Genomic DNA, 50,918 nt, shown 5'->3' with positions numbered 1-50,918 from the left:
TTTTTGTATGGTGGGTATTTGAGACCACCTTCTGGTATAGTCTTTGTACAATAATATCATAATTCAGATTAAATGCATATTCTTGGATATAAACAACAAATTTACATTCAAAAAATTTATTAGACATACATCACATCCTTATTTTGAATGTTATTGTGCAACTATGATAAATACCAGAAGGTGGTCCTAAATACCAAAAGGTGGTACCAAATACCCACCATAGAAATTTTTTTTCAAACAGCCTGTTCTCCTGGAAATAAAGTCGAAAAAAATATTAAAAACCATATTTGCAGATATGTTTTGATGTTCTTTCATCTGATTTTGAGACATTTTTATGTTTTCTACTCCTTTAAAGTGATATACCCTTATTCTTCTCAAATTGGGACAGATATTAGTAGTGTTGAAAGTAGAATATTAATATATTATTGCCAGCAAAAGTAAAGATATGTTGTTCATTAGATGGTCTAACCATGTGAGAAAGAATAAACTCAATACTACTGCCAGAACTGCACATATATTGGCCAAAATGAGCAGACCAGGTGTCCCAAAAATTAGGGAAGCAATATTCTGAGACTCTGCTGCAGAATGCGTAAATCTGGTTTTGTGACTTTCAATATGACATGTAACTGATTAAGAAATCCAGTTCACAAAGCACTCTCAGTGACTCAGTGATGGGATACGCAAATATATGGTGTCAATAATCCTCATATTGGGCAAGGTGTCGATCTGAGGATTAATGACACCATATATGATTCCCATTTCCAGTAAGTAATATTATTTTTCACCTAAGATTTGCTTCACCACAAAATCACTGAAAGTCTTTCTTGGTTCAGTATGACGTTAACCTTCAGGCATTCATTCATTCTGGAAGTCCTTAGAGCTGATGAGTGACTGACTAGTGGTACACAGGGTAATCAGAATTTCAGTGTCTACAGCATTAAACCGTTCTCCTAAACCCCTTCCCACAATCCCACCCCCTCTTCAACAGAATAACCACTATGCAAGTCCACTGGCATGACAACATTATGTTACAAAACAAGACATTAAGGTAAAAGGACACTAAAATATGAAACAAAGTTCATCATACACGCAACTGAAAACTATGTGTAAAAATACTTTCATTTATTTTTCCAGATTTTTTTTAAGAGTGTAGAAAGGCATTCAACCATTTGAATACTATGGTGGGCTTTATAAGCCATACTGACAGTATCTAGGAACTCTGACGTCACACAACCTTTTTCTCCTGATGTTCACAAGAAGGAAGGAATTTTTGGGAAGATTATTTCAGTAATTGTTTACTCATTGGTGAAAACAATTATTCCACAATCAGTTCCATGAGTTGGAAAAACTTCCTGTGACATCAGAATTCCTAAACTCTCACAGTATGATCTGTAGAGCCCACCTTAGAATTCAAATGTTTAAATGCCTTTAATTCCTTTTACAAAATGCAAAAAAATAGATGAAAGAATATCTATGCATAGTTTTAAGTGGTTTATTTAGTGATGCTTACTTTGATTTTTAGAGGTCTTTTCCTTTACGAGAGATGAAAGTGTTCCCTCTACCATCGCAGACAACCTCTACGTCTGAAAAACAATCTGAAACAGAATCTGGCCGTCTGCTTCCCACAATGCTTTGCCGCATCAGAAATACAAAAGTATCTAGCAATTCAAATGTTGTTGGTCATGAATAGATTACTGTTATGTAAAATATTATTTAAAAAAAATGTAGGGCATTTTCAGGTTCGTGTTGTACAATTGTATAAATGTCACTAGATGAATGAAGAATATAGGTCAGCTGTTAACGCCGTCCTAACAAGTGTTAAAATACATCAATACCATGCCGCTGTCATGCTTGACAAATTTTAAAACTTGCATTTTAACTTGTCGGTCAGCTGCTATACAATTGATTGACTAAACTACAACAAACAGTTGCTCACATATCAATTCCTTCATCTGCTAAAATCTTTAACTAATTAAAGATATAGAATATAGAATATTCCCTATTTATTTAATAGTATAGTTTTTGTTTGTAGTTCAAGTATGGTTGAACTATTAGCGTATGTGACCACTTGCATACGATTGTATCACTTATCTCTGTACAGTTTTGAAACTAAACTAAACTTCAGATCCACAACAAGGAATTTAATAACATCCAATGGATCCTGACAATGCCAGATACATGTAAGCCACACAGAGATATACTGGGGACCTCAAAACGCCTAAAGGTTCTATGTTCTTATTTCAGCTATGCAAAGCACACATTACTTATCTACAACTGGGGATACATGTACAGACCCAGACCTCTACATGTACAGACCCAGGCCAATACATGACCCAGGCCTCTACATATACAGACCCAGGCCTCCACATGTACAGACCCAGGCCCCTACATGACCCAGGCCCCTACATGACCCAGGCCTCTACATATACAGACCCAGGCCTCCACATGTACAGACCCAGGCCCCTACATGACCCAGGCCTCTACATATACAGACCCAGGCCTCCACATGTACAGACCCAGGCCTCCACATTACAGGCCCAGACCTCTACATGTACAGACCCAGACCTCTACATGTACAGACCCAGACCTCTACATGTACAGACCCAGACCTCTACATGTACAGACCCAGGCCTCTACATGTACAGACCCAGACCTCTACATGTACAGACCCAGACCTCTACATGTACAGACCCAGACCTCTACATGTACAGACCCAGGCCCCTACATGACCCAGGCCTCTACATATACAGACCCAGGCCTCCACATTACAGACCCAGACCTCTACATGTACAGACCCAGACCTCTACATGTACAGACCCAGACCTCTACATGTACAGACCCAGACCTCTACATGTACAGACCCAGACCTCTACATGTACAGACCCAGACCTCTACATGTACAGACCCAGACCTCCACATTACAGAACCAGACCTCTACATGTACAGACCCAGGCCCCTACATGACCCAGGCCTCTACATATACAGACCCAGGCCTCCACATTACAGACCCAGACCTCTACATGTACAGACCCAGACCTCTACATGTACGGACCCAGATCTCTACACTATATGACCCCTTTCCTCATACATCACAAGATACCTTACATGCACATTAAGTCATACTGACATCAATCCTTCTTAACTTGACTAAATAGATGTACCCTCACAGAAATTCTAACTGAAAATTTGTCACAACCAGAGGTTTCTAATCTACAACCATTAACACAGAAATTTTATGAATTAAACTGGTAACAAAAGAAAGGCATTATCTCAGCAGTACTTATCAATCACATTGTTCCTGACCTTCATTCCCATCAACTTACATAGAACAACAAAGCTGCCATTCCCTAAATGACATAAAATTTCTCCCACAAAAGTCCATTTTCAATTGATATTTGATTGGTGTTTTACTCCATACTCAAGAATATTTCACTTATGACAGCCAGCATTGTGGTGGGTGGAAACCCACGACCATCCACAGGTTGCTGCAGACCTTCCCCATATGGCCGGAGAGGAAGACAGCAAGAGCTGGACTTGAACTCACAGGGACCGCATTGGTGAGAGGCCCCTGGGTCATTACGCTGTGCTAACTTGCTAACCAAATGAGCCACGGAGGCTCCCTCAAAGGCAAATAAATGCCATAAAATATTACTTCTGAAGCTTGCATTTTTTTTTTTCCCAGTAGGATGGCATGTCCAGCTATTCAGACTCACATGATCATGAAAAATACGCAAGACATTCATGGACGAAATTTTGTCATTTAGGGTATGGCACACAAACCTGCAAGGGCACAATCCCCTATTACGGGCAAAATGACACGTTCACATGTACACAACAACTGACAAGATATGTAAAAATGCAGGTAAAACTGAGCTGTAGAAAATGATATATATAAAGAACACACTCTTTGCAACGTGTCCTTATGTACTGATATTTTCTGTCGCCATTTTGACAAAGTTGAAAAAATAATATCTTAAATTCCAACACTGTGTGTTAGTACAGCAAACCAACCATGGAACAACTAAACAAGCTGGTGTCATGCATCTCAGACACTACACCAGACACCACACCAGACACCACACCAGTGGCATGAACCATAACAATGTCTAATTTCTGCTCACATACTGATCTTTGTTTTCTTTCCTATACTTTCCATGTAGATTACATGTAACTTTAAATAGGCAATCAAACCCCTTTCCATGCATGCCTACAAATTAACTTTAACCAGGAAATGCCTATGTACGCGTGATTTTCCGCTTTGTCCAATGATTAAAACACATTTATTTATTTACTTGAGTGGTGTTTAACGCCATACTCAAGAATATTTCACTTATACAACGGCGGCCAGCATGTTAGTGGGAGGAAACCAGGGAGAGATCGGGGGATACCCACAACCATCTGCAGGTTGCTGGCAGATCTTTCCACGTATTGGCAGAGAGGAAGTGAGCCTGATTAAAGCAACAAGTTACATGTAAACGTAAAGGGTACACTTGTGTGTGAAATAGTGGACTATTTGCAGTTTTATTACATATGTAGTAGTAGTCACAGTGGTTGACTTCAGGTCAAAGGTTACTAAGTCAGTGTCTTCTGGTCAATACATTGTACGTGTCCCATGACTAATAGGTGCACCGCCCCCGCAGGACCCTCACACTAAACACAGTGTTGCATTTACATCTTTCTTTACACAGAGTGCGTGTAGTTCCGGCGCTAAGTGCCAAGAGCCCTGTCAGACCATATTTTCCATGTAGTATATACTTTCTTCCTGTAACCGCCGCTTCCTCTCATTGTGTCGGTTCATCCATTTCCGTACTTCAGCAACAACGAACACGCTTGACGTAAGAATTATTAAAAAAATAAAATCTGAAAGAGAAAAATGAAGTTTTATTTAATAAAGTCCTCACTGGTCCAGTAAATGAATTCTGCTAGCTCAAAACTACTTGGAACACACATTTGTCTTCACACTTGATGTACAATGCTCCAATGCAGGGCCCCATATTTATCTCATGTCTTAAGACTTACATGTACATCAAATATTCAAACACAGCTACAAATAAAACGCTTTGCTCTAGAAAGTTTAAAATTTGTACACTGATTCTTTATGGCAGAAAACTATCCTAACCATAATTTGAGCTCTTTCCTTTTCTGAGCTTGGCTTTTTAAGAACTTGCACTTTGTGACTTAAGTCTGAAGTTACTTGCTAAACAACTAAGCCACAGTCTGAATCTTAACACTATGAAATGAAGATTTTCATTAAAAAAGACTTAGCAACATTGAGGACTTGCAATGATATCTGTACCAAAATTTCTAAGAATAGTCTCATATCTCTGGCAATTGCCAACTTGCCGACATAAATTTCAGAAATAGCCAAATAACAGCTGAATGCTGTAGGTCTAACTACCTGACTAACATTGTCTTCGGCTTGGGTTTAACAAGGCTTTCATTGTTATTTTGGTCTCATTTCTATGGTGTAGAAGGCTTATTCAAGTAAGGCATACTTTTCTGTCCCACCTCAGCCCCATTCCAAAGAAACTATAGTAAATCTTCAACCATTTCAACCTCTAAACCACTATATCCAATGGATTTTATTCATAAAACTATTACAAAACTGACACAAACAAAATTTTATGTCACTAAAGATGCAAGTCTCATAAAACTGTGCAAATTATTTCTGTATATCCCATATAGTTCTCTCAGTATGTTTCAAAATATTGGTTGCAGCGCTGGTTGAAAAGGTTGAAGAATTAGGGCAGGGTGCAAACGTGTAACACTGCACTACACCCCTACCCAGTATACTGACGCTGTGTTAACAAGTGTCTGGCCTAACATTTAACCCATGCTGCTGAGTGTCTAGTCACAGAAATAAACCATGTCATAATTGATTCATTCAAATTTGAACTCCAACTTACCACTTAAATAAAGAGCCTCTGTTTGAAAAACCTTTTGTAAGGGTGGAAAATATATCACCAGGAGCTGTCCCACGATGGAGCCGCCCACTGCTAGCAAGAACATCCGGTTACTGAACATGCCCACAGACAGGATGGACTTGTTCTGGAAATGCAAATTGAACAGTCAGCTTAAAACCAAAACCAAATTTCTATATTTTCAGATACTGTTCATCAGTAGCTCTAAAGCAGTAAAAAGTTTTTTAAACTATCTTGAAAAGAATTAAATAACATCATTACTAGTAGTTCGAAATGTATCAAACTGAGGTTTCAGCAGCATGATCTTTCATGTTGTTTTTTTTTTGCGTTCATCTCTATAATTTTATGGTTGGTATCAGAACAGTGAATTCTACAATACAATTCTACTTTTACAGAAGTGTGGCAAAAATTGATTGACTGACCTGTGACCTACAGCTGAGGGCATTGAACATATCAAAGAACACAAAACATGTGAAGGTCATGGTGGTATCCCTGGGTGTGATCTTGTTATCACTCATCTGAAAACCAGCAGAAAACAAAACATGTGAAGGTCATGGTGGTATCCCTGGGTGTGATCTTGTTATCACTCATCTGAAAACCAGCAGAAAACAAAACATGTGAAAGTCACGGTGGTATCCCTGGGCGTGATCTTGTTATCACTCATCTGAAAACCAGCAGAAAACAAAACATGTGAAAGTCACGGTGGTATCCCTGGGCGTGATCTTGTTATCACTCATCTGAAAACCAGCAGAAAACAAAACATGTGAAGGTCACGGTGGTATCCCTAGGCGTGATCTTGTTATCACTCATCTGAAAACCAGCAGAAAACAAAACGTGTGAAGGTCACGGTGGTATCCCTGGGCGTGATCTTGTTATCACTCCTCTGAAAACCAGCAGAAAACAACATCAGGCAAGGCAGTTGTCACATCTCACCATCTGGATCTCTCACAGTATGTATATGATGATGACACAAGTACATAGGTACGACAAGTGCAGACAGCTATTCCAGGAACGTAATAGTTTACATGATTTAAATATACAGTGTAGCCTCGCTAGAGTGCGCCGTTATGGGGACAACTTCTTGAGCACCTTAAAGGCTAAATCGCAGCATAACGAAATGACCTGGGGATAAAGAATATAGGCCCACACGATTCTGACAATTAATTAAGTTTTATCGATGCAAGGCTTTTTCATTCTTAGTTTACTAAAAACATGTGAGAGTTTTGTTACCCAAAGATCCAATTATAGTTTTTCTAGGTTTACCACATCTTGGTCCCCTGTAGTTTCACACCTCGCTTTATAGTCATTCAATAGCCTGATTAAAGTTATCAGCATTTGCTGAAAGTATACAAACATTAATCCCTTTTTGAGTTATGCCTATCACAGTGAGCAAAATGTGTCCTGTATTTCTGACATAGCCACACTCACAGGGACACTCACACTTTGCAACAAGAACAAGGACATGTGCATTTGGAATCAAACTTTCACTCAAGGAAATTTAACCTCTTCCATTATAGGGCCTCCGTGGCTCAGTCGGTTAAAGCGCTAGCGCAGCGTAATGACCCAGGAGTCTCTCACCAATGCGGTCGCTGTGAGTTCAAGTCCAGCTCATGCTGGCGGCCGTACGTGAGAAGGTCTGCCAGCAACCTGCGGATGGTTGTGGGTTTCCCCCGGGCTCTGCCCGGTTTCCACCCACCATAATGCTGGCCGCCGTCGTATAAGTGAAATATTCTTGAGTACGGCGTAAAACACCAATCAAAAAAAAAAAAAAAAAATCTTCCATTATACATAGAAAAATTCTTTTTTTTTTTTTTTGCTTATACTGATGTAATATTCAAAATCTTAAATCTAAAGTATTGAAATAACTTGTGGATCTCACACCAACAGTAGGAAATGAAGCGAATGATGTAGTGCTATTTACGCATATTTATTGGTGAAAATCCTTGTTCATTTGCTGTTTTAGCTGTTCTCATTCAAAATGTAAACCTTCTCACATGGAAGTACACCACCCATTTTTGGGGGACAAGATTTGCGTCGTGTTATATCCGATTTTGCGCTATATCAAGGCACCTTATAGCCAGATTACACTGTACAACATACTGATAATATTTTACACAGATTAAAAACTGTTATCTGGTAAGAGCATGTACATAATTATAAAGACACAAATAAACGTCTGATTGTCAGCATTAATGATGCTCATTTGTGTGCCGCGTCAGGTGACTTCTTATTATAATGAATGTCTAATGTTTTATACTGTATTAAAGAATATTTCACTTAAGTAACAGCGGCCAGCATTATGGTGGAAAGTAATCAAGCAGAACCTGGAGGGAACCCACAACCACCTGCAGGTTGCTGGAAGATATTCCCACATAAGACCAGAGAGCAAGCGAGCATGGGATGGATTTGGATTCGTAGCACCAGGGGACAAACTCTTGAGGTCTCGTGTCCCTATATAGTTCTAGCTGCATATTTCAGCTGTGTCATTAAGATAAGATGTTTGTCCAGTACCTGGTAAAGTTCAGTGGTTTCTTTCAAGCTCTACATACCGTACATGTTGTTTTGTCCACTCAAAGACCTAACTGCTATCATATGAATGAGTACACCAATCCAAAAAATTGTACTAAAGAATACATTAAACCGCCAAACAATTAACAGCCCCATAGATGTGACAAGTTCAAATGCACCCGATGACCTCAACCCTTACCCTCTGACCCTTGACTTCAACCTTGTATCCTAGGACTCACCTCTCTCCAGAAAACCCACAGCGTCCCCGAGACAATGATGAAGGCTGAGACGATGATATTGATGATGAGGGCACGTGTGATGATGGGGTCACGCACTCGCCGAGGAGGCTGACGAATCACGTCCTTATCAACAGGCTCCACCCCTAAACTACCAACACAAATACAGACCATGTCACAAAGACAATCTGTACAGCCTAGTCCAATACTAATCCACATCAAGATAAGTAAGAGTATACATCATTTCCATAAATTTTCTTATCAACAAACATGCAGAAACAAATTTCTGTCAAATCAAAACATATTAGTGTAGAAATATGGACAATCAAGTCCTCTGAAAACTACACATATATCCATGATTGTCAAACTGTTTATTATGTACTGTGGCTTTCTGGACACCCATAATACCGTAGAATACATGCACAGGAGTGTCTGGGATTTTTTTTTAATCCATATAATGCCAGAGACAACTCTCTGGCTTTTCTAGATCTCTTTCGGATACTATATCTAATATTAGCATTAAGTCATATCACACATTTTTGTTTTTAGAAAAACCCAGCCACCAATACTGATGTTCATATTTAATATACTGTTACACAGTGCTTTTTGGGCCAACTACAATACTGCAAAACTTCTCTTACAGTTAAATCTGGTATTACCGCTTCAATTTTTTCAACGACTAAAGCATTTTTTTCAGTGGAATTTATCCATGCTGTTAATTTTGAAAATCACACTAAAAATGGTTTGTTTGTGTCACGTAAGATGCAAGCTTCATAAATTTGTGCACATTATTTTTCCACAGCCCATAGATCTCAGAATATTGTTTCAAAATATTGGTTGGTAAGGTGTTTGAAAAGGTTAGTCAGGGTGTTTAAGTCAGTTTTGAACAACCGAGCACAGGATAACATGCGCATAGTCACATTCTGGGCTCACATACTGCCTTGGCCAACATGTATAGTCTCACATACGTTTCTGAAGTTCTTGTTCATATATAGCCATACATGTACACAGGGTCAGGGCATTCACTAACCTCTGGGCAGGGGGCCCGTCCATGATGATGTTAATCCACAGGATCTGCATGGCATTGAGGGGGTTGGGCAGCCTCATGAGAGTAGACAGCGTGATCAGAGACAGGGCAGCTATACTCCTACACAAAACATACCAGTACAAACATCAGTCAGCACAATGCTCTTCTCAGAGGTGACAGCCAGTTAAGTCATCAGATTGATCAAGTGTCATCCATTATGATTGAATGGTCTGAAATGTATTAGATTCCATTTATATTATTGTATATAAAAAAAAAAATGGAATTATTATAAAGCAAAAAACAATCATTTAACTGTCTGAAATTATGCAGCAATTCTGTACTAGTACAAAAACTTTGCACAAAACTTTCTGTACAGCTGTGCATGTATGTACAACAGCTAACATGTTTTAAGTTTACAATATTGGGGAGGGGGGCAGGGAACTGACATAATTACATACCTTACATTCTCCACATGTACTAGTATGTGTAAATACAAAATACCATCTTGATAGAGCTACATGTAGCGGTATATACAGTTCACTCACGTGCTCAGCTGAAACCTCACAAAATTTCTGATGTTGTAAAATATTGCTTTGCCTTCTTCAATGGCAGACCTGTAAAAGCAAATGAGAAGAAATGTACTTATCAAGTTTAGTGATAAAACATGTAGTTACAGAGACATGAATGTTAGCTTAATAACCTGGACTCAGGTGATATCACTCATCAAACTCCTATAATATTAAACTTATTTGGAAAGCCCAGGATGAGAGTTTGCCATACTCACATGATAACAGAGAGTTTGCCATACTCACATGATAACAGAGAGTTTGCCATACTCATGTGATAACAGAGTTTGCCATACTCACATGATAACAGAGAGTTTGCCATACTCACATGATAACAGAGAGTTTGCCATACTCATGTGATAACAGAGTTTGCCATACTCACATGATAATAGAGAGTTTGCCACACTCACATGATAACAGAGAGTTTGCCATACTCACATGATAATAGAGAGTTTGCCATACTCACATGATAATAGAGAGTTTGCCATACTCACATGATAATAGAGAGTCTGCCATACTCACATGATAATAGAGAGTTTGCCATACTCACATGATAATAGAGAGTTTGCCATACTCACATGATAATGGAGAACTCATCGTCCACCAGAATGACATCTGCAGCCTCCTTGGACACATCTGTGCCTGATCTGCCCATGGAGATGCCGATGTCAGCACTTCTCAGGGCCACAGCATCATTCACACCGTCCCCCGTCATCCCTACTATCTGACCATTGCTTTGTAATGCCTGTAACAGGAAATCACAATACTCATAGCACACAAACTAATAATACATTAACAGCGTTGTAATTATGCCTCGGACTTGCCTTGACAGTTTTCATGTCTGGGAATCACCTTGACAATTTTATGTTTATGCCTGGGACTCCCCTTGACAATTTTAAGTTCATGTCTGGGACTCACCTTGACAATTTTGTGTTTATGCCTGGGACTAGTCCTGTAGAAGACGGAGACACTGCTGATGACCCGCTGAAGCTGAGTGATGTCCATGTTATCTACCTGGTCTCCATTCAGGGTGTGGCCACCTACAGAGTAAAGACCTAGCCGGGACCCTGGGAACAAATCACAGGTAATACCAGGTGTTAGACATGGGGTGTGCTGGTGTCCACACAGGTAAATCAAAACCAGTAACAAAGAGATACATCATCATTAGTTATCACATTAGTTATAACAATAAACATAGAACAAAACTGATCTGGAGCTCTGATAAAGTATATGTATCCACTGAATGTACATGTATTCTTACCAAATCCAAACATAACACAATAGTGATAACACATACTGTATCATATGACAGAAACACAATAGTGATAACACATACTGTATCATATGACAGAGACACAATAGTGATAACACATACTGTATCATATGACAGAGATGCAATAGTGATAACACATACTGTATCATATGACAGACACATTTATGACAACACATACTGTATTATATGACAGACACATTGGTGATAACACACTGTATCATGACAGAGACACAATAGTGATAACACATACTGTATCATATGACAGACACATTTGTGATAACACACTGTATCATGACAGAGACACATTTGTGATAACATACAGTATCATATGACAGACACATTTGTGATAACACATACTGTATCATATGAGAGAAATACAATAGTGATAACACATGCTGTATCATACGACAGAGACACGTTTGTGATAACACATACTGTATCATGACAGAGACACAACAGTGATAACATATACGGTATCATATCACAGACACAACAGTGATAACACATACTGTATCAGAGCACAGACACAATAGTGATAACACATACTGTATCAGATGACAGACACGAAAGTGATAACACATACTCTATCATATGACAGAGACACAATAGTGATAACACATAATGTATCATGACAGAGACACAATAGTGATAACACATACTGTATTATATGACAGACACACAATAGTGATAACACATACTGTATCATATGACAGAGACACATCTGAGCCTTGTTATCTCCGTAAGAAGGGGTTTATTTTTGTTCCCTTTAATAAGTAGTGTTTCATGACATCATGAAGAATGTTTCATCTGATATATGAGCACATTGAGTCATATTTGGTGAGGAAACTATAAAGTTATCACAGGGGATGCTGTTGTTATGTCGTCAGATACATATCATATGAAGCCATTGTTGTCCATACCTATAGCCTTTGCCGTCTCCTCAGAGTCCCCAGTCAGCATCTTGATAGAGACCCCACCAGTGATGAGCTCTCTCACTGCTTCCCTGACCCCGGGGCGGGGCGGGTCAATGATCCCCACCATGCCCACAAACACCAGGTCTGTCAGCTGTGGGCCATACGCCAGTCCCAGCACTGAAAACACACAGGTGACACCTTCTGTATGTCATGTCAAAGTAATGTGTAACATGTCATAAATACAAAATATACAAAAATTCACAAAAACTCAAAATATACATTGTATGTACGTACAACAACCTAGACATGAAAAAGTTTACACAATAGTTTACCTCTGAGCCCAGCCACACCCATCTGAGATTCTGCGGACAGGTAAGCTTTCCTCTGTCTAACTTCCAGCGGCACCGCCAGCCCATTGTCGTAATACCTGGTACACATGGACAGCACTACCTCCAGGGCACCCTTCACAAAATACACCTCCTCCTTTACCTGAAACAGCAAACACATATGTACACAAGAAAATTCTCCTAGCTCACTTGTGGTTTCACTTTCACTTTCAAATAACACTGGAGCCAGCACTGACTGAAATGTATGAGTTCTCCTGGAAGGTGACTTGAACTATCTAACCTGACCACTTCCATACGAAAGCCTCAAGTATGGACTAAAACACCAACCAACAGAAAAGATGAGGCTGTCACTGGCAAAAATCTTACAAAGACAGATTTTAGAACCTCAACCATGTCTGCAAAAATACACTCAAATTAAGGACCAGGAAATTCAATTTGGATCATCCATCAGAATAAAATAAAACTGAAAGCGAACGAAGTGGACTGTAAATTAGAGATCTGAAAGGACTGGTGGACTTAAACTAGGCTTATAGGGTCAAAATGAAGACAATTAATTTGTTACACATTTGACTGAGCTACATGCACATGTATATGTCCTCTACATCAACCAGCTGAGTACAAAATGTATACAATACTTGTTGTCAGTTTGTTTTTAATAAATCATCAGTACATACTGAATTCCTCACACTGAAATAACTATCTCAAGACCAGTGAAAATACATGCTCTGGCTTGAGTGAGACTTCAGACTCACAACTTAGTGTGTCTACCTCCACTGCCCTACCACCTGAGCCACCAAGCCAGATGGGAACGGTTGGTTTGTTAATTCGTAATACAATATATATAATTCAGTGACCTCCACCAGAGAATGAGGCGTACCTGACTGAATCTGTCCATACACTTAACTGCCATATACTTGGTATCGGAGTTGAACGGCCACTCCTGTAGTCTGGTATACCTCTGGGTTATATTATACAGGTTCATCTGCAATAATAATCACATCAGAATCATGAATATTGAAAAACAACGCTAGAGGAAAAGAGCAATAGTGTCACAGTGGAGGTCTTCAGGACATTGCAGCACATCATATGTAAAATACATGTAAAAATTTTACAAATACCAGAAAAAGCCGTTCACTCTGCTACATGTACATGTATTTAACACAGCAGTCATCTTAAATTGTAGGTGTACATGGTGTATGTGGTAACAGTTGAAGTGTATGTATGTACGTATGCTTAGGGTTTAATGTCGTACTTAACAATTTTTCAGTTTTAATTATGACAACGAGGAGTCATTAGGTGTGTGAACACACACTCTAACCATTAGGCCACTGACTTGGTCTACAACTGAGGTATCCACAAGTGGTTAAGATCAGGAAAGCCCGGAAGCATGCGCTTACATATTCTGTGTTTCAAAGACGAAACTTTATTCAAGGGAATTTTTGAAATGTTTGAATGAATGGTTTATAGCTTCACTCCACTTAAGCAGTATTTCTGTTACATCATGTCAATTTAAATGCTATCTGCCGAGCTACTTTTCCACACCCATGGGTGGGGGTGTGGGTGGGGGTGTGGGTGGGGAATCTGTGGTAGGAAATGTCCTCTAATAATAAAGATTTTACCTTCCATGCCGCAGCAATAAATGACCCCTCTGTTGGCTGTCCCCGCAAAACACCATCCCTGATATCAGCATTATTACACACACAGCCTATCTGTTCTCAAAGAAATTAGAGATATCATCAGAGTCATAATTATAGAGACAATAACATCAAATGTATATCTTAATACATAATCAACAAAATCTACACCTGTCCAAACATGGATTTTCTTGTCTGCTATAGGTATGCGTGTTCTATGCTGTCTATCATGTAGACAGGTTCACAAATTCATAGGGGAAATTAGCCTTCAGTTAACTAAAAGAACATTTTCATTTAAACCCTAACAGAGTCACCCTGACCCAATCATGGGTTCAGAACATGAACACCAACCTACACAGAGTCACATTATACCAATGCTCAGCCCACCAATAGTTGACATATCTCCTTTCATGTTAAGTATCCAATTCCAAAATATCCCCTTCCTACAGTCTAATGCATTGTTCAGTATTCAAGGGTGAAAAACATGCAACTTGTTGTATTGATTTAATTTCTCATATATAGGCCAATCCAGGCTTATGCTGCTTATTGACAACTGACATTAGAAGCATACTCTTTTGAGTCTATACACTTACACCATCCCTCTCCTACCTCTTTGCTGTACATACAGAAGGGAGGAGTTCCTTACCTCGAGGAGCTTGGTAAAGCCTGGGTGACTCTGCTCCCTGACCTCCTCGTTATCACAGGTCACATGACCATCCCCGTTATATCCCACTCCTGACACCTGGCAGAATATATCACATTATTCATGAATAATGGTCTTACTACATTCTTTATGTGTAGCCTAAAAATAAGTTCAGTTTTGATTTATTTATTTCCTTATCTGACTGGTGTTTTACTCAAAAATATTTCACTTATACAACGGCAGCCAGCATAATGGTGGGAGGAAACTGGGCACAGCCCAGTGGAAACCTCCAACCCGGAGATGAAGTCTTCAGTTTTGGCTTCACTTCGAGTTAGCTCAGCTTGAACCTTGGTAACCAAATAAACAACATTGTATTGTGAAAGAAATCCTCTGTAACTAATAGTGTTGAAAGGCCAGACACAATGCCTGCATGTTTTACCTCAGCATATTTACCATCTGCTGTATACATCTGAGTGATGGTCATTTCATTTTTGGTCAGAGTTCCAGTCTTGTCTGAACAGATCACATTCACACAACCTGTAAACACAATAAATATTATAGCCAATCTGAAAATTTAAAGTATACACTGTATCCTTTATTGGTTACATGTACATTGTTACTGGGTGAGAGGATATGGACATATATAATGGTTAGTGACACCATATATTCCCATATTCTATCACCATGATACAGATTTAACCGCAAGAAGCCCATCAATTCAGCGCAGAAGAATCGACGTATTGATGTGACGAATCATTTCAGCAAAGTGACCGCTCTTTTAACAGCCAAACAAAGGGAGATAATTTAGTCAGAACACACGTATGACTGAGTGAGTGAGCCCTTGGCATTTAAAATCGCACTTAATAATTTTTCAGTCATATGACGACGAAGGAGTCCTTAGAGTGTATGTAATGTGCCCCCTTGTTGCAGGACAGATTTCCACTGCTCTTTTATCTAGTGCTGCTTCACTGAGACGACGTACCAAAGGCAAGTAAGCCGCTTACCCTAGCCGTTGTACTGATGTGGGTCAACCAGTTGCTGCACTATCCCCTTAATGCCGAACGCCAAGCGAGGAAGGTACAACTTTCTCTTTTTTAAGGTCTTAGGGGTGACCCCACCCAGGATTGACCCTGGGACTGCCACCCCCGAAGTACATATAGATGCTCTACCAACTAATTTGGGCACCAGTTTAGAAGGTTGATTTGGACTAAAATATTTTTACATATTAAGAAACTTGAAATTAATGATTTATAAATCAAATTATAGTGTCAAAATTACACATAAATTTGTTTACTCAGTACAAACGGATATAGGCAATATTTTCACTCAACAATTTAATGTATTAGGCAATTTTCTCCATAATTTGGACCTTCTTACAGCAACTCTAAATGGTATAAAAATCTCCTTGTACTTAGCCCTGTAACACCAGTCATGACCTGCATTAATCTCTTCAGCAGAACTGCTTGGTTTATTCACGCACATGTATGAGATCAACTGTCATACCTAAAGTCTCCACAATGGGAAGTTTCTTCACAATGGCTTTCCTTTTGGCCATCCTCATGACTCCCAGAGCAAGGGTTACCGTGACAACGATAGGGAGGCCTTCTGGGATTGCTGCTACTGCCAGACTGTAACCAATCAGAGCCAAGAAACATGTGTCAGTCTGTCCACAGCTCCCCTAAATGTTACCAGTATGTTACTTAAGCATGACATCCACCAACATGATCAAGCCTTTCATGGAGAAACTGTTTTCACCTAACTTCAGCAACCAAGTAGCTTTAACCAACTTCAAATTTTATGACATACTTTTTAATGAGGACATAAATGTATTTAAGAGTAAAAAAAATCACCTTAGAGACAGATTTACTGATACAACTAAATGATTATATATCGGTATTAGCGTCAAGAATGTGCAAGTAACAATACGACATTAGCAAGCAACTGCAATGTTTCGAACTGAATGAATTTGAGAAGTTACACAAGCATGAATACACAAGTAGAATATTGGAATTTGTTTCATTTATTAATTTAACTGAAGTATAATTTGGTACTCAGAATTCTGGGGTCAAAGATGGTAGGAACTGAATTCTCAAAGAGTATTATAATAAAACCTCCGACCTTTGCCTTGTATCTGACAAGTCTTTTGACTTAAAGCTGAATAGAACCAGCTGTGGATTTGAATCTGCAATCTCCTTGGTTAGAGGTTGATCGATCGCAATGAGAACAATGCTTAATTAACGTGAGACAAAGTTTAGTATTATAAACACTCCCGACAAATCCCTACCTGACTCCTATTGTGAACATGTCGAGGATTTTCCTGCCCTGTATCCAGCCTAGCAGCATAATGACACCGATGATACAGAACGAGTAAAAGGAGAGCTGCTTGCCCAGAGTGTCCATGCTGATCTGAAGAGGGGTCTTGGGGGCCTAGAAACAAAAGTACATGACAACAGTTTGTAAATACTTTTCACTTCTGGAGACTAGGACACATTAGCCTTAATTGTTTTATGGGTAGAACAAGTCTTTTTCAAGATTGAAGGAGAGTATAAATATAAAACTTGAGGCTGTCTTGGCAAATTTCACTGCTGAAACCATAATTACATGATTGGACAGCCTTGAAACACAAGATAATCATAAAAAAATCAAGATCAGACAAAATGAAAAGGTGGATTTTCGGTGTTGCTTTTATTCTATTTCTTGCTTAATTAGTGTTGGCTTGCCTGTAAAAACAGAAATCCTGTCGTCTGGGAAATATACTTGCACCATGTTTGTAGACTAGAGTACAAGCACATGTAAAAACAAAACTGTCCCCTATATGCCTTGTGTGGTTAAAGAATACATAAAAATTAACTATAAAACAAAGGTGTATGTTTCTATGCCACATGATAAAAATTATGCCCCAGAATTTTCATACCTGTTAATTACCCCTCCATATTATGCATATTTTCCATCAAAGGTTGGATTTTTTCAGAAATTACGTCATCACTGATCTTGCTCGGAACTCGGTGATCACCCCAGAAGTGCCCCGAGCCCGGTGAACCGTATCGCTACAGTGTGGGCAAGGTGGGCATTTCATGTATCCTTTAAACAGCTCTTATCTCGAATAATATAGGGGCCTCCATGGCTCAGTCGGTTAGCGCGCTAGCGCAGCGTAATGACCCAGAAGCCTCTCACCAATGCGGTCGCTGTGAGTTCAAGACCAGCTCATGCTGCCTTCCTCTCCGGCCGTACGTGGGAAGGTCTGCCAGCAACCTGCGGATGGTCGTGGGTTTCCCCCGGGCTCTGCCCGGTTTCCACCCACCATAATGCTGGCCGCCGTCGTATAAGTGAAATATTCTTGAGTACGGCGTAAAACACCAATCAAAAAAAAATCAAAAAAAAAAAAAAATATCGAATAATATAGAGAAAAAACGTTTCTTCAGGTGGAGGAAACCAGCATGCCCAGAGTAAATCTACTGACAAGCTACTGACAAACTTTCCCTGTTTCTTCTATCTAGTCTTACCTCCTGTCCCTGCATCATCTTGAAAACTTCTCCGAACTCTGAGTTCTCCCCAATGCCTATGACAATGCCCTGTGCAAACAATGACAGCAGCAACAAAACATTATTTATAGAATGACATAGTATGACAGTACCTCCAAGTATATGTATATTAGGTAGCCCCATATTAACAAATCATTTTATCTTAAAATGTTAACTAATTGCCTTGTACTTCGCAATGTTTCTGGGTGATTGAAAATCTCTTGCACCCTATGTGTACAAACAGCAGGTGTATATTTCTTCATTTCTTTATTCGATTATTGTTTAATGCCATATTCAGCGATTTTTCACTTATCCCATGGCAATCAGCTTTATGGATGGAGCAAAGTGGAGTGCCCAGGGAAAACCACTGACCTTTGGCAAGTTACTGACAAACTTTCCTACACATGATGTACAGATAGGTACACCATGTTGGTGGAAAACAACAAACACCAAGGCCCAACAAGTAGCGAAAGTGGAGGAATCTGCGCAGAGATTTGCCAAGCATTGAAAGGCAACCAGCAGACTATGACCCACTCCCAGCAGTGCGTGTATATATATGCCACAGGAGTAATCTGTACTGTGTACACACCTTTCCCCTCCCACATCGAACCAGGGTGCCCATGAAAGCCACACAATTCCTCTGTGCGATGCCATTTCCTTGTTTGTGGCCATTCCACACAGGCGCCGTTGTCTTGGTAACGGGCTGAGTTTCTCCTGTGAAACTGGATTCATCCACTGCTAAATCCACAGCCTTGGAATATAAATGTCACAGAAAATCATCTGATTTAGTTTGCAGTATGAAAACAGGTTAATCACAACAGTACTGTATCTGATTTGTGTTTTACACTACTGTCAAGAATATTTCACTTTTATGATAAACATTAGGTTCACTGGTGTAGGAAACAAGACTGAGCACAAGAAAACCACCTAAGACAACCCAACAACAGTTGGATTTGAGTCTACAGCCCAACAATGCAAAGGTGAGTGGGTTTCTGGTTCTGACAAATATGTCATCAGTCTTCTTGGCCAATGATTTTTGTTATTTCAGTTTTTTAAAATCTGGATTCTTAAGGCAGGCAAATGCACAATAATTTTCACTGAATCTGTCAAGAAGTGCCAATAGACAAACAAAAAGGACAAAAATGCAAAAAATCAGCAAACAACACCCTCATGTATGAGTAACCTTGACCTTTGCCCTCACCTCAATCAATCTGATATCAGCTGGCACTCTGTCTCCAGTAGCCAGATACACGATATCCCCCGGCACTAGCTCTCGTGCCAGAAATGTCTCCACATTACCCTGGCGTAAACTGTAAAACAACATATTCCACAACTAGTCTACAGGTACATACACATGTAGAACATACATGAATACTGTGTTGTGTAATAAAAGACTTTAGAATCCTGAGGAAGGTTTGGAAATATCTTCCAACATTTGGAAATTTTACAGGCTCAAACTTTGTCAAAACTTTTCATTACTGCATAATCAGAATAACTTACCAGTGACATTTTGGAGGCACCAGCTTTGTGAGAGCTTCTAAAGATTTCTCAGATCTGTATTCCTGACAAAAAGAAAAAAATCTACCAAATTTTGTTGCATACATTGAAAATCCATCTAACATATTTGCATATATTTACACATTACGACAGATAAAACACCATAGATTCATTCTACTCATGAAATAAGATTATACATTTTAATGAAAAGTCAATGTAATGCATGTACAAAAAGACTGCAGGCAAAACTTCAACATCAAACTAAAGTAAGATACATGTAAAATCAATTTACCTGGACAAATGCCACTGTAGAGACAATGATGATAGCCTGCAAAAAAAAATGTAAAATTCGTGCAGCACTTACGCATGTAAAAATCTGAGTTAAAATTAATGTTTTGACTAGATAACATTTTTGTATCAGCATGTATCTGTCTGATATTATAAACTTTTGTACAGTTTACAAAACAAGTAAAGGAAATCCAAACCAAAAAATGCTCAGTTTCCATAATACAACTGTTTGTTTAATGTTTCACTAGGGCTTCATGTCGTCAATAACATATGAAAAAGTTATATGACCGAGATCAATTCTTTTCCTGCCACAACATTAGAAGTGCCTATACTACCAACACAGTCATATTAACAGTGTCATCAAACTGCCTCACACACAGGGAGATCCAGGCTGAACTCAGCAGTACATTTACCACAGCATTATCAAGCTGCCTCATACAGACACAGACAAAGGCTGAACCCAGCAGTACACTTACCACAGCAATGCTTACAGCATTATCAAGTTGCCTCATACAGACACAGACAAAGGTTGAACCCAGCAGTACACTTACCACAGTAATGCTGACAGCATCATCAAACTGCCTCATACAGACACAGACAAAGGCTGAACCCAACAGTACACTTACACCAGTAATGCTGACAGCATCATCAAACTGCCTCATACAGACACAGACAAAGGCTGAACCCAGCAATACACTTACTACAGTAATACTGACAGCATTATCAAACTGCCTTAAACAGACACTGACAAAGGTTGGACTCAGCAGTACACTTACTACAGTAATGCTTACAGCATTATCCGGCCGTAAGTGGGAAGGTCTGCCAGCATCCTGTGGATGGTCATGGGTTTCCCCCGGGCTGTGCCCGGTTTCCACCCACCATAATGCTGGCCGCCGTCGTATAAGTGAAATATTCTTGAGTACGGCGTAAAACACCAATCAAATAAATAAATAAATAAATAAATGAATACAGCATTATCAAACTGCCTCATACAGACACAGACAAAGGCTGAACCCAGCAGTACACTTCCCACAGTAATGCTAACAGCATCGTCAAACTGCCTCAAACAGACAGAGACAAAGGCTGAACCCAGCAGTACACTAACTAGAGTAATGCTGACAGCATTATCAAATTGCCTCATACAGACACAGACAAAGGCTGAACCCAGCAATACACTTACCACAGAAATGCTGACAGCATCATCAAACTGCCTCATGCAGACACAGACAAAGGCTAAACTCAGTACACTTACCACAGTAATGCTGACAACATCATCAAACTGCCTCATACAGACAGACGCAAAGGTTGTACCCAGCAGTACACTTACCACAGTAATGCTGACAGAATTATCAAACTGCCTCAAACAGGCACAGACAAAGGTTGAACCCAGCAGTACACTTACCACAGTAATGCTGACAGCATTATCAAACTGTCTCATACAGAAAGGCAAAGGCTGAACCCAGCAGTACACTTACCACAGTAATGCTGACAGCATCATTAAGCTGCCTCATACAGACACATGCAAAGGCTGAACCCAGCAGTACACTTACCACAGTAATGCTGACAGCATCATCAAACTGCCTCATACAGACACAGACAATGGCTGAACCCAGCAGTACACTTACCACAGTAATGCTGACAGCATCATTAAGCTGCCTCATACAGACATAGGCAAAGGCTGAACTGGTGGTACACTTACCACAGTAATGCTGACAGCATCATCAAACTGCCTCATACAGACACAGATAATGGCTGAACCCAGCAGTACACTTACCACAGTAATGCTGACAACATCATCAAACTGCCTCATACAGACAGACGCAAAGGTTGAACCCAGCAATACACTTACTACAGTAATGCTGACAGCATCATTAAGCTGCCTCATACAGACACAGGCAAAGGTTGAACCCAGCAGTACACTTACCACAGTAATGCTGACAGCATCATTAAGCTGCCTCATACAGACACAGACAAAGGCTAAACTCAGTACACTTACCACAGTAATGCTGACAACATCATCAAACTGCCTCATACAGACAGACGCAAAGGTTGAACCCAGCAATACACTTACTACAGTAATGCTGACAGCATCATTAAGCTGCCTCATACAGACATAGGCAAAGGCTGAACCCAGCAGTACACTTACCACAGTAATGCTGACAGCATCATTAAGCTGCCTCCTACAGACACAGGCAAAGGCTGAACCCAGCAGTACACTTACCACAGTAATGCTGACAACATCATCAAACTGCCTCATACAGACGCAAAGGCTGAACCCAGCAGTACACTTACCACAGTAATGCTGACAGCATCATCAAACTGCCTCATACAGACACAGACAAAGGCTGAACCCAGCAGTACAATTACCACAGTAATGCTGACAGCATCATTAAGCTGCCTCATACAGACACAGGCAAAGGCTAAACTCAGTACACTTACCACAGTAATGCTGACAGCATCATCAAACTGCCTCATACAGACAGACGCAAAGGTTGAACCCAGCAATACACTTACTACAGTAATGCTGACAGCATTATCAAACTGCCTCATACAGACACAGGCAAAGGCTGAACCCAGCAGTACACTTACCACAGTAATGCTGACAGCATCATTAAGCTGCCTCATACAGACAAAGACAAAGGCTAAACTCAGTACACTTACCACAGTAATGCTGACAACATCATCAAACTGCCTCATACAGACAGACGCAAAGGTTGAACCCAGCAATACACTTACTACAGTAATGCTGACAGCATCATTAAGCTGCCTCATACAGACATAGGCAAAGGCTGAACCCAGCAGTACACTTACCACAGTAATGCTGACAGCATCATTAAGCTGCCTCATACAGGCACAGGCAAAGGCTGAACCCAGCAGTACACTTACCACAGTAATGCTGACAACATCATCAAACTGCCTCATACAGACAGATGCAAAGGTTGAACCCAGCAATACACTTACCACAGTAATGCTGACAGCATCATCAAACTGCCTCATACAGACACAGACAATGGCTGAACCCAGCAGTACACTTACCACAGCAATGCTGACAGCATCATTAAGCTGCCTCATACAGATACAGACAAAGGCTAAACTCAGTACACTTACCACAGTAATGCTGACAACATCATCAAACTGCCTCATACAGACAGACGCAAAGGTTGTACCCAGCAGTACACTTACCACAGTAATGCTGACAGCATCATTAAGCTGCCTCATACAGACACAGGCAAAGGCTGAACCCAGCAGTACACTTACCACAGTAATGCTGACAGCATCATCAAACTGCCTCATACAGACACAGACAATGGCTGAACCCAGCAGTACACTTACCACAGTAATGCTGACAACATCATCAAACTGCCTCATACAGACACAGGCAAAGGCTGAATCCAGCAGTACACTTACCACAGTAATGCTGACAGCATCATTAAGCTGCCTCATACAGACACAGGCAAAGGCTGAATCCAGCAGTACACTTACCACAGTAATGCTGACAGCATCATTAAGCTGCCTCATACAGACACAGACAAAGGCTGAACCCAGCAGTACACTTACTACAGTAATGCTGACAACATCATTAAGCTGCCTCATACAGACACAGGCAAAGGCTGAACCCAGCAGTACACTTACCACAGTAATGCTGACAGCATCATCAAGCTGCCTCATACAGACACAGACAAAGGCTGAACCCAGCAGTACACTTACCACAGTAATGCTGACAGCGTCATCAAGCTATCTCATACAGGCACAGACAAAGGCTGAACCCAGCAGTACACTTACCACTGTAATGCTGACAGCATCATCAAACTGCTTCATGCAGACAGAGACAAAGGCTGAACCCAGCAGTAACAGGATTAAAGGGTTGTTGAACTGAAATAAAACAAACCACTGTCAATGAGCACGTACAATTAAAATGTATACAAAACTGTTATGTAAGAATACCGTATATGTATCATTCAAGTCTAGAAATAATATACTAAAATAAAATATAAATTGAAATACTGATAGATCAGTACATACCTGCACAAAGTGCATAATTTACTTTTCCCCAGGACATTTCAAAAACTTTATCATACCGTTACATGTAATCTGGAGACACTGATACCATTAAATGTTTTATACCTGACTAAGGAACTTCTTCCACAGGGGTTCCTCCTGGGAGATTTCAAATTCATTCCAGCCATGAACACGCCGTCTGTTCGCGACTTCTGCTTCGTTCAACCCAAGGTTGAAGTCAGTGTCAAGAGCCGCTTGTACCTCCTCAACAGACTTCTGGGACGCCTCTTCTGACTTCATTAACCTCATCATTTCACCTGTCCCCTCAACGCACACCTGTCAAATACAGAGAGGTACATATCAGTACAAAAACACAAATCCACACCATTTCACCTGTCAAATCAACACTCACCTGTCAAACACACAAGTACACATTATTTCACATTAATACATCAGCACAAAAAGTAGGTACGTATACATATCATGTCACCTGTTGCATCAACAGACCCATCAAATACATGAAGGTATATATCTGCACAAAACACAGGTACAAGTACATATCATCTCACCTGTTCCATAATCACAAACCTGTCAAATACACCAAGGTATATATCTGCACAAAACACATACAATCGTTTTACTTGTTACATCAACACACACCTATCCAAAACATCAGCTCAAAACACAGGAACACATTTCACCTGTCAAATTATCACACACCTGTCAAATACACTGAGGTACATATCAGAACAAAACACAGATACATATCTGCGCAAAACACAGGTACACATCAGCACAAAACACATGTACATTTCAGCACAAAACACAGGTTCACATCAGCACAAAACACAGGTTTATACCTGAACAAAACACAGATACATATCAACACAAAACACAGGTACACATCAGAACAAAACACAGGTACATGTACATATAAGCACAAAACACAATTACATGTCAGCACAAAACACAGGTACATATCAGCACAAAACACATGCACATATCTGCACAATATACACACCAAAACAAAACACAGATACATATCAGCACAAAACAGAGGTTCACATCAGCACAAAACACAGGTACATATCTGCACAAAACACAGGTACACATCAGCACAAAACACAGGTTCATATCTGAAAAAAACACAGCTTCACATCAAAACAAAACACAGTTAAATATAATAACAAAACACAGTTACATATCAGAACAAGGCACAGGTACATATCAGCACAAAACACAGATACATATCTGCACAAAACACAGGTACACATCAGCACAAAACACAAGTATACATGTATATAAGCAAAAAACACAGGTTCACATCAGCACAAAACACAGGTTCATATCTGTACAAAACACAGCTTCACATCAAAACAAAACACAGTTACATATCAGAACAAAACACAGGCACAAATCAGCACAAAACAAAGGTACATATCAGAACAAAACACATGCACATATCAGCATAAGACATAGATACACATCAGAACAAAACACACATACATATCAGCACAAAATGCAGGTACATATCAGAACAAAACACAGGTAAACATCAGCACAAAACACAGGTACATATCAGCACAAAACACATGTACAAATCAGCACAAAACACACACAGATATCAGAAAAAAAAAACACAGGTGCATATCAGCCAAAAACACAGGTACACGTAAATACACCTATACTGCACTGTGCATGCATGTGGCGTGTATGCCTGAAATTGTCAAATTAGGCAAATAAATTTGATCACAGATAAAATGTAGCTATTGTGGTTCTAAGTCATACCCAACAGTTCAACTCCATGATAATGGAGGCCACACCTTTGAGGGGAAAATTAAAGGTACACATTAAAAATTGAACTTACAACTGCAGCCTGATTATATCACATGGGGTCATGGGGAACTTATAAAGACTTTAATTCAATTAGCTTTGCATTTATTCATATATCCCTTGCAGAATTAAACTTTTAGTTGTTTATCTGGCAAAAATCTTTGTTTGGAATGGTACAATTCTTGTAAACATACACTGAGGTATATCCACAATTATGAGCTATCTATGATTCTCTCTTTGTATTCAATGTCATGTGTCACCAATGTGGTCGCTGTGAGTTGAAGTCAAGCTCATGCTGCCTTCCTGTCCGGCTGTATGTGGGAAGGTCTGCCAGCAACCTGCGGATGGCCGTGGGTTTCCCCCAGGCTCTGCCCGGTTTCCTCCCATCATAAAGACTGGCCGCTGTTGTGTAAGTGAAATTCTCTTGAATACGGCATAAAACACCAATCAAATAAATAAAATAAATCAATGTCATATGTCTCAGGCAAGTATTAAAAGTTATTAAATCCAGGGAATTCATATTAAACTTTAGTTAATGTAGGTCATTTTACGTGCAATCATGATATTTTGATCATGATGTTCAAACACAAATTTTCTGTGCACTCAACCATGATAATTTTGCTCTACAAATGAACTGCCCAAATCTTAAAAACACCCTAATACTTTATATACCATGTATTTGATGTACATGTAAACCTCATGCATAGTCAGCATATATTTTAATCTACCCAGCATGCAAATGGCTTAAGAGTGGTCGGCATGATTAAATTTTACAATGAAGAGACAGAGACATCAAGTGAGTGTTCATACACTTAATAGACATTTGGGTGTATCAAACTAAAACCATTATTTAATCTATCTGCCAGGTTGAATATAAAGGCTGCTGACAGGATATTTAGATTTACATACACTTACTTGCTTTCATGTAACTTAATGTTACATGTAGGTATAGAAATGTTTAGTTTATAGCATGAATGCTATCAGTACTGTTTCAATGACGAGCAGCCACAAAAATGGTATTTCACACAATAACGTGTCAGATATACATGGTATTTTTTAAAACCCTTTCATCTGTGAATATCCTTTCTCTATGCTGGCACAACACCCTGTTGTCAGTGGTGAAATATTTCCGTCTGTTACAGAAAGCTGTCACTCTCAATCTTATCCTGTACACCGTTCACCACAGCTACTGGCTGGCTGATGAATGAGCTTTGATACAGGTTCTTTTGAATGGCTTTTGGTGTGTATCCTGAAGATGTATGTAAATTTATTTTCAGGTCCTTTAATTCTTTCATACAAACTGACAGATGAACAGGTATTTCTTTGCTAGGCTACTGGTATACATGGACTGTATTAACTTGCATTTGTAATGTTTAGTTTGTAATTAAAAATGCACTTTAAAAACAACAAAAATGTCCTCAAATGACACTTTTGAAGCTACATGTACATGTAACATTTACACTATATCAAACTTCACAATAAACTTTTATGTGACACTATAAGGTGAATGAATCTATGGGAATCAAGTAAAATGTGACATTTGAAAATGCTAAAATCTAGGTGAAATACAGTTTTCTATAAAAGGTCTGCATGTCACTTACATAAACCCACACAAAACATATGACCATTCTCAAAAGACAAGGCATGCACATGTCTTGAATATATAATATTCTTGGACGAAAAATGAAATTATTTCTTTATTTATTCATTTGCTTGGTGTTTTACGCGGTCCTCCAGAGAATTTCACTTACATATGACAGCGACAAGCTTCACGGAGGGAGGAAACTAGGCAGAGCCTGGGGGAAAAGATGAAACTAGAGGTACATTGACACGTTAAGGAAAAGTCTTACAACTGGGGTTGAACAATTGTTGGATCCACGTAGACAAGAAGGAACTCCCCAAAACATAAACCTCCACCACATGCAAGTGTAATTCACAAATTCAGACAAGAGGACAGAACTCTGCATTTCTGTATTATCTGCCAGTGGTGATGAATTGTGGGAAAAATTCTGGGTCAGGATCAGCACCAAAACTGAATGGATTACAAGTTATTGGCACAAGGCCAAGCTGTACACAAAATTCTATAAAATTATTGACAAACAGGCAGACAAAAAAACATCATTAAAACCATAACCTCCTTGTTAGGGGTAATCTATAAATATACATAAAGGTTGCCTGGTACAGATTGTTCACGATAATTGAAATGTAAGGATGCTCAGTTAAATTCACCAGGCTGTAGATACAAGCTTTTCCACAATATTTGCTGATGAACTTTCCTACATGTGACGAGCACACATGCACAAGTTGTCTTGAGAATTGCCAACACTAAAAGATGCATGATCACATGAATGTCGTCAACTACTTTACTGTCACCATGACACCACAGACAGTGAGAGGTGAAAAAGGTAAGAGTTGATTACAGTGGCATTGAATGATTGATACAGAGAACAAGACATTATAGTGTCCATGTAGACACTTTTCATTCAAAGAATTGAATTCCTGGGAACATCTGTCTCTTCAGATCTTCACGCTGGAATACAGTGGACTTACACATGTATATACATCATATGACTTTCTCACACCCAGAAACTGCAGACTCCTTACACTATCACTGGAAATGTGTTTATAACACCGTTACCCATGCCATGGCTCATTACCAATACAAATTCGGAGAAAAATGCTTGCACTATTTTTTTACAAAACCTAAAACTCTCTAGCCAGTTTTCCTCAGATATAACTCAAAAAGTTAATCACCTGCCATATATTGTACATCAAAATTTCTTCTAATATGTCTCTTATCTCCTACCTAGAATACCGAGAATATGCGACAATCTCATTATTTATTGTGTGTCACTAAGGTTGGGTCTGTTCAGCTCAGGTGCTAGACAAATCTAAAACTTCCTTCCTGAAACAGTCCACCTCTGTGTTTTGTTTTTTTTTTTTATAGTTGTATTATTTTCATTTACCTATAAGAACATGCATGGCACTTTTACATAAGTAGTTGCTGAACGATTCAAAAGACATAATCTGATGTATGTGACGGCAGAGACTGAATATCTGTTTAAGCAATTTCAGAAATTACAATACCTACTTATGTATGTAATATACTTCTGTTACACACAAATGGTCTTGCCAGCTGTTGGCCTTCCTTAAAAAATTCTTTGTTGAATGCAGTCATCATTGACCCTATCAGTCTGTGGTGAATCCTTTTTTCTTTATTCTGGCCAATAATAAAGATAGGAATTTAAAAATAATATAACACTCAGAGAAAAATGTTGAAAAAAACAGTCACTCAATGTGATGTGGCCATTTGAAAAGTCATTCAGGGAGATAATTCCTTGGCCCACTGTCATATATCTGCGTGCATCAACATTTGGCAGACGATGACAAAAGTCAAGACCTCATGACCAGTTTCATTCAAACAGCGTGATGGTTATGAGCTCTTCTACTACTGGCTTGGAAAATGTGTTTATCTCTTATCAATTGATGTGACTGCCATACACCCATTATGGCTCAGCAAGTCTCAAAACAGGAACCACTTGGCTCAAGTCAATTTATGACTGCCTAGATGTATATGCCTGCAAGACTATTTCCTGTTCATCACCCCAGCACGACAAATAAGCTTCAAATTGCCAGTTGGCACTGATTGATGCGCAGCGCCAATGAGCAACATTTGTAGAAGTTCTCTAGCCACTTTTGCTTTGGTTTCAAGCTGGATATTCCGAGTGTGGATAGAATTTTGCCAGTGGGTGCATCAATGTTTTTCTTTAACATCCAAGTAGACAGGCAGTTATTCACTGAAGGCTTCTTGTGGAGTTGGGGGTGACCTGCTTGTGCATCAGTCTGGGCAGTTTCATAGACAACCAGCATTGAGTAGATAACGATCTGGGTGCAACTGATGCTTCACTATGATGGAAGAATAGGCTTAACTAGGGCTGCTATTTGGCTTTACTCTGGTTTCAAATTTATGGTGTTTTGGGCCATAACCTGAGCGTATGCTGCTGTTGTTGAGAGGTAGATGGTTTTCAAACAGAAATAATGTAACATGGCAACATAGCGATATAACTCTTGGGCAAATCAAAGCCATAAAACACATTGTAGCCTATAAGACCAGAACCTCCCCTGCGTTACCAGTAGAGGGTCAATGTGAAATACAATATCCGTAGTCAATTGCCTTATGTGTTCAGTCTGCAAACAACGTTTACAAGTCTACAGAAAACGTGAAGGAATTTACAACAGAGGTATAACAAGATTTTGGGACGTTCTAAACCCGGCTAAACAGCAATACGGGAGGTGGAAAAGCCTGACGCCGGTCGTGGCACTCTGCATTAGAATAAATGCGATTCCATCGTTACAAATCAACATCAACGTTATTTTACATCCACATGCAAGGCGAATAAACACGAAGAGTTGATTAAAACAAACTGAAAACCGTGCTTTTGTTCAGAAACTGAAACCATACGTTAGGAGTAGTGAAACAGCGAGCTAACTTACCGCAGTGGATGTTGTTGTTGTTGCCACACTAATCAATTTCTCCCCTCTAAAATCCAACGTAGAACTCAATTGACCATCCTTAGCTGATGACATTTGTAAAATGTTAGTACGTCAAAGAGAAAATCGACATAATTACCAATCGCTTGTCCCAGTTAATACAGGACGAGTTAAAATTCAACGAAATGTCACACTGTTGTCCCGTTCCACGCAAACATAGAGTTAATTTACCTCCTGAGACTAAAGAACTCCTATACTGGAACAGGTATTGTGACAGGTATATACATACTTGTCACGATTGTAGTCCAAGGTATATGATGCAGCTGTGATTAGTTTACGGTGTTAATCGTGACTGCTGCTTGTTACCACTTTTGGTGTAAACAGTCCTTTCCACGTATTCATGTCATTTTCTTAACCTACATGTATCTTCAGACCACCTTGCTTTAATTTGCACTATCTGGTGTGCATGTAGTAATAAGGCATGCATGAGATCACTGACACGTGTCGATCGTCTTTTGATCAGCCAACATATGTTAATATCTTCTCTCCTCCAGAGGTTACATACATATGCAAGGAAATTACACATCAATGAACTATGACCGACCAGACAACGGATGTAAATTTCATCTCACTCATTCCTACAGTTTATCATCAAGCACGAGCCAAGTTACAGCTTATCGGGTTATGAAATAATTCTCCGGTACTGTGCCATATAATGAGACAATGATATTATTCCGCTTTATGTTCAATATCCTAAAAAAATTACACACACGATGCGATGAAAAGCACAGCAGTATGACCCAATCAAGTATCGTCACCACATAGTCACAATGAGTAGCTTACATGTGGGCATATACATAGCTCACATTGAGATTTTTAGTGAAACAATTCAAGATCTATCAGACGGTACAAAATTTAAGTTCTGAATATTTTGATTGTTTGACCTGTAGGACCAAGCATCAGACCATCAAAAGAGAAAACATGAAGTGAACAGGTATATAATTTTAGGTATATTAAAAACCACCAGTACAAAGCTCTTCGGAAGGTGATCAGAAAATATATGAACTTGGTTCAGTCTCAGTTAAAAAGGAGCCAATGTATATAATTTTTTGAACCACCAGTACAAAGCTCTTCGAAAGGTGATTGGGAAATATATGAACTTGGTTCATTCCCCGTTTAAAAGGGACCAACTAATGACATTAGGCGTATTATCTACTTAAATCTGGGAAAACAGTATATGTTTTCGTTTGGTAATATTTCTATTTATTTTATTTATTTGATTGATGTTTGAGGTCTTCCTTAACATATATGTCAGTGGTTAGTGATATGGGTGGGGAAACCGGTTGACCGGAGCACCCGCAATAAACCACCGACTTTCCCTCGGAACCTGTCAAACCCCCTGACTGAAAGCCGCAGCCCAAACAACAAAGCCTATAGAATCGAGCGTGCACCTGTGGAAGTTGGTGCATAAAGGACATCGTCGTACGACATCGTACTATGCATGGTTCCTTCGCATAGCTGTTTGAAGACATTGTGTCGGTCAAGTGAGGGTTGTATACGGATGGCGATGGAACGATATTGCGAAGCGATGACAGGGCACCGCGTGCGAAGCGATACAATAAGTGAGGGTGCTGTTATCGTTCCATCGCTTCGCAATAACGTTCCATATCGCCATCCAAAGAATCTTCAGGTGACCAAAACAGTGCATTGTAATCTCTGTTTTCTGTTTCCGGTAATGCTTTCTATCTTTTTTGTCGAAAGCTTTTTGCCCAAATTCGTGTAGGAAAATCCAGACCTGGATACCGTACTTATCAAAATGAATTTTTCTACCATCGCGCTTTTCTGCTCATGTCTTTTCAGAAGCGCGTTAGTCGCAGTTGACCCAGAAGCCCCTCAACAATGCCGCCGCTGTGAGTTCAAGTTCAGCTCATGCTGCCTTCTTCTCTGGGCGTACGTGGTAAAGTCTGCCAAAATCTAGAGATGGTCATGGGTTTAAAGGTGCCCGTTTTCCTCCCACAATAATGCTTGCCGCAGTCGTATAAATGAAATATTCTTAAGTAAATACCAATCAAATAAAAAGACAAATATCGCACTTCAAATTTAACAGTTCACAATCCAAAAAGGAAAACTCATTATCTTCCTATATAAATAAAAATAAAAATACACTAGTATTAAATATACAAATAAACAAAGTTTATACTTTGTAAACTAAAACAACTTGTTAAGTCTTACAATATATGGCATCCAAAAATTTAGCGTCCGACGTTACAGTGAATTGTGAACGGAACTGTTAACTGACCTTCACACTTTAACCAAAGGGTTTAGAGAAATATATACTGCCGTGAGATCATATACTACAAGAGATAAAATAAAATTCATTTTTCAGGTTATATTATACTAAAACGTGCAAACAATATCAAATGTGACAGTGTTAGTAACACGGTTTACACTTAAGTCGATTGCTGTTGAGGTAACTGGTGTCGCCCTCCGTCAAAACATCTTGAACTCCGCCCAATATCCAGCAGGCCATTGGTTTTGGAATAATCTTGATGTCACCCGAGGTAATGGGTTTTTACCGTCGAAACCCAGTTTATGAGTTAGAAAAAATGTTCTAACCTTTTCCTTACAAGAATATGAGCTTCCAACATGTCCATGTGTAGAGCTTGTGTTGTTACGTGTCACTGACTAAAGGCAATTTTGGTAGCCAGTGTACCTGATTTTACACACAGCTTAATATAGGCCACTCGTTAAAAGAAACAGACTATAGTAATAAAACATATGTATCACAGTTAAATCACCAGTAACGTAACTATTGAGGCGGATGATACGAAGTCATGACATGATAGTGCAAAGCGATGGAACTGTGGTGCCAAGTGATAGAACGATACTGCAAAGTGATGAAACGATGCTAGCATGGTAATGTCTTATTATTTACCTGATTTTGCCTAAGCCATGGTGCTAGGGCGGGTCTAATTACTATTAAGCATTACGTGAACCGTTAGAATACAACAAATCTCAATCAGTGAGATTTATATGCAATATACCCTGATGACGTGTCGCAACTTAGACCAAACCAGAGCAAACTGTATCAGCAGGAGGGGGATGTTGCAACATTTGAAGATACTTAGTAAAATACACAGCACTTACAATAATACATTTATTTTAATAACAAACTTTGTTTGTTTGAAAACGCATTAGGGATTAAACCTTAACAAAAGGGTTTAGAACTTGCAAAATTCCCTTTTTTGTTTAAATTATAATATGTCACCTTACAAAAAGGTGTAAAATCCTTACTATGTACTTTTATTCTTAAGTTACGGGTCACTGGCTCTATATGAAAATAGGTATAATGAAAAACATGATATTTACCAAAACAAAGTTTAATACCAAGAAGTTTTTTTTTAACATACATATATAATACACGTTGCAACTTATCCCCTTGCAAAATGTTACAACTTATACCTTGAGGAATTATTGTAACTTATTCCCTAGGGAAGTGTTGCAGCTTATCCTCTGGGGAAGTGTTGCAACTTATAACCTGCGTGGGGAAGCGTTGCAACTTATCCCCTGAAGAAGTGTTGCAACTTATCACCTGGAAAAGTGTTATAACTTATCCCCTGGAGAAGCGTTGCAACTTATCTCCTGGAGAAGTGTTGCAACATCCCGTGAACATGATCTTTATATGTCAACTATTCTGTATTTATCAACACAACTTAAAGGTTTTAAAATAGCGTCAGTCTTGGCAAATTTGTCCATACTCATCATGTACGTCAATCACACATTTCATTTGTAATGAGCATATAGGAAAAACGCAAAAAATAACATACATCAAACTTTCCATGAGGGAGGGAGTGTAACTAATCAACTCTGTCTTAAGATTACGTTGTCATGAGGTGGAGCCACGATTCTTCCCACAGTAGCCGCAATTTAACTCGGTGGCAACTTGCCCTGTGGCCCCATTTCCTATACGTGTGACCATTTGTCAACTATAGCATCACGTCCCCAATGCTCTGGTTTTACTCACCCTGCTGTAGTGTTCCCGCATATAGGAGAGTTTTCCCACATTAAATCTGCACTTTTCACTCCGAAATACGATACCTACGCCTTTGATAACGTTATTTATGTGAACAATCATTTTTCAAAGTTTACTGACACAAAATATAAACATTTGTTGGCTATGAAATACAGTCATCATGCTTATTATAGTACTGTTTATTTCGATAAAATCTTTACACAATTTTCTGAAAAGGTCAATCACCTACTTTCGGAATCATCAAATATAATTAAGGAGGAAACTTAATTTTCTGAGAGCACAACCTGCAAAGTTCTTGCGAGCACCGACCCCAGCTGCATACAGTTTTCTGGATCAAAGTATAAGCAGATGCAATTACCGACAATTGTTAAAACAAACAATTAAAGGACTTAATAGAACTGATTTCACTCATTTGCCTAGAACACTCCTTGCGTCTTTCCAAACATCATTGAAAAGACAGTTTTCTCTTTGAATGATTCCGTTCTAGTATCAACCAGCTTGTATCTTGCCGGTTTTGTAAGCTTCAACGCTTCTGCACTTAAATGAGTTTGTATAAACAATTTTCCATTAAGGGCACGACTGAGGAACGAAGAAAATTTAGCAAGGCATTCCTACCTTATTCCTACCGCAATACTAGTTTGGGACTGTCTACGCCACCACTCCATCTGGGAGGAAGGCTTCTACCAAAGTAGTCCATGAGCCTATGCCCAAACTTCCAGATATTGATACCACCCAGAGTGGCCAAGTCTCCATGCTATTTTTAAGTTGGTACATGTCTTTAGTTTATGTTTTCATATGATAGCCCTCGCAGATGAGTAGCTTTCTATGGGTTATTCCCTCTTTGATAAACGTACCTATTGTTCAATGTGCTAACTCATATATTGCAATCAGTCGTACAAACAGTGCGCTACTTGAACACCCAATCAACTCATGAACAGAGTGTTTACCTTTAGGACATTTTTTTTATCTATCTCAAGCTATTCTTCCCAACCATAATGGCAGATTTGTGGATGAAAATTACATTTTAGCTGTCTCTGGGTTGGGAGACGGTTAAGCTACACTGCATCAGCATTTTTTTTCCAGCCAGAAGACGACAGAAGACATAAAGATTATGCATTGCAACATTTTAGGGCATTCTGTCGTGGTTGTGTTAACAAGAAAATTGGACTCATGTCTAAATATCCAAAAGGTAAATTCCAAATGGCAGACAGTAGGGGTCTTTCCCAAACCCCTAACACCAAAGAAACTGCCAAGACTTTCTAAGGAACTTTTACACTCTCATTTATCTGTTAGCGGGTCCATGGATGTTTAACTAACATCTTGCTCCTTAATTTGATGTCTTAATTGCATGGTAGCTTTAATTACGGGACCCTGGGTGTTGACAGTCATTGGTTTGTTGTAACGTCAAGCTGTCTGGATAAACAAGACGATTTCTCTTCTCATCGGGAAAACAAAGTAGAGTGATTCATCCAACTCACTCCGAAACATCATTGTTTTGTGGACGATGGTAAATCTGTAAAGCGCAGTACTGTTTGATTTAGCAGGAGAACATTCCTTATAAGAAGAGTTTTTCATTGTACGTTTTCAATAACTCCTGCAATCCGTTTCTGTTCCTCCTTTGAGGAAGACTCCTCTTTGCGTACAATTTAGAAGCTTCTAACCCACGACTGCAACGTCGAGGTCCGTCTTGTGTGAGGCAAAGATTCTTTGGTCAAGTTTTTTTTATGCTGTCGTCTCCCCCCAAGCAGAGCAAGCTGGAAAGGAGGTTCGTTTGTTTTCGTTCATTAAAGAGCAATTGCATCAACATGATAATCCTTGAGACATCTTTGTCTGCTTTACTGCTGGGATAGTGTGCCCGCACAATTCATCTCTAAATACTGAATATGTTGAGATATATCAAAAAACGTTTTGGGCGAAACGCTCTGAAAGTAGTTGATTTACCCCTAGAAAATCTTCTACAAGTGATAGTTACACGTTAATCACAGTCGCCTTTGGGTAGTCTTTGTCATGGTGAAAGTGCTACTGAGCTATCAGTCATGTTACATTTTTCAAATTTGTTCATATTCAACCCCTATTGCATGATGTCCACCGCTCGTCGTAGAATGTTCCACGAACCTAATCATTTCGTAATATCAAAGGTTCAGAGTAATCAGGGCAATGAATCATGCCTGTCTGCCCCATTTGCATAGGAGTGCCTTCATCAACAATGGATATATCCATTAAGAAATAATTTGCTTTAGGGTCCATTCAGTTGATGCATTTATGGCTCTATACAATAGCAGTCTACATTTATCAAGTGGCAATAACCAGTGACGTCACTGTTCACAATATGGTCAGAAGAGGCCATTTCAGTATCCAGCGGTTTAAAGACAATATACTAGATTGTAAAAATTTTAAAAGAATGTATATTGCCTGACATACACTTCATAATAGAGTTTTTTTTTCTTATTTTTTGTCTGTAACTTCAAAGTTGACATTTACCCTTTACAAAGAGTATTACGGAATAATTTACTTTTAATCTTAGTGTTTGGTGGAACTTTCATGACAGATTTATAACAGCTATGCACATCTGGTGTACATGCTCGTGTACATAAAAACATCTGCTATAGACCATGTGATTTATACAGTTTCTTCACAAGCTTACTTTGGAATTAGATTATCAAATGTACTCTTTCAATAGCTTCAAAAGTCATTCTAACTTTCTTAATCGAGACCATCTTGACCGACTGGTTAGTGAGCTTGTGCAGCATAATGACTCCGGAGTCCTCACCAATGCGGCCGCTGTGAGTACAGGTCTAGCTAATGCTTGCTTCCTCTCCGGTTCGAAGTGGGAAGACCTGTCAAAAACCTGCACCTAGTCGTGGGTTTTCCCAAGCGGACTCTGTCCATTTTTTTTTTTTTTTTCACATCATTCTTCTGGCCACCATCGTTTAAGTGAAATATTCTAGAGTATGGCGTAAACACCTATCAAATACATAAATAAATAAGTTTCGTAAATTTTACACGCAGAACCAATCTAATGAATAAATCCATGCAACCAGTACAACACCGTCATAAGTAAATATGGACAGAACATTCACCATCGTATAAAAGTTAATGGTTTAAACCTTTATACTGATTAAACAAACAGCTGCATTTAGGTATATATACAATTGTGTTAACCGTGAAAAGAAATTGTGACTACGAATTTGAAATTTTTTCATGACGTCATTTTACATGTAATTAACCTTATAATGTAAGCGTAACATTTGTGTTAATAGTTGTGTGACAAAAAAGCTTTTCCACCTATCTACTGGGAAATACCATTTTACAGAAAAAGAATGTTGTATAAACACTTGGTTTGTTACCCGCAGATTTGGAATATGCTTATAGGGTGTCCGTTAATCTGGAAGAATAATTTAAAGCTTTTTCTAATCACTTTTTGTGGTATATTTGGCTTCGTGTTCAGATTCTTCGATGCTTAAATTCAATTTATTACCAGCTGATAACTGGTTAACTTGAATAAACTTTGAGACAACAAATTTGCCAAACATCTCATATAAAGACTGATATCAGGATTAACAACATTAATTCTTTGATTATTCAACGATCTATAGTTCAACAGAAAACCTTGTTGAATGATCCCTAGTAGTATAGAATGTGACTGACGTTCGGTATTGAGGAGGGATTTTTTTTGAGGTTTTGAGGAGTTGTTTTTTTTGAGGTGATGTGGTGGTGACGTCACACCTGCCAGCCCGAAGGGCTGGTAGGTGTGACGTCATCCCTCAGTTGTGGGTTTTTCCCACACCGCGGGGCGTATGTGTGTATAGACGAGAGTGATATAGTGTATAGTATAACAGTATACATGAATTCCAGCGTGACGGAATCACATTTGCAAAGGTGTCGCGGTTCTTTGATATGCGCTACAACGTTACCGCACACTGATCAGAACAGAAACTTACTGTTTTTAACAACGACAGTGAAATTCCCAACATTTTATTGAGAAACCAGTGCCATATACCGGATTTTTTTTATAGGCCGGAGTTCTGAAATCTCCGTGACGGAATCACATGACTTGGAAGTGCATTCTGTACCACTAGTACATTTCATCCAAAATGTGCGAGCTGTGACCAGGAATCATGCAAACAAAGTATTATTTGCAGGCGCCAATGAACTGCCGAGGTATTAGAAGCTTTTTTGTATAGAAAACAGACCAAACAAGAAAAAAAAACTGAGTATACCGCTGTGACGGAATCACAAAATTATCGTGACGGAATCACGAGTACGATTTTATCATAACTATGGGAATAAAATTAGTTTGGACAATATCGCGATTAGCTAAGTAACACAAATTGTGGTCGAAGAGAAGCAAATGACGATTTCCCCACTTCACATTCAGGATGGTCGGCTTTGAATAGTTGGAATGCTTCTGAGATCGTCATACTCATATGTCGCCTTTGCTGCTTCACTTTGAATCCGTTGTCGTCTCTGACAATGATGACGTCAGCTTTACCTGGGGTCATTCTCGAAATGGAATCGCTTTGATAATATTCTGATACAGTAGCTTTAGTTCTGACATCTATTCCCGTGCTTCGAGGTGTTGTAAACTTCACTGATAAATACCGTGAAGCCAGGCCTTTAATCACTGCCAGTCGTTTATGTGGACTGATGGGGAGTGACCTTTCGACTTTACGTTTTGCCTTGCCAAACGTTTGGGGACAGCTGTAAGGTGTGCCTGAACCTGACGGTGTCTCTGTACTAGTCACAGTGGTGTCCATATTCCTTTCCCTCCATGCTCGGGTATTCAGCATTGTTTTATTTCGCAGAGTTTCCAACTCAGCAGTTGTCATCCGTGCCCTCCGCGCCTGCTTCCGTAGCCTATCATTCTCTTGGTACAATTCCAATGCTTCAGCATCACTTTTCAATCGGTTCCTTCTATCCCTCTGTCGTTCTGCGGCTGATTTAGGCATGCTGCAATATAACAAGATTGAGCTTTGAACAGATACATAATTGTTGTTATAGTTTGTTTGTATTAATCAAACAGGCCTATTTTTTAACCTCAGATTTGTTCAATGTGTACCTTTGTCATCATATATGCTAAACGGAGCTTTTTAAAATTGCACAACAATACCGTATTTATATTCTAATTAAGTCCTTCGCATTGTAAAGCGAAAGTGACGGAATCACATATTGGTAGTGATTCCGTCACACGGTTTTCGTGATTCCGTCACGGTTATGTGGGATTTGTATTTGTCGTTAAACTCTCGATTTTTTATGTAAAAGACCCTTAACACCGACTTGCCTTTGTATTTTAATCCTCCCTTTAGTAAGACTACTGCATGAACTGCAATATTTAAAAAGTAGCACTTTTCGTGACGGAATCACCAAAATCGTACGAATAAACAAGGATATTCACGTAAACTTTTGGCTAGCTAAGTTGCTTTTTGAACGAATGTTTGACAAAATAACTGGCTGTGTTTTATAAAGTGTGAATTTATCTACAAAATGAGCCATAAATTAGGGCTGAAAACTCTTACCTTGCTGAAGATGGGTCCAGATTAGCGACTGTAAAATCTCACCATGCGTACGCCGGCCTCGTGACAAAGGCCTACAATTTCCGGTTGAAGTTTTCAGCACGCGAAAGACAAATACCTCATGCATATTCAAAAGCTACAGTCAATTTCAGGGCTTTAGGTAGTGCTCTGTTTGGATTTACTACAAGAGTTCCAAAAATGTTATTTTGAAATTTGGCTTCAGTGGCTCATTTTACGTGGAATTCATGTATAGGGAAAAAAGAGAGAAAAAAAAGAGGCAAAACGTCGGCTTGTAAAGTCGAGTGGGACAGCTCGAAAAGAGCTCCCAGGCGCCAAAACGGACCAATGGGTGAGCCGGATTTGCCCCAAAACTGCCCAATGGGAGGCCCGCAAAACGGACCAATCAGCGTGCGAGAAGAGGTTACGTAAGAAAAAACAAACCAATCAGCGTGTGGTGAATTTCCGCGTGGATAGGTAGTATAACCGTATAACAGTATAGGGAAAAAAGAGAGAAAAAAAGAGGCAAAAGGTCGGCTTGTAAAGTCGAGTGGGACAGCTCGAAAAGAGCTCCCTGGCGCCAAAACGGACCAATGGGTGAGCCGGATTTGCCCCAAAACGGCCCAATGGGGAGCCCGCAAAACGGACCAATCAGCGTGCGAGAAGAGGTTACGTAAGAAAAAACGAACCAATCAGCGTGTGGTGAATTTCCGCGTGGATAGGATAAAAGCCGTTGAAGACAGCGACCGGCAGCCTCAGACGCACCTGACGCTCTACCGACCTGCCTGCCTGCCGACCTGCCTGCCTGCCTGCTGACGACCCGAACTACTGACCTGCCGAGAGAAGAGAAGAGAAGAGAAGAGACTGCTACACGACCTACCTACCTGCCTGTACCTACCTGCCTACCTGCCTACCTGCCTACCTACCTGGTGAGATGAAACGCTCCACCACCGTGAACCCCCTGCATGCTGCCATCAGGATGAAACGCTCAGCGTCCGTACCTACCCAGCTATCCACCATAGCCGAACAAGAACAACCTCCCGAGAAGAAGAGGAAGGTGTGCCTGCCCTTACCCAGCGAGGTTCTTGCCAAATTACAGCTGGCCTCCTGGCTGTGGGTGGGGGTGTGTAGAGACGAGACGATTGAGATTTGCCAATCACCGACAGACCCGAACGCTCCACCCAAACGCGTCAGGCTTGACGGGGTGGGGTGGACTCGGCTCAAGACCCTGGCTGCTGATCTACCTGAGGCCGGTTTACCTGTGCGGGAGCCACTCTCCAACGGGTACTTTCTATCCACGCTGAGGAACTCGGAGGGTGTCCTGTACGTTCATGTGAAGAAATGGCGAGCCTACCAGCCGAACGGTCGACTCTACCCGACGAGTGAGGGTATCACGCTCAAGTACTGGACTTACTGGCAAAAACTAGTCCAGGCCATCCCCGACATCGACGCCTTGGTGCTGGTGGTGATCGAGGCTGGTGATAACGACGACATCCAAGAGCCCCAAGACCCCCAAGACCCCCAAGAGCCGGGGATGGAGATGGAGATGATGGAAACGGAGGAGGGGAAGACTGAAGAGACTGGAGAAACTGGAGAGACTGGAGAGACTGGTGAGACGGGCGGTGAGGTGAATGCTGCTATGAGTGCTGCTTTAACCGCTGCTGTGACGGCTGCTGTGACGACTGCTGATGGGGAGACTGCCGATGATACGACTACTGCTGCTACTGCAACCCCCACCATCCCCGACATCCCAGTGGAAAAGGTGGAAAAGGCGGATCCGTTAAACCCTGAGCTTGAGACGGCGCTAACAGCCTTGCTGTGGCAAGCTTACGATGTAGCTCTCCAACCCCACCTCCTCAAGTTACAGCGTGATGTGTACGGTCGACAACCCACCAACACCGCGAGCGATCCATCTCCTCCCCGACCCCCCTTGCTGGAGAACCGAGAGCTGGCCCTGAGTATCGTGGACGAGGCCCGTATGCGTTACCTGAAAGAGGGAACTGTGTTGGTCAAGTTCATGCGCCAGGCCCGTAAGGCAGCCTCCCTCCCGTGGGCTGTGGAGAAAAGTGTGAAAGACCAACTGCGGCAGTTTTTAAATGAGACGCCGATCAACAAATCGAACCCGGCATTCGCCCAGATGTACGTGAAGTATTTGATGACAGCCAACAACCTCTCTGCACCTGACAAGCAGCCTACAATCCGGCCTAACAACCAAGCCAACCAGCTCAACCAGGCTACCCAGGCCACCCAGGCTACGATGACCGAGTGAGTGTGTTTTTGTTTTAACCGCACCACCCTTACCCAGCTTTTTTTTGTTTGTTTTGTTTTTCCCTTCATACATTCTCGTTTTGTGTTTACCTATGTGTGTTTTTTACAGGAAGATGACTAGGGTGGTGCGCGTTATAAACATTGACCAGTGTCAGGACTTTCATATTGGCGATACAATCATCATCACGAGACATTTCTCACCGTGACACCAAAATAATGGACACTCACAGCATGTATTTATTCGTTCATTCGTTTGTTCACTGTTCGAGTTCGAAAAAATAAATAAAAAAAGTTTTCAGGTTGACGACCCTGGTCTTTGGTGTTGGTTATTGTCTTTACCTGTTGGTGAAGGGATAGTCTATCTATCTATCTATCTATCTATCTATCGTTTGATTGATGTGGCTAGGGTTCGGTCGGTGACGGCATTAGAATGACGACGGTGTCTTCTTTATGTCTTTTCTAGCCTGGCGAAGCTCCGTACAACGCCGCAATGGAAAGACTGGGTAGCTGTCGTCACCGACCTGCAAAGCTACACAAGTGTACTTCATAGTATGTTTGCGGATGGTAGGGTGAACGGGGGACGACTGCAGGTGCTGCAAGCGTACACTGAAGACGTCTGTCAGCATGTCGAGGATTCCCGACCTATTCAAGCGTATTACGTAGAGATTGCTCGTCCCACGTTAACAGAGGTCTATCAACGCTCCGTGTTACAGACCTGTACATTGCTGTAAAGAATAATACTAATACTGTTACCTTACTATGGAATCCATCCCCGGTGTTTTTGTGTTTTCTTTTTATATGGACTGGGTCAGTGTATCAGTGTGTCAGGCTAGGGCCACTCTATACTATATATAGGCGGTCTGAGGTGGGTTCACTCATTACACACAACAGACACCAAGCAGCAAGGACGACGTGGCGGACTATGCCTCGCACGAAAAAAAAATCAATCACGCCGGGCCGTGGTTCAAACCCGATCGATACCGCTCTCCATGCTTTGTATTACAACCCGGACAGTCCAGCGGCTTACAGCGGGGTTCAACCCCTGCTCAAGGCAGCTCGACAACAGGGACTCAAAGTGAGTCGAACCCACGTGTCGGCTTGGCTGGCTCAGCAGGACACGTACACACTCCACCGACCTGCACGCCGCCATTACCCGCGTAACCGAGTGGTGGTTGGGGGTATGGACAGTCAGTGGCAGGCGGACCTGGTCGACATGACAGCGTTCACCAAAGAGAATGACAACAACCGTTACCTACTGACCTGCATCGATGTGCTCTCCAAGTATGCCTGGGTGATCCCACTCCGGGCCAAAACCGGGGCTCGTTTGATCGAGGCATTTCAACAGATTTTCAAGACGGGTCGCCGACCGTTGTACCTGCAAACGGACGAGGGGAAAGAGTTTCTGAACAGACCGTTTCAAGCCTTTTTAAAGGGCAAAGGGGTGTTTTTCTTTCACACGTTTAACGAAACCAAAGCCTCCGTGGTAGAACGGTTCAACCGCACTTTGAAAGGTCGCATGTACAAATATTTCACCGCTCACAACACTCGGCGCTACCTGGACGCCTTACCGGCCCTGGTTCGCGGTTACAATCAAGCCTACCACCGAAGCATACGACGAGCCCCTATCGACGTCACTCCCCAGAACCAGAAGGAAGTCCGGCAAGTCTTGTACGGTCCATCCACACACAAACGCTCGGTCCACCGGTATCGGGCCGGTGATCTCGTGCGTATCAGTAAAGTGAAAGGGAAATTTGAAAAATCATACCTGCCGAATTGGAGCACGGAAATGTTCCGTATCGTCCGCTCCCACCCTCGACAGCCTGCTGTGTACACACTGGAGGATTTGAACGGGGATCAATTGCTAGGGACGTTTTACGAAACCGAACTCCAACCGGTGACAGCCGCGGTGGATAAGTTTTATCAGGTGGAGAAGATCTTAAAAAGGGAGCGGCGGCGAGGGAAACTGTACTATTGGGTGAAGTGGGTCGGTTATCCACCCAGCTTTAATTCTTGGGTCCCGGCCACGGACGTGAAACGTATTTAAACCCGAGGCTAACGGGGTCGCTACCACTTCCGACTGACCTGCCTTAAGGGATGGATCGGTGTATACAAGGCTTGCGCGAGAATAAAGAGACCGTAGCAGCCGTACTGGGCGTTCTCTTGTACATCGGTGCTTTAGTGGGTGGATTGGCTGCAGAACTCAGCCTACAACTGCTCCAAGACCAGTCAACCCTGCAATATCTACGAGGACAATTAAACAAGACGCGTTTCCGCTGGATTGGGACACCTGTATCGCCACCCCAACCACCGTCAATCGCCCGTCGGTTTGACAATACCGAGAACGCCGTCACTGCCACTAGCGCCATTACCCCGAGCTGGGATCGAACTCCCACGTCACAACCCTCCACACCCACCACAAACACACTACACCGACGGCACCCACTCTCCTCAAACTCCTCAAACTCCTCAAACTCCTCAAACACTTCAAACTCCTCACCCCCTTCACCCACCCCTACTCACCCCACCACACCAATACCTAGCATCGTTTCCACACCTGTCTATCTACCCCCTAACACAACACAGGTAACACAGGTAACACAGGTAACACAGCCAACACAGGCAACACAGGCAACGCAGGCAACGCAGGCACCATCACCTGCCGTCACTCCCCCCACTATCCACCACCCCCACCCGTACGACGATCCAAACCGCCGACGGAGCTAGTTCTACCCATGGACACGCGATGGGAGCATCCCTTTACCTGCATTGTCAGCGGCCCGACGGGATCTGGGAAGTCTGTGTTTGTGAAACGGTTAGTGGAACACGCTCCAGCTCTCATTCACCCACCCCCACAACGCATCGTCTGGTGTTACGGGGAGTGGCAGCCATTGTACACCACGTTACCTCACGTTCAGTTTGAAGAAGGTGTGCCCAGCCCGTCCAGTTTCGACCCGGGGGAGCGGACGTTAGTCGTCGTGGATGATTTGATGGCTGAAGCCGACGATCGCGTGACAAAACTCTTCACCAAAGGCAGTCACCACCGCAATATCAGCGTGGTGTACATCGTGCAGAATTTGTTTAACAAAACCAAAGACCATCGGACCATCAGTCTGAACGCACACTACTTGGTGCTGTTCAAAAACCCGCGAGATGTATCCCAAATTACCACGATCGCTAAACAAATGGCTCCAGGGCGGACACAGTACGTGCGCGAGGCCTTTGAAGATGCCACGGCTGAACCTCACGGGTATTTGCTGGTGGATTTCAAGCAAACCACACCCGATCACCTGCGACTTCGCACCCACATTTTCCCCGGGGAGATTCAACACGCCTATCTCCCCAAGTCATAACACCAACTTTGAACCTACAATCTACCACATCAGTTTGTTTTGGCTGGCTGGCTGGTGGGTAGGCTGGTGGGTGGGCTGGCTGACGTGTCAGCTGACGGACTGGTAAAACAGTGTATTATTGCGGCGAGCGGTGACTAGGTCAGTGTGTCAGTGTGTCGTCATAAAACTTTGAACACACAGTCTATCACCTCAGTTGCTCTCACGACGACGACCCGTGATGAGGTCACACCGTCTCCAACGTTACGGTCCCTTATTAACCCTACTCGCGCGAGCCACCCCCTCTATTCGTCAGGCTGTGCTGCGGGGTAACGATCCAGGATTACTCCGGTGCTTGTGTGAATGTGCTAAGAATGTGTTAAATGGAAACGTCCCACTCTCGCCGGCTCAGAAGGTGAAGTTACAGCGACACAAGACGGGTCTTCGCACTTTGGTGAAGAAAAGTGTTCCCCTGCATAAGAAAGGACGGATTGTTCAACGTGGTGGATTCCTGCCACTGCTTCTCGCTCCCCTCCTCGCCAAAGCCATTGTACCAGCCGTTCTCGGGGGTGTTGTCGGCGGTGTCGTTAAGGGTGTCACTAGTAAGGCTATAGCTGGTGGTAGGTAATGCAGCACGCCAAGAAAATGGCCTTGGTCGAGCCACGGCTCTTAGAGACGCTCACACGACCTTCACCTTCAGCCCATCCACCTCCAGCCCACCCCAACTCCCCATACCCCGTCCCCAGTACGGTGAAAGCCCTCAACACGCTCGATCAAGAGATGGCCTCGATCCTCCACGACAGGACTCTCTCGGACGAGGAGAAAATACAGCGATATCACCACACTCTTCAACGGTACCGAACGTTTCAAGATCAATACCAAATCGGGCGGCGACCGAGTTCGATCCCACCTCAGGCCAAATCCACAGCCAGTCGTTTTTTGAGCGAGGCGGATAAGGCGATGTTAGACACCCCGACCCAAACCCTCCAGCCTACCACCCCTACCATCCCTACCACCCCTACCACCCCTAGCCCCTCACACGAGCGCTCAGCACCCCGGGATCACTACCGGGCTTGGGTGCGGGAAAAAATGAGCACACCCGCCGAGCTGGGGAATCCCCCGATCGCCAGAACCCCGACCAGCCAACATAAAAAAAAAACCAGGCCCTCCACTACCACCTCTAGTTCCACACACACACCACACACCACACACACCACACACACCACACCAAAGCGACCCAAGAAGACGCGCCGAGGCCAGCGACCCGAACTCCGGCCCGCTTCATCTATCATACGCCCGCTCAGGTGGAGTCCCTATTAATTAAATACAGGCACCAGAGGACAAAACGATCAGTCCACCTGAGGGAGATCATCTCACCCACACCATGTTTTACGTGACGCTACCCAGTAACAGCTCGCTGGACTACTTCCCCAACAATACCTTGACCCGTTTCACCACCCAATTACCCCGCCCCATCCATTTGACAGGTGACTGGGAATGTGGGCTGGTCGAAATACAGTATCCACGGACCTGGTTTAACGTGCGGTCAGGTGAAGTGTGGTATACCATAGACTCCCCAAAGGACTCGCACCACGCTACGCATAAGCTCATATTACCAGCCGGCTACTACCCGACACCCAAAGACCTGGCCTGGGGGTTGACCAAATTGTTAAGCGAGACAGAGATCCGCGATCTCCAGGAGCACGCCGGGGACTTAACGTTTGAGTTCGACGATATGCAGCGGAAATACAGCGTGCGGTTTGAGAAACCACTGGGCCTTGGTTTCAGCCCACGGCTAATGCAACTCATGAATTTACCGTACGGATGGCTCATGGGACCGGCGGACCTCATGTATGTCGGTGCCGAGGATTTAACGATCAGCACCCCCACGCTGTACGTGTACACAGACATTATCGAACCGCGTGTGGTGGGGGACACGTTGGCCCCGCTGTTGCGGACGGTTACCACGGAAGGGCAGTATGGGGAGCACGTCTCCAAGACATTCCAACACGTGGAATACATCCCCGTGCAGTCCAAACATTTCTCGACGGTGGACATTGATATTAGGGACGACACGGGTCGATCCGTCGCATTTGAACGCGGTAAAGTGGTGGTGACACTTCACTTTCGACAGCGGCGTGCTTTACCCTTGCAATAATGGCATCACACCAGGCTTACATCGACTATTACACCAAACAAGCCGGCGGAGGTGGGTTACCTGTGTTTCGGGGTGTGGCTGTCCAGCGCGGTCACGGTTTTGCTGGGCGGTCTCAGCAAACTCCTCCCACAGCCATTGTTACCTCGCCGGCTGTGAAAGCACTGGGCAAAACGGCGTTACGAACCGGACTGCAAAGTCGTGGGGGATGTGCTGAGTGGGGGCGTGTCACCACAACAGGCTTTGAATCGACGCGGTTTGGCGACTGGAAAACAGCTGCTGGTCAAAGCTAGTCGCTACGCCCGACAGCGGTTACTGGGTGAGCCTATAAAACGAAGACACCGCGCGTCACGCCACTCGTCACCGACACGTGGGACTTAAAAGACGTGCCGTCAAGCCAGAAGAAGACACATCAAAGCTCGAACCACATCGAATGCCCTGAATCCACCGGATATTTTCAGCTAAACACACACGCGCACGCGCACATACACAAGCCATGGCTCTTCCCCACCCCGAATGCTGCCCGTCCGTCAGCAGTGAGTTTGATTTGTGGACCTTACCCCCGACCGACACCAGCGTTCGAGAAGGCCGCTGGGATGCTTACAGCCCCATCGCCAGCCTGAGTGATGTGGGACCTGTAGAATTTGTCATCACCAACGCTGACGCAGACACTTACTTGGACTTGGCCAACACCATGCTGTACGTGAAGGCAAAAATCCTCAACGGGGACGGGACGGCTGTGGCGGCTGACAAGAAGGTGGCTCCGACTAACCTGTGGATACAATCCATGTGGCGACAGGTCGACGTCTCCCTGAACGATAAACTCATCACGCCGTCCACCAACATGTACCCATACCGGGCTTACTTGGAGACATTGTTGTCTTACGGTAAAGAGGCTAAAAAGAGCAAGCTGTCTGCTGCCTTGTGGTATGCGGACACCCCAGGAAAGTTTGACACGATGAGTGACACCAACCAGCCGGGTTTGTCGATCGGCTGAACTGCACGGGTGAAAGTCGGTCGGTTGACATGCTGGGTCGCCTGCCATTGTGACATGTTCCTGCAACACCGACACCTGCTCAACAACGTCCGCATCCGTCTCACCCGGCTAAGGATTCGTTTGCTTTGATGTCCGATGAAGCCGCTCCCGGTTACAAGACTCGCTTGGAGGAGGTCTTGATCTTTGTGCGTAAAGTGAAAATCACCAGCGGTGTGCAACTGGGGCATTTGAAAGCCTTGGCCCAAAGCTCCTGCCAGTACCCAATCCGCCGCGTGCTGACCAAGTATTTCTCTGTTCCCAGAGGTCACACCCTCATCAATGAACAAAACCTATTTCTGGGCAGGCTTACCGACACGTTTAGTGGTGGGGTGTGTGAGCAACAAGGCTTTTTGACGGGGACTACACTAAAAACCCCGTTTCGTTTCCGACACTACTACACAAACTTCGTCGCCTTGTACGTCGGCGGTCGTCAGATTCCAACCAAGCCCCTGACACCCGACTTTGAGAACGAGAATTTCATCCGCACGTACATGAACCTCTTTACCCACACGGGGAAAGCGTTCCACGACGAAGGAAACAATATCAAGCGCACCACATTCGCCGAAGGCCACACGCTGTTTTGTTTCGACTTGACCCCTAGCCTCCACGATGACCACCACTGAACCTGGTACAAAAAGGGGATTTGCGCCTGGAGATGCGGTTTGCCAAACCACTGCCGGAAACCATTAACGTGGTGTGCTACGCTGAATTCAGCAATATCATAGAAATAGACCAAAGCCGAAACGTGCTCTGTGACTTCGCCAGTTGAACAGCCCAAAACAACAAACAACAACATGGACACGGTACAATTGCGACGTGTGCTACAAACAGACGTGTTTACCCGGGCTGTGGTGGGGGCAGGAGGTGGGGTCTACCCTCGGGATCATCTCCCTCACTCCCCTCACTCCCCTCACGCCCCTCACACCCCTCACACCCCTCACACCCCACCCCTAGGATCCCCTGGACCCCCTGGGCCTGCATCATTAACACAGACACGTGTCTTCGCCCAGGACGACATTGGGTCGCCGTCTTCATAGACCAGTGGTCCAATCCACCCCATCTCCGGGGCGAATACTTTGATTCCTACGGACTCCCACCCCTCTACCCCGATATTACCGCTTGGCTTAACCGGGGAACACACCACTGGACGTGGAACGATGGGCGGCTGCAGAGTCTGGACACGACCGTGTGCGGTCAATATTGTGTGTATTACTTAACCCAGCGAGCTCGAGGCCGTCCCATGGATGCTATTGTACACACGTTGGACACAGCGTGCACGACCTACGATAATGACTTGCGGGTGTTCGATTGGGTGGATCGTCAGTTTTGGGATTCATCCCTCGTTTTTTTTCCACACCCATGGACTGTAAAACATACATCAAATAACATTCTTTCTTTCCAGTTCGACGTGTTATGCATTCCACGTTCTTGTTTTCCCTGTTCGACCTGTTACCCCATACAGTATGGAATAAAATTAAAAAAAGAGACTATGAGACTCACATACCGTGGTGGTTTGACTTTTTTCTTTATTATGATGAGGACTACCACAACAGCATGCAGGCCAGCTATAACACACTGACACACTGACCCAGTCACCGCCTGTTACATCGTCATACATTGTTGCGTCATACATTGTTACCAGCCCGCATGCCGTATACCGGCAAGGCGCCGCTCGGCAACAATGTATGACTATGTAGCAGGCACGGCAAGTCGGGTCAGTGTGTCAGGCTATTACGGCTGCCGGCCCGCCGCCCCCCGCTAGACGTTTTTAACTTTTTCACGTACGTACCACTGCGAATGATAAAACACATGAAAAAATTGTACAATTAAAAAAAATGGGAAGACTGTGTCTGGTGTGGGGTTTCTTTTTTTTTCTTTTTTTTTAGTGCTTA

The 50,918-nt window shown here is 42.1% G+C and overlaps 4 protein-coding genes across 4 annotated transcripts; 3 read left to right on the top strand and 1 right to left on the bottom strand.

Annotated features, from left to right (window-relative positions):
• Positions 1–4,378: 4,378 nt before the first annotated feature.
• Positions 4,379–30,895, bottom strand: LOC135465547 (calcium-transporting ATPase type 2C member 1-like). Its single transcript, XM_064742785.1, has 24 exons — positions 30,702–30,895; positions 24,501–24,710; positions 24,159–24,248; positions 20,380–20,415; positions 20,091–20,152; positions 19,792–19,900; positions 19,180–19,341; positions 18,573–18,641; positions 17,354–17,496; positions 16,573–16,697; positions 15,509–15,606; positions 15,073–15,168; positions 14,412–14,501; positions 13,670–13,774; positions 12,778–12,934; positions 12,452–12,622; positions 11,177–11,325; positions 10,837–11,003; positions 10,238–10,306; positions 9,696–9,812; positions 8,669–8,816; positions 6,344–6,439; positions 5,907–6,048; positions 4,379–4,860 (listed from the first exon to the last, which is right to left on the bottom strand). The coding sequence occupies exons 1-24, from the start codon at positions 30,792–30,794 to the stop codon at positions 4,727–4,729; spliced, it is 2,838 nt and encodes a 945-aa protein (XP_064598855.1). The 5' UTR covers positions 30,795–30,895; the 3' UTR covers positions 4,379–4,726.
• A 12,536-nt stretch (positions 30,896–43,431) lies between these two features.
• Positions 43,432–44,553, top strand: LOC135465481 (uncharacterized). Its single transcript, XM_064742721.1, has one exon. The coding sequence runs from the start codon at positions 43,432–43,434 to the stop codon at positions 44,551–44,553; it is 1,122 nt and encodes a 373-aa protein (XP_064598791.1).
• Positions 44,554–48,486: 3,933 nt separating this feature from the next.
• On the top strand, positions 48,487–48,987 carry LOC135465480 (uncharacterized protein F54H12.2-like). The gene has a single exon (XM_064742720.1). The coding sequence runs from the start codon at positions 48,487–48,489 to the stop codon at positions 48,985–48,987; it is 501 nt and encodes a 166-aa protein (XP_064598790.1).
• A 128-nt stretch (positions 48,988–49,115) lies between these two features.
• LOC135465478 (uncharacterized protein F54H12.2-like) lies at positions 49,116–49,649 on the top strand. Its single transcript, XM_064742719.1, has one exon. It carries the CDS (start codon positions 49,116–49,118, stop codon positions 49,647–49,649), a length of 534 nt encoding a protein of 177 aa, XP_064598789.1.
• Positions 49,650–50,918: the final 1,269 nt, after the last annotated feature.

The sequence above is a fragment of the Liolophura sinensis genome, chromosome 5 (assembly GCF_032854445.1).
Source record: "Liolophura sinensis isolate JHLJ2023 chromosome 5, CUHK_Ljap_v2, whole genome shotgun sequence".
NCBI classification, from domain to species: domain Eukaryota; kingdom Metazoa; phylum Mollusca; class Polyplacophora; order Chitonida; family Chitonidae; genus Liolophura; species Liolophura sinensis.
This window is presented reverse-complemented; position numbering and strand designations above follow the sequence as displayed.

Excerpts from the sequence above, each read along its gene's own strand:
- LOC135465480 (XM_064742720.1), top strand. The coding sequence starts at position 48,487 with ATGGCTCTTCCCCACCCCGAATGCTGCCCGTCCGTCAGCAGTGAGTTT.
- LOC135465481 (XM_064742721.1), top strand. The coding sequence starts at position 43,432 with ATGCCTCGCACGAAAAAAAAATCAATCACGCCGGGCCGTGGTTCAAAC.
- LOC135465547 (XM_064742785.1), bottom strand. The coding sequence starts at position 30,794 with ATGTCATCAGCTAAGGATGGTCAATTGAGTTCTACGTTGGATTTTAGA. Across the intron at positions 16,698-17,353 it reads ATGTTCACAATAGGAGTCAG|TCTGGCAGTAGCAGCAATCC; the intron begins GTAGGGATTTGT and ends GATTGGTTACAG. Across the intron at positions 11,326-12,451 it reads GGAGACGGCAAAGGCTATAG|GGTCCCGGCTAGGTCTTTAC; the intron begins GTATGGACAACA and ends ATTTGTTCCCAG.
- LOC135465478 (XM_064742719.1), top strand. The coding sequence starts at position 49,116 with ATGTCCGATGAAGCCGCTCCCGGTTACAAGACTCGCTTGGAGGAGGTC.